Source organism: Bos grunniens, chromosome 1 (assembly GCF_055505025.1).
Source record: "Bos grunniens cultivar Pamir isolate PY7600 chromosome 1, Bosgru_T2T1.0, whole genome shotgun sequence".
Lineage (NCBI taxonomy): Eukaryota > Metazoa > Chordata > Mammalia > Artiodactyla > Bovidae > Bos > Bos grunniens.
The window spans coordinates 40,304,662-40,376,750 of NC_141165.1; the positions used below are offsets into that span (position 1 = coordinate 40,304,662).

A 72,089-nucleotide genomic window follows, 5' to 3' on the forward strand; every position below is an offset into this window, starting at 1 on the left:
GAAAAAAAAAATTCTTGAAGAGGAATAACTGTATTAAAACCTATAAGCATTAAAAAATTTCAATTGCTGAAATATAGTTTATTAATAATTTTGCTATTGATACATAATTATTTAAAATCTTACAGTAAATAGAAAAAGAAAACATAGAACTTGCTACTAATTCCCTAGCCAAATGTACCAGCTTTTATTAAGCTTGCATATTAATCATATAAACATTTAGCATTTACCAGTGCCTCCTGGATGATGGATGGTCTTATATTATTTTTTCCAATATAACTGTAATAAAATTATTTCTTGGGCTTGAAAACAAGTCTGGGTTAGCAGTGATTGGTATAGTGGCTTCTTAATCATCAGGAACCCAGGCTTTATCCATTTGTGTCTCTGTCATCCTCATACTTGGCTTGTACCTCATGGTCCGATATGGCTACTTCACCTACTGCCATTAACTCTGTATTCCAGAGTGTGGAAAGGGGAAGGAAGAAAGGACAGGCCCTTTAAGAGCATGACGTGGCATTTGCACATGTCACTCTTGCTCATGAAACCCCTAGCTGGGCAACCGTTCATGCTGCTAAGAATGTTTTTACTATATTGTAAGGGGAGAGAGGCCATTGATGGGAGGGACAATGAATAGCCTCTTCCACTGATACCTTATATTAAAAGATAGATATGTTTATGTACAGTTTCCAGAAGTCTCCCTCTTGATCTGAATCTATTTCTTGCTTTTCTCTTTCCTCCATCTGTCTTCTGGTCCCTCCTCCCCTTTTCCTTGGCATCTTGTGAATAGCTTAGTTTGAGAGTGCAAGTGACTACATTCCTTCAGTTCTGGTGGTTCCGATTCAGACACCCACTCACCTATTATTCATGCATTTCTACCCATTTAGTCATTTGTCTCCCCCACACTCACACAAAGTTTGGTTTTGCAGCTCGAGAGACATAGGTTTAAGTCCTACTTCCTCTCCTAGTCTGTCTGTGATCTTGGGTTAACTCCACTAAGCTTTGTAAGCCTTGTTTTCCTCACCTGGAAGAAGGCATCATTGTATCTTAAAGAGTCCCTGCTTAGCCTACTTATCTGATAACTGTGAGGATGAGAATAGTCGTGGGGAAGTGCTTGGACTTTATAAAGGGTGAAGAGCCACATTGCTGGGAAGTAATGCACAGAGGGAGCCCAGGTATGCTGTACCTTCCCAAAACCTGATCATCCTGCTCTTCTCATGGAGTGAGCTGCTGGGAGCCATGTAGCTGCATGTGACCTTATCCCAATCATAGCAGATTCAGACATAGAATTTTGTCCCCAACAGGCTTGACTGTTTATTTGGGGAATATGCATTTGAACTGAAGAGTCATATGATGGTTAGAGAATCCTCTAAGTGGTTGCGGTCTGTAGGAACCAATCACAAACCCTGGGATCCTTGGAGTTCAGCAAGTCTTTGTATTCTGTGTGATGCCTTATTCCTTCAACATATTGCATTTCTGTTCTTTGATTTGTTAGAGTGGTTTCTTTTCCGTACAAGAACCTCAACTAAGAAACTCTATTATTGGCAAATTTGGCAGAATGTAACATTTGGTGCTCTCATCTTATAAATCTGTGCCTTTTCACCCTCTCAAAGTGAAAGGTAAATGGTGGTTTTTTGTGTTTCCGTGATCTTTCCCAATCATAACTGGGCATTAGAAGAGGCTCTGACAACAATTATTAATGCTGTAAAAAATGTGAATTTATGTGTGTGTGTATGTATGTATGTATGTACATATATATGTGTATATATATCCCTGGAGAAGGAAATGACAACCCTCTCCAGTATTCTTACCTGTAAAATTCCATGGACAGAGGAGCCTGGCAGGCTACAGTCCATGGGGTTGCAAAGAGTCAGATACGACTGAGCACAGCACACACACACACACACACACACACACATACACACACACACATACCTCTCCCAGGGTGATCAAATGAGCCTTAATTCCACTTATATAATAAAAGAGTTTTCTGTGTTAAAACAGAAATGAGAAGGTGGACTTCCTGAAGAAAAGGAAGAGCTTTCAACCTTCTCCACCTCCATTTAACACTAAAGTACTATGAGCAGATGACAGGGTGTGCTCTTCTCTAGCACACCCTCTCCCTATCACAGGCTCCATACATTCTAGAACCCTAGGGTTGCAGAGCATCCCTGGGGAGCACTTCCTTTGCCTTGGGAAAGCAATCTTCTCACAGAAGCCTCAGAGTCAGGTAGGCTGTGAGCTGCCATGGTGTGAGCTGAGGTAGCAGACTTGATTCTGTGGGAACAGGAGGACTTAGAAACTTTCAGAATGAAGTAAAAGGGACTGTTTCAAATCCTAAAAGATGATGCTATGAAAGTGCTGCACTCAATACGCCAACAAATTTGGAAAACTCAGCAGTGGCCACAGGACTGGAAAAAGTCAGTTTTCATTCCAATCCCAAAGAAAGACAATGTCAAAGAATGTTCAAACTACCACACAGTTGCACTCATCGCACACGCTAGTAAAGTAATGCTCAAAATTCCCCAAGCCAGGGTTCAACAGTATGTGACCCGTGAACTTTCAGATGTTCAAGCTGGATTTAGAAAAGGCAGAAGAAGTAGAGATCAAATTGCCAACATCCATTGGATCATCGAAAAACAAGAGAGTTCCAGAGAAACATCTACTTCTGCTTTATTGACTATGCCAAAGCCTTTGACTCTGTGGATCACAACAAACTGTGGAAAAGTCTTAAAGAGAAGGGAATACCAGATCACCTTACCTGCCTCCTGAGAAATCTGCATGCAGGTCAAGAAGCAACAGTTAAAACTGGACATGGAACAACAGACTGGTTCCAAATAGGAAAAGGAGTACATCAAGGCTGTATATTGTCACCCTGCTTATTTAACTTATATGCAGAGTACATCATGAGAAATGCTAGGCTGGATGAAGTACAAGCTGGTATCAAGATTGCCAGGAGAAATATCAATAACCTCAAGATATGCAGATGACACCACCGTTATGGCAGAAAGCAAAGAAGAACTCAAAAGCCTCTTGATGAAAGTGAAAGAGGAGAGTGAAAAAGTTGGCTTAAAACTCAGCATTCAAAAAACTAAGATCATGGCATCCGGTCCCATCACTTCATGCAAATAGATGAGGAAACAAGGGAAACAGAGATTTTATTTTTAGGAGCTCTAAAATCACTGCAGATTAAAAGACACTTGCTCCTTGGAAGAAAAGCTATGACCAACCTTGACAGCATATTAAAAAGCAGAGACATTACTTTGCCAACAAAGGTCCATCTAGTCAAAGCTATGGTTTTTCTAGTAGTCATGTAGGGATGTAAGAGTTGGACTATAAAGAAAGCTGAGCACCAAAGAATTGATACTTTTGAACTGTGGTGTTGGAGAAGACTCTTGAGAGTCCGTTGGACTGCAAAGAGATCCAACCAGTCAATCGTAAAGGAAATCAGTCCTGAATATTCATTGGAAGGACTGATGCTGAAGCTGAAACTCCAATACTTTGGCCACCTGATGTAAAAAGCTGACTCTTTTGAAAAGACCCTGATGCTGGGAAAGATTGAAGGAGGGAGGAGAAAGGGACGACAGAGGATGAGATGGTTGGATGGCGTTACTGACTCAATGGACATGAGTTTGAGTAAGCTCCGGGAGTTGGTGATGGACAGGAAGCCTGGAGTGCTGCAGTCTATGGGGTTGCAAAGAGTCGGACATGACTGAGCGACTGAACTGAACTGAACTGAAAAGGGACATTAGTGAAAGGGCCAGGTAGGGATCAATGTCTTGGTTCTCTTTATGGCTGGAGGCTATTAAGAGCCATGAAATTTGGAAATTAAATCTAGTATGATTGTTATCTATGTTTGTCTACTGGGAAAGTCTGGGGATATTTAGATTGGTTTCAGATGGGTAAAGAAAAGTCAGGAAAATTTAACTTTTGCCCCAGTATTACAGAACTGGTGAGAGCAAGAGTTTGGGCTTAAGCCAAGTCGCTTTCCCACTTCAGCAAGCTGATTCCATTGGAGTTCACTTACTGAGAAAATAGTCTATATTTTAGTGGCAGCATAGTTTCAGTGATTTGAGGAAACTGATTTAAGTTCTAAGAGAAGGGGCCAATGCCTTGTACATCTTTCCTGTAGGGTGTGTGTTTGAAGCTTAATCAATATCTCATGAGTCATTTTATTCACTAGAACCAGCATCAGCATCCTCTCTTAAATGTTGTAGGAAGTTCACTGGCAAAGATTTGGGAAGACGTAGTTAAACAATAGACCTTATATCTAACATTGACACCCCCTCCAAAATGAAGAAGTGAAAGCCCTGGTAGCTTCATGGTTAGACAGAAACCAAGGGGAAGAGTACATGCAAAATGGTAGGAAGGAGACTGAGTTTAGGGACTTCAGTAAATATTAGGAGTAGTCAGATCTCTGGAACAGAAAGAAGAGTTGAAAATTGACCAACATTCAACAGAGATTTATCAAGTGCTTAGCACATGTCAGGTATTGTTCTAGGGACCAGGGATTCTGGGGACCACTGCTGAGCGGACAAAACAGAATTGATTTACAATGAAAGCATTTCAAGGATTGGGTTATATTTTATTTACATCTCTCCTTATTATGTTCTTGTCATTCAAAGATGATGGAAAGACTTGGATTTGTAAAGTCTGTATCCTCCTTGTTCAAAAAAACAAAGCACCTTCTAAAGTAGTATGCAATTAATGATGAGATTATAAAATAGAAGTAGAAGCAATAGGTAAATACATTTCAAAAATTTAAAAATCATTGGAATATGGACCCGGCCCAGAGTAAGTCTTGTTACTAAGACACATGTATCCTTGAAATGCTAGACACCGCAAGTGAGCCACAGACAGGGCTTTAGGCTTTTCAGTGGGGGAAGATGATACCATCACTGAAACAACCAACCACCCATGGTCTTTGGAAGAAGAATTATAAGTCCTAATACCAAGAGGAGGGAAAAACTTAAGAATCCTCCAAAAAGCAGGTCACTCTGTGAATATGCTAAAGGACTGTATCAGAAACCAAACACCACTTGGGTGAGGCTGGGAGAGCTCTCACCATGAATCCAGCGGCCGGGTCTCTGTGGGTTCACATGGCATCTCCTCCAACAACAGAGGGGAGGCATGCTCCTAGTGAGTCAGTCCCTGCAGCTTTCTTTGGCAGACATTAACACACGGGAAAGCATGGCTATTGATCCTGCATGTGTTTCATGAGATAAAGAACTTTAATGTGATTCGCAGAATCGCTAGAAGCAAGGCAAGAGGGAGATAAGAAGGCTTGAAGTGAGCTTCCTGCAGAGAAATGTGTGCTTGTAAACACGATCAGAACCATCTCCACTCGGGCCGTTTCGCTCACCCAGCTGTTATGTACAAGTGGGTCTGACCATAGCTGTGCTGCCAGGTGGGTGAGGAAGGCCAGAGAAAGGATGGAAAAAGGCTGTCACGTTTTGTTAGAATAGAAAGAATAAAGCTGGAATGAAACTGCTTTGCCTGTTCCATAGGAATCATCTAGAGTGCCCTCCTGCCCTTTTTAAAAGGGAGTACCCACTGTTCAGTCAGCCAGGATATCGGTGAATACAATACACAGAGAAAAGGTGAAGCTGCATCTCTATGTCTTTCTCTCAATGTAATTCCATGTCTTTTCTCTCTGATTTTAGAAAACAATAGAATGGGTAAAAAAATAGTGAAGGAAGTTTGGTCCATCATTAGAAGGCAAGAAATGACACTAAAAGACAATGAGTAATAAAGATTAATGTGTAGGATACAGACTCATATAACCAACCTTGATGGTTGGTTTTGGAGAACTTGCCAAACTGACATCCTCTTCTGGGATGAGCACATGCACAGGTACACGCAAGCACGCACATGCACGCGTGTGCGCGTGCACACACACACACACACACTGCCCCCAGCCCCTCCCTGTAGCTGTGACTCATCCCTCTCTTTGCTTGTGTGGAACAAGGGTGGGCACTTGACCAAGGGCATCTGGTACAGAGGCTGGCTGCTTCATTCTGATGTTCATTCTCTCTCTCTCCCACTCCCTCCCCCAATCCCTCTCACTCATTGGTCCTGGGTCTTAGGGGATACTGTAGATCCTGTAGACAATGTAGAGATGGAGTTTCTCCTCTCATACTTTGAAAAAACAAAGCTGGTGGGCAGAAAGAGAGAGGAAAGTGAATTAAAGGCTTAGGGAGAAAACAGGGGCCTGAGCCAGTGGCCTTAGATCCACACACACAGAGGAGGGGTAGGAGAAAAGAGAAAGGAAGGGAAGGGCAACCTTGGTCTCACTGGACTTTCCGATAGACTTGCCTGTCCAGGGGCTGAGTGCACACAGCGCCCTGGGTACCAGTGAGATGAAGATGCCTTGTGTCTTTCGAGTGAATCTCTCTCCCATGCATTCTCTCCCTCACTCCTTTCTCACTTAAGATGTTTTAAGTGGGTCTTTGTTTCTAAATTAAATGTTTCCTGACCAAGACACTAAGTAAAATAGAATGTTTTCTTTTTTTTGAGGTAAGGAATAGAGGATTAATGGATATGGCATAAATATATTTTATGTTTTTGTATATTTATGAATTTTAAAAAAGGAAATAGCTTATTTGTGCAGGTGGAAGGGTGGCTGTGAAATTTGCTAAAAACTGAAAAAAAAAAAAAAAGTGAAGCAGAGTTCCCAGTGTTACGTTTCTTTTTAATTGCTGTATAGTTGATTTACAATGTTGTATTGGTTTCAGATGTACAGCACAGAGATTCAGTTGTACATTTTATATATATGTGTGTGTGTGTGTGTATACACACACATACTCTTTTACAGATTCTTTTCCCTTATAGATTATTACAAAATATTGTGTATAGTTTCCAGTTCTTATTGCCGGTTTTATGTTAATGTGTGTTTGTAGGGTAGGGGCAATATTTCACTGGTTCTATTTGCTTTTCTGCTCCTCCATGCCTGTTTCACTCCTACATCTGTACTCCAAACATCTCTGCCCAGTCCAGGTAGCTTCATATACAATTTGGACAGAAGTGGATGACTGTGGTGAAATGTAAAAAGTGATATTAAGTTCAATGGTCACTAATTTAGGAGTGAAACAGAGTCACATACATTCTTGCAGAAGAAGGTTGCTTTTTTCTCCAAAAAGTGATAGTGTTATTCACTCAGTCATGTCTGCCTCTTTGTGACCCCATGAACTGTAGCCCACCAGGCTCCTCTGTCCATGGGATTCTCCAGGCAAGAATACTGGAGTGGGTTGCAATGCACCTCTCCAGGGGAGTCTCCCAACCCAGGGATCGAACCCAGGTCTCCTGGATTGCAGGTAGATTCTTTACCATCTGAGCCACCAGGGAAGCCCCTTTTCCTCCAAACTAGCTAGAAAATCCCTAGGGCCAGGAGGGGCAGGAAAAGGAGAGGAAGTACACTAGATTATACCTAAAATCTCTGCTGGAGTGAGGGTCATCTTTTTCCTTCACCAGTCCAGGTGAAGCCCTAGTTGACAGCAGAGAATGAGTGTCCTGTCAGCGGCCTTGCAGGAAGGACACCACTCAAGGCCCCAAGACTTGGCTTAGGACTTGTCTGACCCAGAACTGTGGAAAATTCCTCCTCTCAATGCCATGACCCCTCAGAAGGGGGAAGTGAGGGTAAGGTCATATGGTAAGGAATCTGCCTGTAATGTAGGAAATCTGGGTTTGATCCCTGGGTTGGTAAGATCCCCTGGAGAAGGAAATGGCAACACTCTCCAGTATTCTTGCCTGGAGAATTCCATGGACAGAGGAGCCTGGCGGGCTACAGTCCATGGGGTTGCAAAGAGTTAAGACACAACTGAGCGACTAATACTTTCACTTCTTTTCAAGGCAATTGAAAGATATTTTTCTTGGCTCTCAACCAAAGATCAAGAAAAAATGTTTATTAAAAAATGAAAAAACATTTTCCTGGCTGTACGTTTCCTCCCCCATCTTCAATGCTTTACACACAGCTAGATCCACTGTAGATGAAAGATTTGAATGAATGAAAAGGGATTTACTAACCAGCATTTGGAAAGCATGCTGAAGGATACCAGCATAAGTTATAGTATTCATTTACTCTTGAGATATTTATGCAGAAAATTCATTCTCTGGTCTTCATTTTGGGGATAAGGGGATAAGTAATGTGGCTAGAGGGCCGGGGCTTCAAGGAAGGCAATGGTACAGACAGTCACTCAGTGGTTGTGGTTGAGGGTGCCCCTGGCCTGAGGCTGTATCTCAAGGGGCTTAGAGAGTGTCTCCTTGGCGTGAAGCAGAGCTTTCCTGGAGAGCAAGGCTTTGTTGGCGAGGCTTGGGTACTAAAAAATAACCACCCCAACTCAGCGGCTTTACAGAAAGTTTATTTACCACTCTTGTCACACTCCCAGGCAGGTCACAAGGCCCGCCTCTGTTTCGTTACCTCACCTCCTGGATCCCATGACTTCCCAGGCTGTACTGCCAGGGGCGGACAGAGGTGGAGGATCTCAAGTGAGAGTCTTCAGGGCCAAGCCCGAGAGTAGCTCAGGTCACCAGCCTACATCCCATCGACACAGACTCACTCCCATGGCCCCAGCTGCAAAGGAGCTGGGAACTGTGGCTTAGCTGTGTGCCTGAGAGGAACCTGATGGGGAATGCAAAACATTATCCACTACAGAGGGCCAGCGGGGGAAAGGGGGCAACAAACGAGCAGGGCCAAGGGAGCCCCTGTGTGGCAGCCAGTGTGAGTCTGCAGCTTCTGGTGGGCAAGGATGCGCGTCAGACACTGCCCTTCCTTGTGTGCAGGCACCGTCTCCATTTTGCACCGGCCTTGAGAGCATGTAAAGGGATGTGAGAGCAGCTGCTCTGAAGCAGCCAAGGGGACCTCCAGAGCAAAAGACCTTTGTAATCGGCACAGCGTGCACGGAGGGAAGGCGCCCTCCTCCGCCGCCTCCTCTCCCGCCCCATATGCATGTGTTCGGTTCTGCAGCCTCCACGGGCTTCAGGGAGCTTACTGTGTACGTGCACAGCCAGCTCTGCCCCGGAGCACCTGGCTTTCCGTTCCTTGCTGTTCTTTCCCACAGCGTAATAAGCACGGATGCTGATGGTGTGTGTGGACACGGGAAAGGAGCGCCCTGATACGCTCCTGTTTGCTGCCCCGGAGCCAGCAGGGGGCCCAGCGTCCCCGTGAGAATGTGAGACCGAGGCTGCCACCTGGGGCGGGAGGTCAGACAGAGTGATGATTGTCATCCCTGGGCTGTGATCCTCCCAGAGGGACTCTCAGAGATCGACCCGGCCACGTCCTCCTTGGAAAGCTTTACTCGCAGGCCACATGGCACAGAGGTTTCTTCTGAGAGAAGAGAGGGAGCCGACTTAAGTGCTGTCCTCTGAGGGCCTGGGTGGTATCTTGTATTTTTGGGTGCGACCCACTTTGCAGGGACCGGCAGCCCTGCCTCCACTCCTCAGGGAGTGATCATTCTCATCAGGGAAGATCATTTGCCTGTTAGGCTGTCACTGGATTTTCAGCGGCTGCTCTGAGTTTTCTCTGTTTATGGAACAGAGAACCAGGGAGATGTTTTCTAAAGAAGAAAGTTTGGTGTTAGAACTGAGGACAGAGAAAGGAGTCAGAAGGGACTGAGGGGCCTCTCGTGATCTCAGGCCAGTTGCCCTGGTCTGTGGAGTTCCTTGCGCTGTCCTGTCCACTCCTAGAGCAGCTGCTCTGAAGGAGCAGACGGGACCACGAAATGCTTCCGTATGTAAGTGTTTCATGAAGACTTCCAGAACTGGGTGCCCCCAGCCCATTACTGAAATAAGCAGCCTCTTTCTCACTAGAGGGACTCATGGTCTTCTAGAAATTCTCCAGGTTATCTTTCCTGAATGAAGGTAGAGAGACTAACATCTGGAAACGAAGTGAGTGTTCTCATGTTAGCCTGTGGGCTTCAGATCACCATCAGAGCAAGTATATAGTCAGGTACACAGTCATTTGTTTCTTGTAAATTGTTCCCCACCAAAAAAAAGATTTTTTTAAAAAGAGCCCTTTCAGAACCTCTTGTGTGGGGACTGAGTGCTGAGCAGCTGTGGCAAAGGGCCTGGTGGTCTGCTCTCTGTCATTCCCCGCCTCTTCCTGAGTGCTTTCTCCAGGGCAGCCGTTGGAAGACAGACAAATAGTCAGTTCTAGGTTCAGTTGCGGCCTCTGGTCAGCAACTTCATGGGTAACTGAGGAAAAAAGTCAGCTTGGGTCATGCTTTGTGACAGACCACCATCCAAGATGACAGTGATACTGTCTTAATTCCACAACGTAATACGATTTTCATCAGTGGGACTTAGTGCTTGAAGACACTAAAAAGTTTGAAGCAACAGCTCCAATGAGTCATTTTGCAACAAATTTACTGGGCAGAATCACTTTTCATGATTCCTCAGTGGTCCCAGCAATTATGTCTGTTGAAAGTACTGCGTTTCTTCTTTTTCCCTTTTAGAGGTTTATACATTTTGAATAACAGGCATGGAAATAAGACAGTGCTTTGAATGAGTTTTTAAAAAGGGCCTGATATACTTAGCATTGCTCAATTAATGCAGTATCATTTTAGGAAAGCGATTCCAGTTCTGTCTTCTGGTATCTGTGGCAACAAATGTGTGGATATTATCAGAAATAGTATTTGTTTGTTTTAAAATGTGTTCCTCAGACCTCTTGATTTCTTCCTGGCAGAGCAGACATTTTGCGCTCTGGTGTGGATGTGGAGTAATGATTTGGTCATTCTAGTCAACTGTCTCAACTAGCCAGGTGAAGCAATTTCCCACCAGGTTGAACAACCTTCTGAAGCCTTTCTTCTGCTCCCTTTCATTTCCTGCCTGTGTCCTTAGCACCCAGTTTGTATATAATATCACATAGGACTTGGTGCTTTAAGCTGTGCACCTAAAAGGTTGAGCAAAAGTAACCACAGCCGAGTGACCAGAGCTAGTCTCGTCTCTGTGAGAATGACAGACATGTTGGCCTTTCAGTACATTAGGTCTGCAGCTACATTAGCTGTTTCTGTGTCTTTAGATTTCGCAAAAGGGAACTGAAATCCAGCAAGTCGTATTAGAAGCCCATTCAGAAAATGAACAAAAAAGCAAATGAAAACCACCCAGAAGGAGGCGGTATATTTTTCACTTTGCGTTTTGTAGGCGTAAGTCCCTTCCTTGTAATTTGCAATTTTTTCTGAGAGGTGGTGGAGTTTCACTTCAGAGGCAAACAATATCATGACAAGACAGCCACAGGAGCCTGCAAGAGAAAGAACAAACAACGCGCTGGGACAACATTTCCTGATTGTAAGGGACGAGGAAGAGGGTTTACGTGCAAGCTAAAGAAAGCCTTTCCCACCAGCTCATTTGCATTCGTCTACAAAAATACTTCAAATACGTAATCATGAGCCTGATACCCCAACGACGGGCGGCAGTGTCTGGGTTATGGCTCTGAGTGAGAAGACTTGTTGCAGGGTAGAATCGAGCCAGTCTTACAAAGACTAGGAGATGTCCCACTTCGCATGAAGAGAGGCTGAATTGCTGGGCGCCTTAAAAGCGCGGTGGTGGAATCAGGCTGCACAGCAAGCCCGGCTATGGTGTGACTTCAAGAGAGCACGTTTCTCTGTACTTCACAGGCCATACACGAGAAATGTTGTCAACTAGTCCCCTTGTGAAAGGGCTGAAAGCTTTCTCCTTCCCCTCCTCCGGCTCCCACCTGGCCACAGCTGCCCAGAGGTGTCCCTGCGCAAAGGCAGCCATGTCTAACATGTTGAGATGGAGAGTATCTATTCTCCTTGTTTGTAACAGAACTCAGGATTTTTACCTAGGTATGTGGCTGCCTTGAACAAAGACTACATTGGTTGAGGGAGGTTGGTATGTGGGGCTAGAAAAGTTTCCTTGAAGTGTGCAGCATTAGGGGCCTCCACTTTCTTTCCCTGTTGTCCTTCCTGTCGCTGAAATATGTATGCAATGGCTGGAGCACCATTTTGGGCAATGTGGCCTTAGAAATGGAAGCCGTGTGTTATGGTAAAATAGGAAAGGAGGAATCTTGGATATCAGATACCAGGAGTCACCAGACCAGCCCTGGACTTCAACTTCTAGGTTTTTACATGAGAGAATAATAAGTATTTATTTTGTTTAACCCATCATTATTATTTTCCTCTCGTTTATTACTCATTGGTAGCCTAATCTACTTTTAAATGGTGTGACTATGGCCTGGAGTTCTCTGCAGGACAGGGGCACAACATGTTGAGTGGTGCCTGAAAACTCAGGCCCTCTCCCCTGAGGATGGAGGAAGGGAGCCCCCCAGAGGGGTGGGGGGCACAGGGGGGCAGAAGCACGTGGCAAGGAGGAGCAGAGTCGGGGACACCATGGAGAGCCAGGGCTCTGAGGGCTCCCACAGCTACAGATGCATCCCAGGTCATCATAACAGGTTGCTAGTTAAAAGGAGACTTGCTGAAATGGTTTTCTGACTTTGATTAAAACAATTTGGTTTCACACTCTGAATCTCCCTTTTGTTATATGAAAGTAGTCCATTTAAAATGTTATTTATTTGGTCACTCTGTGCTGCATGTGGGATCTCAGTTCCCTGATCAGGGACCAACCCTGCACCCCCTGCAGTGACAGTTCAGAGTCCTAACCACTGGACCACCAGGGAAGTCCCAAAGTCAGTTTTATCCTCCCAGTCTCCCCTTCCTTGTCTACAAAATGTGGGTAAGAAAGATGATTCAAGATTAACATTTGATATTAGAATTGTCACAGAGAAATGCTTGCTAACTGGTCACTATTCCTCTGGTGCTTATGTATTCTTTTTGCCTTGCAAATCTTAACCATCATCCCTTACTGCACTCTACTACACTCCAAAAAACCCCTAACTCCATCAGTTAGGCTACCCTGCCTTGTTCCTTCACACGCTCTCCCATTAGATTTGTGACTCCTTGAAGAGGAGTAAGTGCTTTTGCCTTCAGTGACAGTTAATTCAGATGTCTGGGAGCAGCAACGTAGTGGCTTAAGTTCTCATTCATTAATTCACTCAATCCTTTATTCAATGAGACTTACTGATGGGCCAAGCATGGTAGTAGTGGGGAGCTTTCAACATGAAAGAAAAGGTATATGGTGGTTTCTGCTCTAACAGAGAGTATAATTGGGCAGGGAACTCAGATAAAAAAGTTATAAACCTATCGCAGTGAGCGTCATAGTAAAGGGAGGTGCGGGTGGCTATACCTGAGAGGGCGGGCAGCATCCTAGAAGGTTCTTTGGAAGTAGCTGTAGGAAAAGTTAGCAAAGGGAGGCTGGACTGTGTGGGGAGAACATTCCAGACATGAGGTGCTAACATGCAAATACTGCCCCATTCCTTTTCCAAAGGCTGGGTTTGGGTTGGTAGAGAGGGGTAGGGTCCGGAGCGAACAGGAAAAGTGAAATTCCATTTCTTCTATTAGAATTTCACTGAGGACTGGCCCCACCAGCTTGCTCCTCGTAATCATACACCCCCAAATAATCAAATGATATAATTTTCTAGAAACTTCACTTCCCACCGGCCTCGCGGAATATTCCTTTGTAAAAATTGTCAGCCTATTTTTGTATTCTGAGCTTAAAACCAGAGCTCTCCCCTGGCAAAACTGTATTATTCCTTTATTGTTCGAACTAACAAAGAGGCTGCGATGCTGTTTTCTCTTTATCTTTTATTTGAAAATTGTGGAGAAAATGCCATTGCTTTTACCATAAGAACCTTCTTTGTGTGAGGAGATGGTGAATTTCAGACAGAAGTGAAACCCTGTATATTCTGGGTGCTTGAAAGAAAAATTCAAGTTCGGTTTCCTTTTTCAAGTTGTTTAATATTTTAAAGGTACTACTTTGTTAAGGAGACTGCATCATAGTGAGACCACATTTCAAATTCTTAAAGTCAAGGTTGCTGGGGTATCTTAAAACCAATAGCCCTTTGCTGGAGCTAATACTTCAAGCCTGCAAGCTCCCAAAACACGATGTAGTCGTTAAGAGGATAGTCTATGATTTCGCTCTGGATTTAGGAGTTATCCGTGAAGTAGACTTGGTCATTTCAGAGTCAGAGCATGGAAACCCAGCCTGAGTCTCTGCCAACCCCTGAGTGATGCTAAGACACATGGAGGGAAACAGCTCAGTGTGAACTTGGGGCATTTTTGCTTCTCTTTCCCCAGCTCTAAAAGAAATATAGGGCCACTGATACCTCTTTATGGCTTATGGAACAAAAGATACCCAAGAAGTGTTTCTCTTTTTGTCGTGGCTGCTGGGGACATGGAGAGAAGGGTGTAAGGGACAAGAATAAGTGTGAGTAATGATAAGAATAGGGTTCAGCATGTTTCTAGTTTGGCTCTTAGACTCCATCGAAGGGGTTCCTGCTATGGGCGCCATATTTAAAGGGTCCTGCTCTCTGTCCTGTTGATACCTCTCCCCCATAAGGTGAGGAATCCTTGATGTCAATGGAATGGGTCCGTCTACAGTCCTTGACTGCGTTCTAGACTATACTCTTGCTGTTGTTCAGTCACTAAGTTGTGTCTGACTCTTTGGACTGCAGCATGCCAGGCTTTCCTGTCCTTCACTATCTCCCAGAGTTTGCTCAAACTCATGTCCATTGAGTTGATGATGCCATCCAACCATCTCATCCTCTGTCAGCCCCTTTTCTTCCTGCCTCCAATCTTTCCCAGCATCAGGGTCTTTTCTAATGAGCTGGCTCTTTGCATCAGGTGGCCCAAGTATTGGAGCTTCAGCATCAGTCCTTCCAATGAATATTCAAGGCTAATTTCCTTTAGGATTGACTGGTTTGATCTCCTTGCAGTCCAAGGGACTCTCAAGAATCGTCTCCAACACCACAGTTCAAAAGCATCAGTTCTTCAGTGCTCAGCCTTCTTTATGGTCCAACTCTCACATCCGTACATGACTGCTGGAAAAAGCATAGCTTTTATATGGATCTTTGTTGGCAAAGTGATATCTCTGCTTTTTAATATGCTGTCTAGGTTGGTCATAGGTTTCCTTCCAAGGAGCAAGCGTCTTTTAATTTCGTGGCTGCAGTCACCATCTGCAGTGATTTTGGAGCCCAAGAAAATAAAGTCTGTCATTTTCCATTGTTTCCCCATCTATTTGCCTTGAAGACTGTACTCTTGGGACTCAGGAATTTTCTCTGCACACAGCCCTGAGCATTCTTCTTGAGCTGGCATGAGTGTCTTTCCAGGGTCCATCTCCCCAGGGGTGGATTTTGTGGCAGGTGCTGTACAGCTCTGAGGCCTGAGAGTGGCCAAGGAAAAGAACAGCTGTTTGGCAGGCATGGTCAGAGGTTGGATATGCTGTGGAGTGTTCATATGTGCTTGCTTGAGGCCCTTTACAGTGTGGATGGAACCAGGCATGGGAAGAGAAGTGAAGAGACAGGGGATGGTACTCCTCCCTTAGCCACATTCAGGTGCAGAATTTCCAGAGCTCAAGAATTCTAAATTTGGGACTTCCCTGGTGGTCCAGTGGCTAAGACTCTACACTCCCAATGCAGGGAGCCTGGGTTCAATCCCTGGTTAGGGAACTAGATCCCACATGCTGCAACTAAGACCTGGCACAGCCAATTAAATAAATAAATATAAATTTTTTTGATTATAAGAGAATATTAATTTTTTAAGTACTCTAATTTGAATCTTGCTTCCAGAACCTTATTTGTCAAGGGAGAAGGATAGAATATGTTTCATTGAATAGTTTAGCTTATAACTTTGAACTGTTTAGACATGTGGTATGTGGACTTGCATTCATGCTCTCGCCCACAGCCTCTCAGAGGTTAGGATCATGCCTGCATGCTTCCTTCTTTCTTTGCCCAGTTACTTGTGTGTCCCCCAAGAGCCCAAACTCAGCTGGGGCCATTTCAGTCCCCACCCCCCAGGTCTGTCTATCTGACCAACACTGCTCCAGCTCACAAGAAAGATTGGAGTACAACAGATGTAGGAAAACCCAACAAGCCTTGCTCAAGCTAGGATTTAGACTATAACCAGGCACATGACTGAGGTTTTTCTGCTGGTGTCTTACTCAAAGATGAGCTGTTTTCCTTTCACGTGTTTGATTTCCCCACCATCTGGCTGGTACCATAGTGGCTTTTTCCCCTTCTCCTTTTAATGACTTTGATTGCTCAGTTAATTTCTGACTGAATAGGATAGCCAAGTTATAAGGCCATCAAACCATGAATCATCAGTCAATTAACAAACATGTGTCATGTACTAGACACTGCACACTCAGGGCTCCCCTCTGGCAGCTGTCTGGGGCTGCAGGATTGGACATCTCTCTCTCCTCCAGTCCTTACATGTAGGGAATGAAGGTCACAGCCAACAAGAACACCGCTTCTTCATCCCTTGGTGACCCCTAAGGTTGACTATGGTCTCATGGGTGGGAACATCCTGCCAGGATCCATGGAGTCTGGTGGAAATGTTCCCTCAAAGGTGAAAAAATAAAACAAAACCCCAACTCTGAAGCATTCTATTATCACTAAGATTGCATTTGGGAAATAGTAAATTAGAATTTCAATTCATTTAAAACAATGGCCAAGATTTCCAAAGAGCTAACACGTCATCTTTAAACTCTTTTAGAGATAACTGGGGTCAGGATTTGCCACCCTAAATTATCCCACTTCAACATATTGATTATTTTGAATTTAAGTTACATAAGAAACAGCTAGTACAAGAAGGATACTCTGACCCTCCTCTGTCTCCCTGAAATCAGGAAATAAATTGCCCACTTGAAGGGCACCCTCTCTGCACCTGGAGGGTGGAGGACATCCTTATCACCAGAGATAGAGAATTCAGGGCCAAGATGCCTGTCTAAACAAAACTTGTAAGTTCTTCACCAATTTACTACCCCAAGCCCCAGCCACTTTGTCTTACTAATTTTTCACAAATTATTGTTTCTTTGTCTGAAAGATGTAAAAGCTGCCTGCTTGGGTCAGTTCTTCGAGTCTCATATTTTATGAGCTCTAGTACGAAATTAAATTTGGTCTTCTCTTGTTAATCTGCCTTTATCAATTTAATTATGAGACCAGACAAAGAACCTGGAAGGAAAGGGAGAAAAGTTTTCTGTACCTGCGATGGCAACTCTTAGAGGCATTCCCTTTCCTCCACAGCATGATAAATTGAAAATTTCCTTCTTTAAGGAGACTTCAGAGATGATACACGGTGGTAGGAAAACCACAACTTTTCAGGTGTAAGTGCTAATTTTCTGTGAAATTATGTAATTTCATTAGAAAATCAGTTTTATTGGTGAGATCTCTGGCCATGATTTCTTCCCCAAAAGGAAACTGCTCCAGTTCCAGACTACTTTAGACACCAGTGGCTACCATCTAGACTAGTAAGGCAAGCTAATCCCTAAGAATAGATTGAGGTTATCATGAGAGCCATTTGGTCACGTGTTTCTAAATAGCAGGTGTGGATGAAGTTATAATACCAGTTGCTGTTCTGTTGCTCAGTCTTGTCCAACTCTTTGTGACCCAGTGGACTGAAGCCCACTAGGCTTCTCTGTCCTTCACTATCTCCCCAAGTTTGCTCAAACTCACATCCATTGAGTCGGTGATGCCATGCAACTATATCATCCTCTGCCACCCCCTTCTCCTTCTGCCTTCAATCTTTCCCAGCATCAGGGTCTTTTCCAATGGCTCTTCACAATAGGTGGCCAAAGTATTGGGGCCTCAGCCTCAGAATCAGTCCTTTCAATGAATATTCAGAGTTGATTTCCTTTAGGATTGACTGGTTTGATCTCCTTGCAGTCCAAGAGAGTCTCAAGAGTCTTCCCCAGCTCCACAGTTCAAAAGCATCAGTTCTTCAGCACTCATAATACCAGCTAGGTTCAGCTTTCCCCCTTCTTCTGTAATGTATGTCTTCTGTCATAGAGAGTTGCAGAGCCCATATCTAACTTAAGTTTTATAAATGTCATGTGAGTGAGAATGATTCATGCAAAGAAGAAATGGTCTTAAAACACCATGTTTGTCTAATCTAAATCAATTTTCAGAAAAGGAGATGGTCATTTGCTACTAGAAAATGTTTAGAGCTTCTTCTGTTTTATTCATTTATTCAACGAATACTGGATGCTTACTGAACTATTCTAGGTACTGGGGATACAGCACTGAAAAAGCAGATGAGCAACTTCCCTGGTGGTCCAGTGGTTAAGACTCTGCATTTCCAATGCAGGGGACATGGGTTGGATCCTTGGTCACAGAACGAAGATCCCACATGCCACATGGCATGGCCAAAAATAAATAAGATGCTATCTTCTATATCATAGTATCCCGACTCCTGCAAAAGCAGATGAAAATTCCTATCTTGATGGGATATGTATCTTAGTGATGGTGAGAATGGAGAGAGAGGCAATAACAAAATAAGTAAGTCCATTCTATAGTTTATCAGAGTGTGATGTGTACTAAAGAGAATAAAATAAAGCAGGGAAGAGAGATGGCCAGGGGAGGTTCCAGAGAGAAGATGACATTTCAGTGCCTCTTGATGATGTCAGGGAGTTAGATGACAGGTATTTGAGGGGAGGAGCATTTCAAACAGAAGGAACAGTGAATGCAAAGGAACCAGGTGGTTTTAGAAGAGAACCAGGCAGAGAGGAGTAAGACATGAGGCACGTGTGCGGTTTTTGTGGTGGGCAGAGCAAGTACTGCTTTGAAAGTTGTAGAAAGGACTTAGGTTTTGACTCTAAATTAAAGAGAGGGTGGGACTTTCCTGGTGGTCCAGTGGTTAAGAATCTGCCTTCCAATGCAGTGGACACGGGCTCGATCCCTAGTTGGGGAACTAAGATCTCACATGCTGTGGGACAGCTAAGTCCATATGCCACAACAACCTCTAAACTGCAATGAAGAGCCCACACTGCAATGAAGATCCCAGTGCAGCCAAAATAAAAAACTTAAAAATAAATGAAACAGAGGGAAGACATAAGTAACCATTCTGAACAGACAGGAGTCCTTTTGCAATTGTGTTAGGACAAGATTGAGGGTCTCCTTGCAGGAGATCACACACAGCCAGGCCCTGAGCTAAGTGATCTAAACAGCCCTTCTACTGCATCCTTACCATGAATGACCTAGAATGCAGTCCCCTCACTATGATTGTGGCCCTTCAGATGGTACCCTGCACATCTAGACAAAACTCCTTGCCCATTGCCATGACAGGCTGGCTAATATTACTTCTTTCCCTCCTGTGGTCTCCTTCCAAAGTATATGCTGAGAAACTAGTGGAGTATTTTTGTTGCTGACTTTTCTTACAACCAATCCTATCCTCCTCAGGCTCTGTAGCTTTGATGCCTGGACATCCTTGATTTCTTTCTCAGACCCTGAACAACAGCTCCTCCATAAGGATTGATGTGGAAATAAGTTGCAGTTGGTTTTTCAACTAACAGTTGCAGAATAATATGCCCTAGACTTATTACAGGGCTTCCCATGTGGCACTAGTGGTAAATAATCTGCCTGCTAATGCAGGAGTTGAAGGAGATTTGGGTTCAATCCCTGAGTCAGGAAGATCCCTCAGAGTGGTAAATGGCAACCCACTCCAGTATTCTTGCCTGGAAAATTCCATGAACAGAGGAGCCTGACAGGCTACAGTCCACAGGGTCACAAAGAGTCAGATACAACTGAGCGACTTAGCTGGCGCACACACACACACAAACACACACACATATGCATACACAGACTTGTTAGAGAGGCCAGGATATTATTAATCCTGAAACTGATCTATGACATAAGCATCTTTCTATTTCTGTACTGTTCTTTATTTTCCTGTCTTCATATTTTATATTGACTGTGCTTATTAATGTCCCATGCCATGGTTACAATTATCCTAATTAATTACTCCCATATTAGGAGTGTCCCCTTTTTAAAGAAAAGCGGTATTTTCATTGTTTACCTTGATTGGTGTAACTCAAACATGATGCTGCATATAAGAGAAGATACAATAAGTACAATTTGCAGTAAGTCCACATTTTGATGGTTTTCATCACCTCTAAAAGGCATGAATCAATGCATTTTATAGCATCCTCAGAGAATATTCACTGAACTGCCTAGAATATTCTACCATGGGTCCTTGGCAAGTCTTCCATGTAACCTGCTTTCTTTCATGCACATGGGAGTTAGACTCTCTATCATCAATTGGGAAATTTCTTGAATGGAATGTAGAAAAGGCATACACTTATATAGTCAATTCTCTGGTGTGAAGCTACGGGTCTAGTTGCTTCCATGATCCACTCCTTCTGTTTGGGTTCCCTCTATTTCTCTACCTCCTTTATTTGAGTACATTTATCTCTCTCCTACTATATTATGAACCTTGAAGGAAGGTTTTTTTCACCTTGTTTTCCCCATTCTGCCTTCCCTGGCCACACTCGCCTCCCTCTCATTGACTCTTGTGGGTGGCCTCCTTTTCACAAAGCTCACTGGTGACCTGTACTGGTTTTTTGTTTTTTGTTTTTTTTTTAACTTTTAATTAAAGTATAGTTGATTTACAATGTTGTGTTAGTTCCTGTCTGTGCTTAGTCGCTCAGTTGTGTCCAACTCTTTGTGACCCATGGACTGTAGCCCGCCAGGCTCCTTTGTCCATGGGGATTCTCCAGGCAAGAATACCGGAGTGGGTTGCCACGTTCTCCTCCAGGGAATCTTCCCAACCCAAGGGTCAAACCCAGGTCTCCCACACTGCAGGCCGATTCTTTACTGTCTGAGCCAGTGCTAGCTCCTAGTGTACAGCAAAGTAATTCAGTTACGTATATATATTTGTATATAGTCTTTTTCATATTCTTCTCCATTATGATTTATTACAGGATTTTGACTATAGTTCCGTGTACTATACAGCAGGACCTTGCTGTTTATCTATTTTATATATGGTTATATATATATATAGATAGATAGATAGTATTATATTTATTAAATATAGTTTATTTATTTTATATATAGTTAGTATCTATTAATCGCCACTCCTAATTTATCCCTCCCCCTACACCTTCCCCCTTTGGTAACTATGAGTTGGTTTTCTGTTGTTGACCTGTACTCTTGAAACTTTCCCATCTTGTAGCCTCCAGGATACCACATCTCCTGATTTTCCTTCTTCATCTCCAGAGAGGCCTGGTCAGTATCCTTTCCTAGCTCCTCCTCCTTCTCAACCCCAGAACCAACTGATGGGATTGGCCCTAGGCCAATTTTTCTGTATCTACATTCTCTTTCTAGATGATCTCATCCATTTTCATTGCTTTGAATAAGATGTATATCCTGACAACTCCTAAATTTATGTTTTTTGTCTAGACCTCTTCTCTGAGTTCCAGACTCATATACCTGACTGTCTACTCGACATGTCCTCTTTTTTTTTTGTTTGTTTATTTTTTTTATTTTATTTTTAAACTTTACATAATTGTATTAGTTTTGCCAAATATCAAAATGAATCGACATGTCCTCTTGAACATCTCATAGGATCTCAAACTTGACGGGCCCTAAATAGAATTCTTGATTTCTAATGCTAAGCTCCTCTCTCCACCACTTTTTTGCCCTGAACTCTAAGCCTGTTCCACCCCCAACTTATTCATCTTGGTTAACGCCACCACTGTCTACTAATTGCTTAAGCTGCCTGCAAAACATTTTGGATCTACTTTCAAAATGTTTTTAGAATCCATTCATCTCTCTCTATCTCCAATGCAATAGCCTACTCTTTCACCAGACATTTCTTAAAAGGTAAATCAGCTATCAGACAGCTTCTTAAGGCCTTTCAAAAAAGCTTCTCTGTGCAATTAGAATCAATTCTAAAAGACTTACAGTGGGTTTGAGGTCTGACATTAACTGATGTTAGCTGATCTCTCTAATTTCTTTCTTTTTTTTTGGCCATTTTCCCCTCACTGCCTACCCTCTAGTCGCATGGGCTTTCTTTCAGTGCCTACAGCAAGTTGGCCTCTTTCCCTAGCATCTCCTCTTGTGTGTTTTCTCCTCTCCTTGGGAAATTCTCTGAGGGTTCTCAGCTTTGTATCTTTAGAACTCAGCTACCTGGAGAAGCCTTCACCAACCACCGTATTAAGACTTGATCTCCCCTCCCCTTCATTCTCCATCATGGCAGTCTGTTTATCACCGTTTTTGTGATTATTGTGACCTTTAATTCCCTGTGTACACTTCTGTTGAACCTCCCACTAGATGGTTGGCTCCACGAGGGCAGGACAGTATGCCTGTGAATTGTGGTAACACCAGCACCCACTCATAATGGCTGGTTCATGGTGGCTACGTCAGGGTTTGTTGAATAAATGAAACATAGGCACCTGTATCAGTGGTTCTTACACTGGTCACACATTAGAATCCCCTGTTCAGTTCAGTTCAGTCGTTCAGTCATGTCCAACTCTTTGCAACCCCATAAATGAAACATAGGCACCTGTATCAGTGGTTCTTACACTGGTCACACATTAGAATCCCCTGTTCAGTTCAATTCAGTCGTTCAGTCATGTCCAACTCTTTGCAACCCCATGGACTGCAGTACACCAGGCTTCCCTGTCCACTCAAGCTCATGTCCATCGAGTCAGTAATGCCATCCAACCATCTCATCTTCTGTCATCCCCTTCTCCTCCTGCCCTCAATCTTTCCCAGCATCAGGGTCTTTTCCAATGAATCAGTTCTTTGCATCAGGTGGCCAAAGTATTGATGTTTCAGCTTCAGCATCACAGTATTCAGGACTGATTTCTTCTACGATTGACTGGTTTAATCTCCTTGCAGGCCAGGGGACTTTCAAGGGTCTTCGCCAACACCACAGTTCAAAACCGTCAATTCTTCAGTGCTCAGCTTTCTTTATAGTCCAATTCTCACATCCATACATGACTACCGGAAAAACCATAGCTTTGGCTAGATGGACTTTTATTATAAAGTAGTGTTTCTGCTTTAGGAACCTTTAAAAAGACCAGTGCCCAGCCTCCATCCCCAGAGATTCCAATTTAATTAGTGTGGTGTTGGATCCAGCATCCGTATATTTAGAACTTTTTTTTTGGCTGCTCTGAGTCTTCATTGTGGCATGCAGACTTTCTCTAGTTGTGGTGAAAGGGCTTCTCATTGCCATGCGTGGGCTCCTCTTGTTGCAGAGCATGGGTGCACAGGTTCCGTAGTTGCAGGATATGGGCTTCTCTTGTTAGCCCTGAGGCATGTGCGTTCTTAGTCGCCAACCAGTGATTGAACCTGCATCCCCGTTATTGGAAGGTGGAGTCTTAACCACTGGACCACCAGGGAAGTCCCAGTATATTTAGAACTTTCTTCTGGTGATTCTAATACACCGTCCCGGAAGAGAATCACTGTCCAAAATGCACTATGCATGTGTGTTAAATTGCTTCAGTCATGTCCAGCCCTTTGTGACCCTATGGCCTGTAGCCTGCCAAGCTCTTCTGTCCATAAGAGTCTCCAGGCAAACATACTGGAGTGGGTTGCCATGCCCTCCTCCAGGGAATCTTCCCAACCCAGGGATCTAACCTGTGTCTCTTCCATCTCCTGCACTGGCAGGTTGGTTCTTTACCACTGGCCCTTCCTGGGAAGCCCCAAAATGCACCGTGGGAGACCACTAAGCAATCTAGTGTTATATCTCAGATCTAGGCTATAATTGACAAGATGAGAAAAACCAAATTAACTGACTTGGGTGGTTTCATGAGAGAATGATAATAGGAGACTGAGGATCGTGAGCTGGACTGGAGGCCATGAGAAGTGGGAGGCACTTCTGGTCCAGGATGGCACCAGGATTCTGGACCCTAAAGACAAGCAAGCTGTGGTGACTGCACCATTGTTGGCCTCATCCAGAGCTTGGCTCCCTTTCCTTCTCTCCCCAGAGGGTCTGGCATGCAGCACATCAGGACACACTAGGAGATGCTCACAGCATTGTTACTCCAGGCAGCGTGCAAGGTCCCAGACAGACAAGCAGAAAGAGCTCTTTTCCCTCCCCTTCTCCTGTCTTCATACCTCAGGATGCCAAGTCTGGGGTTCCCACCCAGCAGGGAGGTGGACAGCTGAAGAAATAGCCCTGGCATGACATAGCACAGGGAAGGGGGGATCCTGGGGAAGCCAGGGTGAGCTAGAGGAGAAGAAAAAAAGGGAGGAAGGAGTTTTTCTCTGCTGGCTGTGAGGGAGGCCACCTGGGCAGAGAAACAGGGGAGGCCACTCAGCAGAAGGGAGCTGCCCCGGGGGAGGAGTCTCTAGTGACGTGTGACCCCCACCGCCCCAACCCCAACCCCTGCACCCTAGGGCACTAAGGGACTCCTCCCCCAGTACAAGCTCCAGCCTCTGAGTGTATGTTCCAGTGGCTCACATTCTGAGTGTCTGTGATTAAGGGCTGTGAAATCCCCATCTTTCCACAAGTAGGGGTTAAACCTGGGAGTCGCTGTGACTGTTATAGCTTTAGAGAAACTTTTCCAAACCTCCAGGGACTTCCGGGTACTATAGGTAGACCAAACAGAATGGAGTAGTTAGTCTCTGATTCAAGAATGGCCTGTTACCTCTAGAGGTCACAAAGTGTCAGTCCATCTGACGTCACACATGTTTTGTTGTCATGCACAGTTTTTTAAAAATTGTTGAAAATTTTGGCATTTCAAAATAAGAAATTGGGGACTTCCCTGGTGGTCCAATGATTAATAAGACTGCTTTTCCAGTGCAGGGGGCATGGCTTTGATCCCTCTTCTGGGAACTAAGATCCCACATGCTAATGGTTGGGCCAAAATGTAAATAAATAGATAAATCCCATTGAAAAACAAGAATTTGGGACTTTAAGAAAGCAGATAATCTGGCAACACAGGGCATTTATCCTCTGCCAGAGGCCGGTCTGTAGTTGGTTCATTCCTTTCTCCCCCTCTTCCTTCTCTCATCCACAAAACTTCATTGAGCACCTGCTTTTGCAATAAGTTCAAGGATAAATCCAATACAGTATAAGCACAGGGCCTGTGTTCCCGCATATATTTCTGTGCTCAGGCTTTCTTTGGATTGGACTTGGCCAAAAGCCGAGATAAGAACTGGGACTTGGATTAAATTCTGCATCCTTCTGAGTCATCCTGCTTTTCAAATACCGTTAGTTCGGTCATCCATTAGAACTGTCAAATAATTTGTCTTCCAAATGGGCTGTTCTCAGTTTTCATTCAGAAGCCGGAGTGTGAGATAGCTGTGCCACTTAATAAGCTGCTGTGTCTCGGCGTCAGACCAACTCTTCTTTCCTCTACCCTGTGATGCTGGGTCCAGACTCCCCACACTCGGACTCTGCCTTGTTGGCTGCCTCCTATTCTGCCCACAGGGAGAGGAGCAGGCAGGGAAGAGAGGTCTGGCTGGTCTTGTCGTGGGCTAGCACTATGCCAGGGAGCAACTGGGGAGTTCCCAAGCTCTTGCCACACTCCCAGAGCTGCCCTCTGGTGTCACGTGAGAGTGACATCTCCTCAAGGGACAGTGCCACCTCCTCAGAGGGCTGAGACCCAGTGCCCTTGCACCTCTCCTCCAGCCTCAAGGTTCTGGTAACCCTAAACTCTTCCCTGGGTTCTCTAAGCCGTAGGGATGGCCACTGCTATCTGACATTGCCATCTCTGACTTACCTCTGGGTCTCCTTTTTTTCAGTCCTCCAATGTCTGCATAATCAACTCCCTATAGCCCTGGTTCTCAAACCTGAGCTTTCAGCAGAGTCACCTGGTGTGCATGCTTAGTCGCGTCCAACTCTTTGGGACTCCATGGACTGTGGCCCACCAGGCTCCTCTGTCCATGGCAAGAATACTGGCGCAGGTTGCCATCTCTACATCCAGGGGATCTTCCCAACTCAGGGATCAAACCCAGTCTTTTGAGTCTCCTGCAGTGGCGGGCAGATTCTTTACCACTGTGCCACCTGGGAAGCTGTGAGTCACCTGGAGGGCTTGCTAAAACACAGATTGCTGGGCTCCACTCCAGAGTGTCTGATTCAGGAAGTCTAGGGTGAAGTCAGAGAATTTGCTTTTCTATCAAGTTCCCAGGTGATGCAGATGGTGCTGGTCTGAGGCCTCCACTTGAAGAACCACTGCAGAACATTATGTTCCCTCTGATAAGTTAGTATGTATCATGTGGTCTAGTTGGCCCTTGGCTGATGCAAGGAGTTCCACTAAAATAGCACACCATCCAGATCTGCCAGTTTGGTTTGCTGTGTGGGGTGGGAGTGAGGTAACCCCAATACCCACTTTTAGCCTGGCCTTCCCTTGGGATTGAATCACTGTGTTTGTCTGTCTGTCTGCACCTTGTACCTGTGTTCTTGCTCCTCAGCCCTGATTGCAAAGGCCTTGGCCTCCCTTTAAACTGTTCTATCCCATCTCTCTGGAGCCTGTCCCACCACCTCTATGGGCCTCCTCTGCTAATTCTGTCCCATTAGAGTTCTGATTTCTCTGACCTGTGCTGTTTACGTGCCCAGCTTCACATCTCTTTCTGGACTTGCTTTTGCCAAGTCAGTGAATATGTACTGAATCGTTTGCTGTGTGCAGAGCCCCATGCTGGAGGCTTTTGTGAGAGTACCAAAGATGGGAAGGACTTAGACACTGCTGTCATAGGGTAATCATTGCTGCACGACTGAAACTGTATTGTTTACTTGTGAAAACTATGGAAACTATCTTAGCAGAACCCTCACTAGAGAAAGAACTACTTCAGTTGGGTAAATAATTTGATTAGCAAGATGTAGAGGGGGTAAAGGGCTTCCCAGATGGCTCAGTGGTAAAGAATGCCTGTGGTGCAAGGGACCTGAGTTCGATCCCTGGATTGGGAAGATTCCCCTGGCAACCCACTCTAGTGTTCTTGACTGAGCAACATACACGCACGCATGTTGAAAGGGGGTAAGACCCCAAGAAGTTGAGACAGGCTGAGACCTAGGACATTTTACTAGAGTGTTAACACCTGGACAAATATCTCTTTGAGAGACAGGATGTGAAGAAACTCTAAGGGACTAAAAATCAGTGCATGCATGGGCAGTTGGGGCAAATTATGAACAGTAAAATACAAAAAAGGCCAACGCTCAGCTGCCACTTCTAAGTTTCAGGGAACAAAAGCAGGGTACTCCTCTTGACCCCTGCACACAGCACCCTGAGGAGGTGGGAAGAGCACTTAGGCCACCTCTCCAGCCTGACCCACAGATCTGCCTCCCCCCGCAATCCTCATCCCATTTAAGAAACCAGCTCCCCGTAAACTTAGGGAGCAAGCAAGGACACCTGTTACTTTTCTTTACTCCCTCATGCTTCAGCACAAGTCCCCATAAAGCCTTGCCTGGATGCCTCCTCTGGCCTCTGAGCAATCTCCATTGATTAAGAAGCCCAAGAGCCCAGGGCAGTAACAAACTGTGCTCAGGTTATCATGGAGAGAGGCTGGTATACTGCTTTCTAAGATGAGTGAGCATCTGTTAACTGCACGGGTTTGTTTGATAGAGAAGGATCTGTGCAAGTTGGTGAACAGAGTTGAATTGTGCAAGGAGAAGGGAGTGGTGTCAAGAGAGAGAAGGGGCCTGGGGGCTGGAGGCTGGGATGGGGAGCTGGCAGCCAAAGGGAAAGCTGCAGAGGAGAAGGAAAGAGTCTAATATGGATCTTCAATACAGCGTTTGCTAGTGTGAGCTGTATTCTGTCTTGTCTCTCTGTGAAATCACTAATAAAATTACTCGCTTCCTGGGGACAGGACAAACACTGAGTCTCTGCGAGTTTGGAGTGGAGTGAAATCAGAGACCTCCCATAGAACAGCGGTGCATATGAGCTAGACTCCTTTGATTTTCTCATCTGTATCTTTCTCTTCCTTGTAAATATATTGGAAACATCCTGTGGCATGAACTGGGTTTTATATTGTTTCCCATCAGCCTTGGTTATTGAGTAGGATGTTTATTGACGAACTAATTTCTGGGTTTAGAGTTTTACTTGTTCAGATACACCTCCGTAGGCTACACAAAGTCCCTGTAGGCCTGAATATGGCCACTCATGTGTGGGGGTACACTGGCTCTACTCTTTTTTGATGCCTTGTATTTATTTTTCTGATTATGAATAGATACATGCATATTACCGAACATTTGGAAATATTAAAAAGTATGAGAAAAATGAAAACCACTCATAATTTTACTGCTCAGAGATTACCACCAACAGAATAGACTGTCTCTCTCTCTATATATATATATACATACACATATGTGGGGTGCGGGGCTATATATATGGAGAGTTTATATATAATATATGTATACATTCCCTATATTTATATGGGAAATCAAATTAAGTTTATCTTTATAAAATCTTATATACAGCTTTTCCACTTTTTGATATGAGCATTTGTTCTTTCGATTACATCTTCTTCAAAACAATTTAATGCCAGCTAGTTGGATAGACTACCGTCAGGAATTTGTTAGCTCCCCTCTTGTTGGATAATTATACGTTTCTCTGCCTTTTGCTCTCATAAATACTGCCACAGTGAATGTCCATATATATGTACTGTCGTTTTACATGTGGGTAGGTGTATCTTTTGTACACTGACAAGCCCATTTGTCTTCAGAGGTAGAATTTTGTACTCACCTGAAATGAAGCTCAAGAGATACAACCCCAGTGGACCATGCAGAGTTTCAAAGGGCTTGCCAAAAGCATTGTACATGAAGAAGGCTGTCCCCACCAGGGTTAAAACGATAAGGATTGTGGAGAAGAGAATGACATTGACGTGAATACTGACTGGGATAGCTTTGAGCAAATCCGGGAAAACTGAAGACAAAACAAAGATTGGGAAAAATTTCATCAGTGGTCATTTGCAAGTGTAATTTAAAAGATTAAATCCCTCTTTTTTCACTTCAACAGTTCCTAAAATCCTTCAGATGAATACATTCTCACTTACTCATTTACAAGGGATTTACAAAAAGGTTTAAACATGGTATTACTTTATAGAACTCACCAGTAAAAACTAGCAGTGGGGAAAATTTGAGGGATTTTTTTTGCCCTTGGTCATATATAATTACTTAAGTAAACACGTGCTAGTCTTATAACCAAAAGCTATACATTTTGATGACCAAACTTTTAAAGACATTTCTCCGTAGCCTTTTTTTTTTTTTTCAATCTATCTTAACTTGTAATGACATTTTCAGAACTGGGAGAGTTAAACCATCAGGAGATTTTTCTACTTCCTTTGCTACAAAAAAAAAAAAAAATCTAGTCCACACCAAGATTAAAGAATGAGGTATTTTCAGTTGACTTCAATATTTTGATGTAGCACAAACTGTGGGAAAATAATTTCTGGTGATACAAGAAATATTTTCCATTTAGAAAACATGCCAAATCTATTTCTAGATTTTGTGTTCAGGGCAAGTTTTTCTTGTTTGCAGAGGAAATGAAATACTTCATAAATGTAGCATTTCTCTTATCTGGAAAGACATCAGCTTGCTTAGCATCAGCAAACCAGGCAAAACCAATCTGGATAAGTTTAGTCTAGTCCACAAACTTGATTTATTGAACACCTACTGTGTGCCAAACATTGTTCTAGGTGCTAATAGAGCCATAAAATAAAACAAGGTCCCTGTTGTCTTGTGGAGTTTATAACCTAACGGGAGTTGATAGATAAATAACAGATAAAGAAATGAATGTGATAGTTTATTGCCAAAGAAGGCCCCCATCAATTCCTTGCCTCTTTTTACATATATGTTACTTCCCCTATAAGAGGTAGAATTTATTCCTCAGTCCCCTTGAACCTGGGGGACTGCTCCATGACCATTTGAATATGGCAGAGCTTCCCAGGTGGCATTAATGGTAAAGAACCCGCCTGCCAACGCGGGAGACATAAGAGACATGGGTTCAGTCTCCGGGTCAGGAAGATTTCCTGTAGAAGGAAATGGCACCCACTCCAGTATTCTCGCCTGGAGAATTCCATGGACAGAAGAGCCTGGTGGGCTACAGTCCCTGGGGTTGCAAACAGTCAGACACAACTAAAGCGACTTGGCACACACCCAGAAGCACATCATGCCGCTTTCAGGCCTGGTCTATAAGAGGACCAGCCATTTCCACTTCTTTCCGTTTGGAGGCTTGAGCTGCCGTGCAGGAAGTCCAGTTCTCTGCTGGGAAAAGAGACCACCCAGAGGAGCACCAGGGCACCAGACACAGGAGGAAAGAATCTTACACGTCCAGCCCAGAAAAGCCTCCAGGTGACTCCAACCTCAGCTGCTGTTCAACTGCAGCAGAGAGAGACCCAATCAAGAGCTGTCCCAGCTGAACTGGTACATTTTTGTTTTAAGCCCCTGAGCTTTGAGCAGCTATTGCACTGGTAACAAGACACTTTCAGATAGTGATAATGCTATGGAGAAATAAAAGAGGGTGATGGGATTTTGAGTGATGGATGAGTGGATGGGGGTGGTCAGGAAAGTGACACCAGAGCTGACACCTGAATGTTGAGAGGGAGGTGGCTATATAGAGATCTGGGGAAGAGCATTCCAGGGGAAAGGAACACAGCTGAAGCAGGAGGGAGCCAGTGCAGGTTCCTGGTGAATGAGGTTGAGGCAGAAGTGGGATTGCTAGGCTGGGATCAAATTGTTACACCTGCTAGCTCCTGGTCTGTTGACCATGGTAAGGGGCGGGGGATGGTCTGCCCTTATGCTAAATTCATTTGGAAGCCACTGGAGGGTTTTAAGTAGGAGAATGACATAATCTACTCCAGGATGTAAAACAATAGCTCTGGGGCTTCCCTGGTGGTCCACTGCAATACAGGGGACACCAGTTCAATCCCTGGCATGGGGAGACCCCACATGCTGCGGAGCAAATAAGCTCGTGTGCCTCAACGACTGAGTCTGAGCTCTAGAGCCTGGGAGCCACAAGTAATGAAGTCCGTGCACCCAGAGCCCATGCTCTGCAACATGAGAAGCCACTGCAATGAGAAGCCCGAGCAGTGCAACTAGAGAATAGCCCCTGCTTGCTGCAATTAGAGAAAAGCCCACCTGCAGCAAGCAAGACCCAGCACAGCCAAAACTGAAAAAAACAAATCTTCTTAAAAAAGAAGATTGCTCTGCCTTGCAGAGTCATGAGTCTAAGGGGGAGAAAGAAGGGGGAAGGGTACATGTGGAAGCTGGGATCCTGAGGATGGATTTGGGGCGATGATAAGAGATGGAGGTCTGGCCCAAGGCATAAGTGGCAAAGGCCGTGAGAGGTTGTCAGATTTGTACTGTATTTTGGAGACAGAAGATAGACTTGATGAAAGTAAGAAATTGAGGATAACTCCTGTAGTAACTGAATAAATGGTGATGCTATTAAGTGGAATAGACAAGTAGAAGGAGCAGGTTTGGCTATTGGGGTGGGCAGTGATGCAAGAGTTCTATTTTAAATATTTGAAGTTTGAGTTGCATTTAAGCTATCCTAAGTAGAGACGACAAATAGGTTGTATGTATCTGGAGGTCTAGGAAGCAGGCAGAGATATTGAAGGAGATGAAACTAGGGTGAGGAAAGCAAGGTGTCTAGAGCAAAAAGGAAAGCTTAAGGAGATAGTGACACTCTGGGGCCAACCCTGTACTTGCACGAACCCAGGGTAGATGTCTCATTAACTTCTATGACCAAGGTGTCTTCATGGCCTCACCCTAGTCCTGGCCCTGGTCATTAAAGCCAGGGAATGGCTATCACTTGTGGAGAAGCTATAGCTAGAGGAAAGATGGACTCAGGAGAGGAAGAGAGCTTATGAGTTAGGAGCAAATTCACAGATTGAACAGCAGGGAAGCCAAGGGAAGAAAATGTCTCAAGGAGGAAGTGGTCAGCTGTGCAAATACAGGTCCTGTGGCCACAGTGCTGTGCTCCTGATCATGTGTCCGAAAGCGACCAGGAGAAGGAGGTGCATTGGTTCAGAACAAACCCTTCACCACTTGTAAGATATAACTCACAACATACGGACATGCATGAAACATGCTTAGTGCTATCAGAGAGGGAGCGTCCTCTTCACGAGTACAGACAAGGTCATTCTTTTAAGCATAAAAATCTACCTTTTATTTATGGGCTTCCTTGGTTGTTCAGGTGGTAAAGAATCTGCCTGCAATGCAGGAGACTTGGGTTCGATCCCTGGGTTGTAAAGACCCCCTGAAGAAGGAAATTGCAACCCACTCTAGTATTCTTGCCTGGAAAATTCCATGAACAGAGAAGCCTGGAGGGCTACAGTCCACAGGGTCACAGTCAGACAAGACTGAGTGACTTAACACTACTACTGCCTTTTAGGTAAAATGAAGCAAATTCTGAAATGCCATAATGTAAAACCCCAAAAATAGACTGACCCGTAAACATTGCTTTACCATGACATTTAAGTAATTGCTCTGTAACTGAAAAGCAGACACACAAAAAGGAGAGAGTACTTATACTTAAGATGCTCATGTTCATTTGTCACTCTAAACAAAAAAAGTTCATGTTTTTAAATATCATTTGGGAAATTCAGTCACTGTGAACCAACCCCTCAGTGTATCAATAAAAATAAATGTATCTGGGGAAAATAGGTGAAGGATACCCGAAATGATAGTACTCTCTGCACCGTCATTGCAACTTCCTATGAGTCTAAAATTGTACCCTCGCGGTATTCTCTGAGTCCTCACTCAGGAGTCCTGGGCAGGTCATTTGAACTGAGGTTTACTTACACAATGTTTCCTTTACAATCTCATAATAAGAGGGAAAAAAAGTGAAAGTGTTAGTTGCTTAGTCATGTCTGACTCTTTGCAACCCCATTGACTATTAAGCCCGCCAGGCTCCTCTATTCACGGGATTTCCCAGGCAAGAACACTGGAGTGGGTTCCCTTCTCCAGAGTATTTTCCTAATCAAGGGATCAAACCTGGGTCTTCTGTATCACAGGCAGATTCTTTACCATCTGAGCCACCCGGGAAGCCCCATAATAAGAGAAAATGAAAGAAAGTGAAGTCGCTCAGTCGTGTCCGACTCTTTGCGACCCCATGAACTGTAGCCTACCAGGCTCCTCCCTCCATGGCTCCTCCCTCCTCTTACTCCAGGCAAGAGTACTGGAGTGGGTTGCCATTTCCTTCTCCAGGGGATCTTCCCGACCCAGGGATCAAACTCGGGTCTCCCAAATTCCAGGCAGACGCTTTAACCTCTGAGCCACCAGGGAAGCCCCATAATAAGAGAAATGCACATTAAATCTGTGAGATACCATTTTCCACAAATCATATTTACAAAGATGAAAACATATAGCGATAGACTGTGTTAGTTAAGACGTAGGGAAATGGAGTCCTTTCTGTACTTTTCTTAGGAGTATAAATTGATATGGCTTCCTTTGGGGCTTTACATGACTGTAAAGAATTAAAATACATGTATCCTTCGCTCAGCACTTTACTTCCAGGAGTTTATCCTATGGATGCTTTGTGCATGAATTCAATAGAATGTCACAAGGATATTCATGGCAGCATTTTTTAAATGTATTAATTTTTAATTGAAGGATAATTGCTTTATAGAATTTTGTTGTTTTCTTTCAAACATCAACATGAATCAGCCATAGGTGTACATATCATGGCAGCATTTTTTTTTTTGTAAAAACAAAAGGTGGGAAATTATTTACATGTCTATCAGTATGGCATCCATACAATGGAATGTAAGTCAATGATTTCAAACAATGAAGCAAATCTTTAAGAACAGGTATGGACTTATCATTAAAATGTGATGTGTGATGAAAAAAACACACCGAAGGAGAAAGTGCCTGATTCTGTCATTTGGGGAAAAGCCAAAGGAGGATGTACATAGAAACAAGTAATAAGTATTTCACATATCTGATTTAATTCAACGATGCCATGGTATAGGTACCATTATTAGTTTTTTTCCTCTAGCAAATAGTTTCCTCTCTTTCCCAGAGGAAACATCTGGGACTCAGATGTAATGTGCCCAAGGTTTTTATTTAGTGAGTTGCAGAGACTTGAACTCATGTCCACTCTTATTCACCAGGCTAGAGCCTTGGGGACAGGCATGCTTGTCTAGGCAGAGACTATTTCTAAAAGATTACACGTGAAACTGGTAGCATTGCTTCTGGGCCAGGAGACTGAGAGATTTTTCATTATGTACCTTTTAAAAACATAATTTTTATTTACTTATTTATTTTCGGCCGGGATGGGTCTTTGTTGCTGTGTGGGCTTTTCTCTAGTTGCGGAGAGTGGGGGCTACTCTCTAGTTGCGGTGTGTGGGCTTCTCCTTGCAGTGGCTTCTCTTGTTGGGGCGCATGGGCGGTAGGGCACCAAGCTTCAGTAGTTGTGGCACACGAGCTCAGTGGTTGTGGTTCCCAGGCTCTAGAGCACAAGCTCAGTAGTGTGTCACACCAGCTCAGTTGCTCCATGGCATGTGGGGTCTTCCCAGTTCAGGGATCAGACCCATGTCTCCTGAATTGGCAGGTGGATTCTTTACCACTGAACCACCTGCAAAGTCCCCATGATATTCCTTTTAGTTCCGTTTGGGAAAAAAAAATTTTACCACTCTGCACACATTATCTATTCAATAAATACATGAATATTAAAAACAACACAAAAGGATAAATGAAGACAAAAAGTTCCCATGACTGCTCTAGATTAAAAGAGACTTTAGGAGATACACTAGCCAAATGCAATGTGTGGGTATTGTTTGCGATTTGAACAAAACTTTGTAAAAGACATTTTTGAAATAACCAAGGAAAATTGACAGTGGACTGAGTTTTAGATATTACACAACTGTTATTGATGTTGTTGGTTATGTTAAAGGTGTTGTGATTGTGTTTTGAAAAGTTCTTATTAATTAGAAATTGGATGGCTGGATAGATAGATAAAAATAAAATAAGAAAATGCCTCTGCTTTGTTTGGAAGATGGAGGCACACGGGGTGTTGAAATGCTGAGCCTGGGTTGTTAGTGATTGTACTGGTCCATGCTGCCCTGTGTTCTGAGGGCACAGAGTGAACCAGCTGGTCTGTGATCACTTGCCCTCCCAAAATTCCAACTTCTGAGACATCTCAATCAATCTGACCTGCTATTCTTATACTTGGTCAGCTGTTGCTTTGGTTTTGACCAGCAGTTATCAAAAACCTTGGTTGCTTCTATCTCCGCACCTGTAGAAAAAGTAGCAACCTCTTCATGTCTGAGGGGGCAGGTAGGTGAAACCTGTTTGAAAATGGAGGGTTGTTACCAAATCGAAACAAAGGCAGAAGAAATTGTACTGATTTGCCTCCTGGAAAGAAAAGCCAGAAGCTAAAGTCAATATCACGTGGAGCATGTTAATTCTTACGAAGTCTCTTAAAATTCCTACAGTTGTGAGAAAGTTACCCAGGAGGGCACTAATCCCTGCTTATTATGCTTACATCTTATCAAGTTTCTTTGTTTGATAAAAATTCCCTGAGGTCTATAATGACCAATCAGAACTCTGGTAACAACCCTCCATTTTCCAACCAACGCTAATCTGACTTTTCCTTTGCTGAAGATGAGAGCAGACCATTCAAATAAAAATTGGAAGTTGTCACTTTAATGATAGTGGATATTTTGTGTCCAGGAGGTAGATTTGTTCCTCTTTCCGTTCTTTGAGGTGTAGGATTACAACACAGAAGAAGGATTTGAACATGTTGATCTCTGGAGGGGCTGTCATTAATCCAGCAAGTCACTTCTGGCCTCGAGAAATTACTTGATTAGCTGTTGACAAGTGAAAGGGAGTTATTTATGAAAACGGGCAGCCGATGCCATATTAATAGCACAGGCTTGGTCTGTGGGTTCAGCATTACTCTCCCTCTCTTTCATTCCCTTATCACTGATTTCCTCCATCTGTCTATGACTCCGTGTGTCTAGGTCTCCTCATCCTTCAACCATCCAAACCCCTAAGTACCCTTCCTTTTTTCACCAGACTTCTTCAAAGAGAAATATGTGAGTAATAAAAATACGAATAAAAATAACAGTCAAATAATTATATGGCATTTGCTGTGTGCCACATGCTTTAGGTATATCGCATAAATCAGCATACTTAATACAATATAAAGAAAGTACTATTATATGCTCAGTGTATAGATTTAAAAAAAAGAAGGCATAGAGAAGTAAGTTGTATAAAGTCACACAGTGGCCTCACTGCCTTTACTTTTACTTTGCCCTCTATTGTCAAGATTAAATAAAATTAATACAGTAAAAAATTCTTTTTAATGTAATTTTGTGCATTTTGACAAATGCTTGCAATCATGTAACCACCACCGCAATCAATTATCAGAACTATTCCACATTTCCCCAAACTTCCGGTTTCCCCTTTGTAGTCAACCCATCCCCCATACAAAGCTCCTGAATGTGTGACTTTATAAGAAACTGCCAAGTGTTTTCCACAGTCGCTGTACCATTTCACTTCCCTACCCACCATGCATGAGAGTCCCAGTTGTTCTCCTTTCTTGGGGACACTTGGCAGGTTTTTTTAAATTGTAGTCATTTAATAGAAGTGTAGTTTATCTTGTAGCTTTAATTAGTATTTGCCAAATGACTGATGATGTTGAGCATCCTTTTGTGAATTATTTGCCTTCTATATATCTTTTTTTTGTTGTTGAAGTGTCTGTTCATATCTTTTGTGTGTACATTTTTTACTGAATTGTTTATTACTGTTATTATTGAGTTTCAAGAATTCTTTCTGTGTGCTGGATACAAGGCATTTATCAGATAAGTAATTCACAAATATTTTCTCTGAGTCTGTGGTTTGTCTTTTCATTCTTTTATCAATGTCTTTTGAAGAGCAGTCCTTATTTTAAAGAATTCCAATTTATCATTTTTTTTCTTTTATATATCATGTTTTAGATGTTAGATCTGCAAGGTCACAAATAATTTCCCCTATGTTTTCCTTCTAGAAATTTTTTAGTTTTAGGTTTGCAGTTAAGTCTACGATCCATTTTAAGTTATTTTTTGTGTATGGCCAAGGTTAAATTTTTTTACATATGAATACCTAGTGTTTCAAGACTTTAAAAGCTGACCATAGACTTAACATATGACCCAGCAATCCTATTCCTAAATGTTTACAATGGCTTTATTTATATTTGTTAAAAACTGGAAACATTTTAATATCCATCAACTGGTGAATGGACAAACTGTGGCCTGTCCGTAAAATAAGCGACCCCATGGACTGCAGCCTGCCAGGATCCTGTCCATGGGATTTTCCAGGCAAGAATACTGGAGGGGATTGCCATTTATTTCTCCATAGTAATACAAAGGCATGGACTATTGGTGTGCATGATAGCAAGGGTGGATCTGAAATGTGTTATACTAACTGAAAGTAAGTGAATTCGAAAGGCTGCATATTGTATGATTCCATATAGATGACATTCTGGAAAAAGCAAAATGATAAGGACAGAAACGATAAGGATCATTGGTTACCCAGGGTTAGGGGTGGGGAGGAGACTGACCACAAAGGGGCATAAGGGAAACTTGGGGGGTAATGAAAATGTTCTATATCTTGATTGTGCTGGTATTAACATGCCTCTATGCCTCTCAGAATTCATAGACCTGTACACCTAAAAAGGATGAAATGTACAGTATGTAGTTATACCTGAGATGGTTAGATAACATCACTGACTCAGTGGACATGAGTTTGAGCAAACTCCAGGAGATGGTGAAGGACAGGCAAGCCTGGCATGCTGCAATCCATGGGGTTGCAAAGTCAGACACCACTGAGCAACTGAATAACAATGACAGTAAAGCTCACCAAAAACAAAGAAAAGCAGGAGGAACAGGGTGTAAAGTGAATGCTGCCTTCCAGGTGTGAGTGATAGCCTCGGCAAAGGTGACCGTTTGGCATGGAGGAAGGAAGAGCTTGGTTAGAGATGAGAAAAGGAGCACTGGGCCAGGAGTCAGGCACTCAGGTTCGGGTCCACTCTGGGACTGTGAGCAGGTTAATGGATCCCTCTTTCTCTCTGTAAAATAAGGGTCTCCATGGGGCAGCCTGGGAATGGACTAGGCATTTGAAATTAGACAAAAGAAATTCAGTTTTAGCTTCTTTTCTAACTCTCTGAACTCCCTAAACCTTGATTTCTTTGAAAAAAAATAAGACTAAGGGGATTCCCTGATGGTCCAGTGGTTAGGACTCAGCACTTCCACTGTGGGGACCTTTATTTGATCCCTGGTCGGGGAACTAGGATCCCGCAAGCTGCATGGCACGGCCAATTAAAAACAACAATAATAATAAGACTAATCCCATCTTTTGCTCACTTCTGTGAGGATTTAATGACATCGTGGAAGGAGAACCTAGTGTGTGATCAGTGCTCAGGAGAGGTCTGCTACAGTGCACCCCTGTCTTAGGCCAATTTCCCTACCATCCATCCCTCCCACCACCTCAAAGATACTGGTCTCCTCTCTCTGCCAGAGTATCAGTTTCCCCGTCTGTTGGATAAGTCCCATCAGCATACAAACATGCTCTCATTTTTCTCATCTTAAAAAAAAAATCTCACTTAAGTCCTCCTCCAGCTCTTACCCGCTTTCTCTGTTTCTCTTACAGCAAAAGCTCTCAGGGAGTTGCCTACATTCTCAGCGTCGTTGTCTTCTTTCCACCTTCTCTCTTGAACCCACTGCACTAATACTATTAATACATTTCCCAGGACAGCCAAGAGCTTCAAGCTGTCAAACCCAAGGGTCCATCTTTCTCCCCATCTTACCCAGTCTACATTTGGCACAGTGGCTCATTCCCCTGCTCCTGGAAACACTTTCTTCTCTTGGCTTCCAGACATTGCCGTCTCCTGGGTTTGTTACCTCCCTGGCCACCATCTTGATCTACTTTGTTGGCTCATCTTCATCTCTTGAGTCAACCAGAGGACAACTCATTTCTTTGACCTCTTCTCTCCCTCTTCACCCTCTCCCCCAGTGCTCTATACAGTATCATAGCTTTGACCAGAAATACTCTCAAACAGATGTTTCCAGCATGACTTCTTCTTGAATCCCCAACTTGTATGTCCTCCAATTACCTACTGAACATGGGATATTGAGTAGGCATGTCAGTGTGTCCCAAAGTGAACTCAGAATCTCCTCTTCTCACTCTTGCTTCCTTTAGCGTTCTTCATTTCGGTTGCTGGCAGTCCCATTCTTTCTTGGCCTCATCCTCAATTCCTCTGTTACTCTCACACTTTGTGTTGAACCCATCAGGAAAACCTGCTGGTTCTGCCTTCAGAGTCAGACTACGTCTCCCTGTCTCCACTACTCCTCCTGGTCTAAGCCACCAGTATCTCTCACTTGGAGGACTGCAAGGGCTTCCTAACCGGTCTCCCTGCCACCACCCCTCCATCCCGCACTCTGCTCTCAACCCGGTGGCCAGTGGAATCTTTCAAAAGTGAATTGGGTTATTTCAGTTCCCCACTTAAGCCCTTCTGGTGGATTCTCATCTTGCTGAGTATAAGCCAAGTCATTACAATGGCCCATTAGATCACCCACACACAAGGTTGGACTTCTTGTCAAACCTCTGACTTCATCTGCTGCCTGTTTCCTTGCTTGGTGTGCTCCAGCCACTGGTCTCATTCCTGTACTTCAAATGTGCCAGAAACACTTGCACCTCCGGGCCTTTGCTTGTACTGTTCCTTCTGCCTGTATATCCCCTAGATATCCTCACAGCCTGTTCCTTCAGCTCCATGTCTTTACTTAGATGTCACTTTCTCAGGGAGACCTTCTTTTCTAAAAAATTATTTATGTTTAATTGAAGAATAATTGCCTTACAATATCGTGTTGGTTCCTGCCATACATCAACATGAATCTTAAGTTGCAACCTCCTGCCCATTCCCCCACCCCCCGCACTACCAACCCCTTTCCTTGCTTTTATTTTTCTCCACAGCAATTATCACCATCTGATAAATTGTATATTTTTACTTGTTTGTTTGTTTCCCCCATAACATGAGGACAAGTGCCTTGGTCTGTTTTATCCACTGCTGTCTTCCTGGCATCTAAGGATGCTCGCAGAACAGTATTTACCAACATTTTTTTTTCACTATTGCTTCTCACCCCAGGAGTCTTTTTAGACACTTCTCCTAATCGCCCTCCACACATGAAATTTTAATACCACAGATATACTATGTATTGGTTTCTGTATTATATTTGTATGTGTACTGTATACCTTATAATATATACTTTTTGAAGGAGTAGGGGTTTTTGCTTGCCCTGAAGAACTAATTTTCACCTCCTTTGGGGGTTTCTGCTGCTGTGGAGAATGCACCATGTAGCTGCTGGACACGTGTGTGTTGGGTGGATATGTCTCGCTCTGGGGAGGATGTAGGGGCAGAGCCTGGTTAGCAGGTCTGGGGTTTTTTGGTGGAAACCAGTGGTTCTGATGGGAGGGCGTTAGTGCAGCATCTATGAGGAGGGAAGGAAGGAGGGGAGAGGTCAGTCCAGCCAGAGACCACAGGGCCAAAGTAGATGAAGAAGCAGGTTGGCAGTTTTAAGTGTGTTGGGAGTTTCTGGTTGGGAACCAGAATTTGTCCTTTGAGTCAGGCAGTCACTGGTGACCTTAATAGAAGCTGTTTCTGGGGTTGGTGGTAATCGAAGCTGAATTGAAAGAGCTTTTGGAGAGAATCTGGGACAATGTGGAAATAGAATAGTTGCCAAAGGGATGAGAGGAGCTGGTGTGGGTCTTTTTTTTTTTTAAGAAGTTGAAAGACCTGGCTGGCAACTAGAATGGAATTTCAAATCTCTTTATTAAAAGAAAAATTTTAATCCAACATACTTGGGGGATTGTCAACATGTTAGATGGAAACTGATGGCTGTTATTTAATAATAAGGTTTAAAGTTTGGAATTTGTGAAAGAATCCACATCAAATGTTAACATGACACAGCTCTTTTTTGTTGCCAGGGTGGGAGAATGGGGCAAAACGGACTTCCTGTCTCTGTGTTTCTGTTAGTTTGTCCAACGTTCCTGCTGTTTATGGAGGGAACTTATAACTGAAAAATGTTATAACATTGAAATGGAAATTAAGATATGAATTTCACCTGCAATCCCATCAACATAAAAAGCAAGCCTTTCCTTTGTTTTTTTTTTTTTTCCTTTCAAATATATTACTGTAATCATAATGGAGTTCTGAGGTCACATTCTGTTCTTTTTATTCAGGATATAAGCAATCCCCATGTCACACAGATTGTCTTCATAACTACCATTTAGATAACTGCGTGGATTTTCCATCAAACTGCTGCCCTGCTGCCCGTTAGGTTGACTTCCATTATTTCAGCATTATGGTTACTGTTTCCCACGAGCATTTTCAAGTATATACCTTTTTCTTTCTCATTATAGGGGTGGGTGATGTGCAGGAATAACCTTTTGGAGGCATTCCCAGGAATAGAATGACTTGGGCCAGAATACTAAGAGAACACCATCTAGATATGTAGATACAAGGGAATCTAAAGACAGTGAGTTATATTCTATAACACTCATGTTAAACTCCTGGTTCAAAGCTCAATTCCTCTTTGGAAAGTCTGGAAAGCGGAGATTTCAGACAAGATATCAAGTTAGAAACAGAGCTAGAAGAAACCAGACGTTGAGTTGACTCTCCTAACAGAATAGAAGGCGCCCAGGTCATAGGAGGGCTTCTCTGGTGGCTCAGGTGGTAAAGAATCTGCCTGTAATGCGGGAGACCAGAGTTTGATCTCTGGGTTGGGAAGATCCCCTGGAGAAAGGAAGGCTTCAACCACTCTAGTATTCTTATCTGGAGAATTACATGAACAGAGAAGCCTGGCAGACTATAGTCCATAGGGTTGCACAGAGTCAGACATGACTGAGCTACTAACACATACATACATGCATATACAAGTCATAGGAAGGCAAGGGAACCCACATGGCTGAGCACACAGAGGAAAGCTGTGGGACCCTTGTGACTGCAGTCTGCTCTCATGAAACAGCCGAGTAAGTCATAAGGTAACGGCTGGGAGTGAAAACACGGTCACCGTGGTGCTCTCTGGAGGAAGTTTACCCTCCTGCTGTCATTCAGTGGGAGGCTCTGTTCCTCAAGCTGTATGCCTTGTGTCTGGACCCCCACTCTCCTTGAGCCTCTGAACTGTGGTCCCCCCATCCCCGCAAAGCCTTTCCCAGCCTTTCCCCCTTCTGTCCCTCTTTGGATATTCCAGATTCCCCAGCTCTTAAGCACCCACCACGCTCCAGCTCTGTCTCCCTTAGTCTTATCTGGCTTACAAAAGGCTCAAAGATACCTAGTGAACTGAACTCTTCCATTTCAGAGAGAAAACAGAGGCCATCAGAAGATTTCCCACGTCTAGGCCTACTCCTGGTGCTCTCTGACCCTTTCCCACACTGTCCTTTCTGAATCCATTAATCATCTAGCTGTCCCATCTGTCTACAGCCTTTTCTTCTTACTGCTGTATCCCGTCAGCGTAGACTTGTACTCAATATCCTCCCACTATATGTACGTATGTATACACACACACACACACACGTAGACACACACACACACACACACACACACCCTAGCCTGGCCTTAGGACTCTTCTCGCCACTCCCTGTCCTCAGTCTTCTCTGGGTCCTTACCTCTCCTTCCCTCCTCAGCTCCCACAAGGTCCTTTCCTCCCCCTTCCTACAGGAGGACCACTGCATCAAGACTGCTTTAGCAAAGGTCCCCCGTGACCTTCTGGTATAAGATTCAAAGGACCATTTTCATTGTCTCTCATGTGACACCTCCGTTGCTCCCTGGTTGAACATTGCTCCTCCCGTGGTTCTCCCTCAGCCAGGCCCTCCCAGTTCACTGACCATCTCCTCTCCTCCCCTTTGCACGTCCCTCCTCTTCTACCTGGAAATATTAGCGCTTTCTAGAACACATCTTCTTTTGCCTTCTCATTTGACTCCCACCTCGAGAAGCCTCCTCTTCAGTTGTAGCTCCAACTACTACCTCCAATCTGCCGGGTCCCACCTCTCTGCCTTTGCCCCAGCCTTGCTCATGACCTCCATATCTGTATAACTGATGGACGTCTCTTGTTGCTAACCCATACGTGAACTCATTAAACGTGACCAAAAGTCATTCCACTTCCACTCTAAACTGTCCCCTTCTGTACTTATCTTGGCAAGTGATCCCAACCATCTAGCCAGTGGAAGCCTGGGGTTCATCCTCTATCACCAAGTTTTGTTGATATTTGCTTCTGATTATTTTGGGAATATTTGTACCCGGCTTCCAGCCTTCTGACAATGCTTTGGTTTGGACCTCCAAATCTTGGAGGAACCTTCTGACTATACTCCCTGCCTCTCTTTCAGTCTTCTAATCTGTCTTCTGTTCTGACACAAACCTACTTAACATCCTTAAGTGGTACCCCAATGCCTACAAGATAAAGTTAACCAGTGAAGTCCCTCACATTCTATTCTCTTCTTCCTCTCCAGCCTTACCTTCCTCCTTCTTTTGTCTCTCACGTGTCCTCTGTGCTCTGGCCACAATAGGCTCTTCCTATGTTGGTTCATGCTGTTCCTTTGCTCAGAATGGCTTGTTCAATGCCATCTAGTGATATCTAACTCTAATCCTTACTTTCCTCTGATCTCTCTGTGCCTTGCCCTGACAGACAGTAGTTCCGTTTCTTGGAACTTTGTAAACAAAAATGATTGTGTTGATGATAATGATCATGGGCACGATTACACCGTCCATAGTTCTGGTTCTTCCCCCTTCTGGGCCCATGGGGATTTCATGTTTTGGCTCCTTTGAGGGCTCGGTCATGTAACATCCTTGGTGTGTGTCAGTTCCAGGTCAGAGAATTTAGTTGCCTGGGTGAGAGCTCTTTGTTACAATAACTGGTAATATTACAGATGGTGACTGAATCCTGGAATGGAACTACAGCTAATCTCTGATGAATATGTACTGTGAGCAACAAATCAATCTTTGTTAATTTTTTTTTTGGGGGGGCTGCCCTGCATGTCTTGGAAGATCTCAGTTCCCCAACCAGAAATTGAATCTGGTCCACAGCAGTGAAGACCCAGAATCCTAGGCCATCATGGAATTCTAAGTCTTCTGTTGATTTAAACCTATAATATTGGACTTCATTATTAAAACATAGCCTCACCCATCTTGACTGAGAAAACTGTACATACAGCTCTTACAAGTGGTCAGTTATTTAAAAACACTTCTGCTAGATTCTTGGGTGTTTAGGAACAAGTACTGTCTCATTCCCCTTGAGTCTAGAAGAGCACTGGAGCACGTAAGCACCGATGATCTTTTCAGGGGGTGGTGAGAGCACCATACTCTAACTTACAAAGAATTTGTATTTTACATATGAAGTGACATTGTTTTCAATAGATCATTGGAAAGTAATAAGAATAAGATTTTTTTTTTAAAGCTGTTTGTTTTTACTAACTGCTAAGTATGTTCTTTTATTGCCATTAATCCATGCTTTATTTGATCTCTTTAAATGTATGGCTTTCATTTCAGTTGCCTTAAAATTTATTTCATTTCTGTCTCCTGGGTTCTTCTGCTGTATTTTATCCCAAAACCTTGTTCTCTGTTTATCTCTTACTGATTATATCTTTCATCCTGCAATTCTTAAAACAGGACTCAGTAAACCTGGTCTAAGCCTCTGTTTAGGCACTAATCAAGAGTATGAGGCGGTTAGAATATCACACATGACCAAAGGAAGAAGAGGAGGGAGCTTGGTGGGAAGAGAGAAAAATAGTTAGACATTAATCAAAAGGTGACAGGCTGGGAAAAGAGTAGCTTTTGGAATCGGAAAAGTGAAAGTGTTAGTTGTGCAGTCGTGTCTGACTCTTCGCAACCCCACAGACTGTAGCCCGCCTGGCTCCTCTCTCTGTCCATGGAATTCTCCAGGCAAGAATATTGGAGTGGGTTGCCATGCCTTCCTGCAGGAGATCTTCCCAACCCAGGGACTGAACCCGGGTTTCCTGCATTTCGGCAGATTCTTCACCGTCTGAGGCACTAGGGAAGCCCAAGTCTGAGATTAAATCTGGTTTTGCCACTTACCGCTCATGATGCTTCAGCTCCTTGTCTGTAAATGTGGATGGTAATATAAATAAGTTGCAGAACTTTTGAACAACACAATATCATTTATATGGAAGTTCTATAAATTTTACATAATCACTTAAGCATTTTTTTTAACATAATGAAAATGGCAGAAGAGTTGTATATTTACCAAGAGTGAGATACTTAATGGATTTCCCTCATGGTCCAGCAGCTAAGACCCTGCTCTCCCAATGCAGGGGGCCTGGGTTTGATCCCTGGTCAAGAAAATAAATCCCACATGTAGAAACTTAAAAAAAAAAAAAAGATCCTGAACGCCACAGCAAAGATCGAAGATCCTGTATGCCACACGGAGATCCAGTGCAGCCAATAAATAAATGTTTTTTGGAAAAAGAGTGGGAGATTCAAGAGCCCAGTGCAGTGTGAGAGCACCGGCGTTTTCAAATCTCAGGATTGATCCCTGGAACTGGTGGGAGTTATCCAGCCCATAGGTGGAGCCATATCTGTATATTAGGACTTAATATCCTCCCAGAGAGGCCCTGAGATTACATGGCATTCAGATGATCTGTCTTGCAGCTCAGGGTTTTTTTGTTTGTTTTGCTTTGTTTTGTTTTTCCCCTGGCCTGACAGGTGACTATTGCTATACATAATCCAAGAACTTCAGATTTGATCACTTATTTGCTCCTTGTCACACACGTCCCTCAGTAACAGATCTACTGCCCCCATCAGATCAGATCAGATCAGTCGCTCAGTCGTGTCCGACTCTTTGTGACCCCATGAATCGCAGCACGCCAGGCCTCCCTGTCCATCACCAACTCCTGGAGTTCACCCAAACTCAAGTCCATCGAGTCAGTGATGCCATCCAGCCATCTCATCCTCTGTCGTCCCCTTCTCCTCTTGCCCCCAATCCCTCCCAGCATCAGAGTCTTTTCCAATGAGTCAACTCTTCGAATGAGGTGGCCAAAGTACTGGAGTTTCAGCTTTAGCATCAGTCCTTCCAAAGAAATCCCAGGGCTGATCTCCTTCAGAATGGACCGGTTGGATCTCCTTACCGCCCCCATTCTCACTTCTATTTCCCTATTGCTATTCCTTGCACATTTTCTGATAGCACACCTCTAAAGAGGGGCCCTGATAGTCTTCAGGAGACAGGGAAATGGAGGCCAAGATACTAGCTTTATCTTGATAAAGTGTTGGAGAAGGTGGTTTAGATTGTCCATCCAGTTCCATTGAATTGGTTGGTCTCACACTCCCAACCCCCTCAGCCCGTCAGCCCTCACCTGTCAGCGAAAGTCCTCCTTCCCCCGGGCAGACCTGGCACCCTGACTCTGGCCAGGAGAAGAGCAGACTCCTGTAACTGGTGGGCAGATTTGGAAAGACAGAATGCCTTTGAAGCCAAAACTTGCTCAGTTTCTTACTATAAACCCACCATTCAGATCTGTTGTTCCCTCCGAGCCCAGGTGGGTGTGGATGAAGTGTGAGACCCTTCCTAGAAATACGCCCGCTAAAGGAATGGAAGGCAAGCATTCCAGCTTGAACTCGACCAGAAAACCTCCCAACTGTTTGGGAACAATACTAAACATGACTTCTCCCCCTGCCCGCCTTCTGGTGACCTCGTCCAGCCCTAACACAGAGGGCTCCTGACTCTTCGACCTCACCTGATTCTGCCAGTCTCGGCTGTCATCTGCCACAGTACTTCTCAATCTTGGCTACACATTAGACTCACTTTGGAAGCTTCTAAGCCATCCAGTGCTCAGGCCCCGCCTCCAGAGATCCTGATCCAGCTGCTCAGGGATGGGGCCTTGGCATCGGTAGTTTTCAGGACTCCCTGGGTGATTCTAAAGCACAGCAGGGTTACAGACCACTGATCTAATGATTTAGGTCTCATCGACCCTATCTGTCTTCATCTGGCCAGATGTAAATTGCAGGTGACACCATCCGTGAAGCTCTCAAAACGAAGGCAGCCTCTGACAATGATGTTAGCAATGGTGCCACCTCTTCTTCCTAGATTAAAGCCGTGGTGGTAGCTTCAGAGGTCCTGTTTTTCTTCTCGACTTGTCCTTCGCATGAAAGGGATGTTTCAAAAAGAAGTTGTATTTGGCCCCTTGGTGCTCAGCTATTCATTTTCTTGAAAGGGACTAAGGGGGAAGATTTCTTTCTTCTTACAGAAATGCTCTTTATCTGACTTTTCCCCTCAGCCCGTCTGCAGCCTGTCATTATGAAAATCCAGTAAAAGACATTTCTTGACATGAACTCAGTGCATTCATCTCCTTTAATATCACCCCGAATCTCACACCCAGGTATCGAGCCAGGCTTCTGATGGCTCCATGGTCAGGGAGAATGAAATCCATGACCCCAGCACTTAAAAGGAAGAGACTCGATGGTATGATAGAACCACTTAAAATGCAGTTTTCTCAGTACCTCGCCTGAATTTCTTTCAGCTGAACTCTACCTATCTGACTCCAGCCTATGGGAAGCAGCCCCATCAGTGAGTCTTAATCACCCACAGTGGCTGAGGGACGGCAGATGCTTTGGTGCATATGTGTCTCCGATAACAGAACCCATTTAACTGCTCCAAATCCACAGGGTATGATTATGTTGGGGTAATAACTCCCAAGAATGGCTTTGCCACAGTTATAACATGCTGAGAGGGAGCGAAATACGAATCCTGCATAAATTAGTCTGCCAGGTACCGTTAGCTATTAGTCAGTGCTATCAGACCTGTAATGAAAGGGTATCACACCACAGCCACTCTGGCTGTTTAGCTACATGACTGGATGAAAGGCAAATCTGATGTTGTTTCATTTAAATGAGTTTTTTTTTTTTTAATCTACCTGCTTTTAGCTTTATGAAATCCCTAATACAGTTCAGAGATTAAAATGAGCTTTTATTTTTCATCTTTTGAGAAAAGAGATCTTGATTTGTACTCTAATTCTAACCCATTGACTCCTCATATCAGTTTTTATAGTGAATCAAATGTACCTGCATTTTTTTTTCTAATTCCTGCTTCTGTTTTGAAACCTGTTCTTGTCACCTCTGGAAGCAGCCCGCCATTTTCATCATTGCCGTGGTTAAATAATTATTGTAGTGCAAGTAACTAAATGGGGCTTCCCAGGTGGCATGGGTTTGACCCCTGGGTCGGGAAGATCCTTTGGAGAAGGAAATGTCAACCCATTCCAGTATTTTTGCCTGGAAAATTCCATGGATAGAGGAGCCTGGCAAGCTATAATCCATGGAGTCACAAAGAGTCAGACACGACTGAGAACATGTACTCACACAAGTAACTAACTTTGAAGATCTTACCATGAAGGTTTTCACTGGCAGAGATTTTTAAATGAGCTAACCACAGTTGAAACCAGGTGTCTCTGCCTTCAGCGTTAACTATCAACATCAAGATAATATAATTATATAACCCAAAGTTTAGCCACAAGCATGTGACCTGCTCAAGCTAGATCCTGGCTTACCTATTTTATTTTCTAAAGGTCAAATTGGGGCTGAAATATCAGGGCCACTGAAATGTGAAATAAAGAGGCAATGAATGAATTCAAATCTGAAGGCCAACTACCATCACTTGGTTATATGAGAACTAGGTCGTGTGAAGTACTAACACAGTGCTTTTTCATCTGTGAGGTTTTTTTTTCTTTTTTTCTTTTAAAATAAACTGAAGTAAAGTTGACTTACAATATTATATTAGTTTTAAATGTATAGCATAGTAGTTTTATCCTTTTATAGATTATACTTCATGCAAAGTTATTATAAAATATTGACTACATTTCCCATGTTGTATCTTAATGGTAGTGGGTAACTCTTAATCCTCTTCGCCTACTTTGCCTCCACCACCCATCTCCCCTCTGATAACCACTAGTTTGTTCTCTGTATCTGTGAGCCTTTTTCTGTTTTATTTGTTCACTTTTTATTTCAGATCCCACATATGATTGAAAACATATGGTATTTGTCTTTCTCTGTGTGACTTATTTTACTAAGTATAACACCCTCCAGGTCAATCCACATTGTCACAAGTGGCAAGATTTCATTCTTTTTTATGACTAATATCCCATTATATATGTAAAACATATCTTTTTTTAATCTATCCATCTGTTGATGGACACAGTTTCTGTATCTTGGCTATCCTAAATGATGCTGCTAAGAACATAGGCTTACATATATCTTTTTGAATTAGTGTTTTTGCTTTCTTTGGATAAATATCTAGGTGTGGAATTGCCAGGTTGTGTGGTCATTCTATTTTTAAGTTTTTGAGGAACCTCCATACTGTTTTCCATAGTGGTTACCAATTCCCACCAACAGTACACAATTTTTCCGTTTCCTCCACGTCCTCAGCAGCCCAACATAGTATTTTAAATAGGTGGTGAAACTAAGTCCTGCTTGTACATTTTCCTCATCTCTTTGCATAATGTATGGAGACAGAAGGTGGTAGAGGAATGAGTAGATCAAGAATTTCAATCCTAGGTCTGCTACTTACTAGGTCTGTGACTTTGGGAAATTTTTGTGACCTCTCTTGAGTTTCCACGTCTTCCACTTCTGTTTGTTCAAGGGAAGCAGGATCATAACGCCTCCATCTAAAGGTTGGAGATCATGTATGCAAAATGCCTGGCACCCGTGAGGCACCCAGTAAATGGGCAGCTGAAACTAGTATTTTTTTCTTCTGGATTGCCTGAAAGTCCTTGGGGAAGATGAGTCACCCTCAGAGATTAGAAGAGAAAGCAGGATGGGGGGTGGGGTGGGAGGGAGGCTCTAGAGGGAGGGGATATATGTATAATTACAGCTGATTCAATTTGTTGTACAGCATAAACTAGCCAACGTTGTAAAGCAATTATACTCCAGTTTTTTAAACAAGCCTTCTTCTAAGGATGAAAAAAATAAACGAGAAAGCAGAGCAGCAAATTATAAGAACAGTTTAGAAGACATCCTCCAACAGATAAAGTTCACACACCAGGATTAAGTTCCAAAAGTTCCACTGAGAACCTGCCACACGGAGTTTCAGAAGCAGCCCCATCCACCTCTACTTCCTCTCTCAGGAAAGCACAGGTCAATGACATTACTCACTGTCAGGATGGAGGGTAATTTAAAGGGAAGGCAGGGGTGTGTGTGTGTGTGTGTGTTTACATATTTTGTTGCTGTTGTTCAGTCACTAAGTGGGGTCTATTTTGTGACTCCTTGGACTGTAGCCCACCAGGCTCCTCTGTCAATGGGATTCTCCAAGCAAGAATACTGTAGTGGGTTACCATTTCTTCCTCCAGAGGATCTTCCCGACCCAGGGATTAAACCTGTGTTTTCTGCATTGGCAGTGGATTCTTTACCACTGAGCCAACAGGGAAGCCTGTTTACACATATAAGCAAGACTACAATTGTCAAACAAGGCTGATTTTGTGGATTATTTTTTCCAATAAGGATATTAGATGTAGTTGTTAGGAAGGAAGCAGAGATAAATTCTCTTGTCCTGGACTAGCCAAGGAGAACCAGAAGTTCCTTCTCTCAAAATCACCTTTTCTGTATTTCTCACTAATTTGAGGATGATTTCTGCTTAAGTTCTGCCTTTGGGTAAAGAACACCCTTGGAGTGTTAAATATACTAGTCATTCTTCATTTCTTGACATTACCAGTTAATAAAATCAGATTCAGGAAAAAGGAGTTTTGCAGTGAGGATGGAAGAGGAGCTTCTAGAGAAAATGAAGAGGAAAAAACAGAAGGAGGTTGGACAGCCTCTCCATGCCTTTAGATCTCCCTTTTTCTCTTTCTCGATAATTCTCTCTTAATTCCTTGAGGGTTTATGGCTGTTCCTGCTCTTTGGAACCGACTAACCCCTCTCCCTAGAATTCCAAAACATCCCATTTTTCACTTTCTCCTTCTTTAACCTGCAATTTTCTACACAAAAAGTGAAAGGTTATGACAGGGGAAAAAAAGAAGCACTGACTTTGATAATGAAATTCGTCTGAGTCCTAATAAATGGAAGGTATTTCAGAATACTTCACAAATCAGGTGCTTTAAGCATGAGAGAGCAAAGGCACACAAACTCGCCACTTCTAATGATGGTGGCTAACATCTGTCAGTGGAAGCTGTGAGCATTTGAAACTAGAAGGGTCATGCAAATTTAAAGCTGGAGGGACCTTGTTTAGAACAGCCAGCCTCTTGTTATACAGATCATAGAGTGTTTGAACTGGAAGAAATGTTAGAAATCACCTAGTTTCACCTCCCATTTGATAGATGCAAGAGCTGAAAAGCAATGAAGTGACATAATTTGCTTCAAGTCTAATCTGCAGCGAGTGGCAGAGTGCTGCCCCCATCCCACATTGCTTATTCTTGATAGTGCCAGTTTACCAAACACTGATTAAGCACCCCTTTGTGACATGCGTTGTACTAGGTCCTAGTATGAGGGAGTACCAGGATGCATAATAGCCTCTGCCTTCTTAGGGCTCAGGATCTCCTTGCAGAGAAATCTCAAGAACTTTTAATACAGGTGATGAGAAATAGCAGAGTGAGCATCAAGGTCTGGGAAGGAGAGAGGAGCAAACAGTTATTTGGCCGTGAGAAGCTGGCTTTCCCCTTCGCATTAGTGAAGATAGCTAGAACATTACTATCTTCTAATCACTTTTTTCCTCAATGGGAGGTAAACAACCTCTCATTGGCGGAACTGTTCTAATGGGTGAGTGGGGCTACACAATAGGGCACCTAAGCTGCAATGCCAGAGGGGCCCTGCAGGTTGAGTGAAACAGTACAAGTGTATCCTACCCACCTCCCTCCCACCAGCTAGTCTTCCGTGAACACAATAGGTGTCCCTCCTACCCCCACTGTGCCGGCTTCCTCATGGCAGTACGCTAAGGAAGAGGGGAGAGACAGGCAGTGTTACCAGAAGGCGGAACGTCAAAGACGTTTGCAGCCCCGCCATGTGTAGGCAGAGTGATGGGAAAGATGCAGGACATATAGAAGGGTGACCGGTAGATCACCTGGAACAGCTGGGATCAGCAGGAGACCACGGGGATAGAACGCCAACTCTCAGTGATGGTCACAGAAATCCAGAATCCCAACTATTCTACCCCAAAATATGTTTGAGAAGCCACCTTTTTGCTCACAGAAGTAGTTTCAATGCTCCCTCTGCAATCTGGGTCATATGCCTTAACTGGTCAAGAAGCTCTGCTTCTCTAAAATATGAAGTAAGCTAAACCTCTGTTAAGCTTTTTACAAATTTTCAATCATAAGGTCCAAATTAAGATGCTTTAAAAAGTATGACTCAAGTTACAAGCTACGAAATGCTGTGATTGGTTAAATTTTGTTTTTCTGATTTAAAAAAAAAAAATTATCCCATATGTTTTCCCCAGCTCATTGAACAGTCTTGGCAATGAAGAGATCAGCACATCTAGGAATGATTAATGCCATATGATTCTTGAAGATCATATTTTGATAATGCTCCTCAGTGTTTCAAACCAAAACAGAAACCCACCCACACACCCTGAGCTCAAAACTGATACTTTTTGTCTTGATGGCTACATTTAAAGTTTAAACACCATCATTAAAATTTTACAGGTGACATATCAGGAAAAATTAAGCCAACCAGTCGTGCTGCCTTGAAAGGAAAATAGTCCTTCATTATAATGAATGAAATTGTGTTTTATGTATGAATGCTACTGATCTCGAGAAGATGAACCGCTGACCCATAAATGGATGAGAATCAGCCAGAGTAAACGAGGCAGAAGTTTTCCCAGCATAATTGTGCAGGCTCACAGGGGAGATTTTTGTTATAATTAAAAGAGACAGAGTGGTCAATAGGGAATATTTAATAGGAGTAAACATGACAACGTTGCCTAACTATTTTCTGGTTCATTCTTCATCCCCATGTTATACTTATATCTGGGTTTTAAAAGTAACACATATGTTGCACATAAAAATAATACACATAAACTTGTACAGCAGAACCAAGCAAAAACTCATTTAGAACATGGACACTGACAACGCCCAATTTATTCCAAATAAACCTCCAACTAAATTTGTCCAGTGCAAAATTTTCTTCATTAGGCTGGAGGAAACATTCAGAGAATCACAGGGACTAATGCAATGGTGTGAGGTAGGCGGGGGTATTGTTTAAACCCCATCAGCTCTGAAACTTCACAGAAAGCAAAGGGACCCCCAATTAGAACAACTTCATTACAGACAGAGCTGGCATAGGACACAGCCATGAAAAATTGCTTCACTGAACTACAGAGGAATGCGGCCCTGGGAGGATTAAATGAGACAAAATATGCATACTGCTTACTGTCAAGTACGTATTTAGAAAACATATTATTGTTTTGGAACATATCCTGTGCTATGAGTAAAGTTTATCTTCATTTCACTGTGGAAAATGCAGAGACTCCAGAAAACCCCTGTAGGCTCTCTGCTTTTGTCTAAATTCATTTATGAGAAGCTTTACTCACACTTTAGCTTGCCAATGACTCATGGTTAAATCATTTCACTCATCTTTTTTCCTTCTTTGTCTTTTAATACAGTTGCAATTCATGTGACATTCTGCTTTGTTCTTACCCTGAACCCCTTGGGAAACTAAACAACTCTAACAGCCCCCTTACCTTAAGGAAATAAAGCCATTCAATAAAAAGGTTGGGGATCCACTTCATCCAATCTAGTCAATGCTGATTTCTTAAAAAGCCGAATACTAATTCTTGGGGATTTTCTGGAGCCCTGTGCAAATTTCTATCACTTAATAGCCTATGTGAGTTGAAAGTTGGTGTCCAATGGTGCTAAGAAGTGGGAAGGAATGTTGTGGAAATATAAATAGGCCAGCACTGAAATTTAATTAGACACTGCATATGTTAATAATAAATTCAATTAATTTAGCTTTCCACCTATGCTAGGAAAAAAAAATACCCAGGCAAAATAATAATTCATTTTAAATGCCTCAATTGGTAACCTCCTTTCCTGAAGACTGATTTATGCAGTAATTTACTGGCTGTGTCTTCATAAGATTGTTCCAAACCAGCCCATTTGAAATAATAATAATTTCTGAATGTGTGCTGGGAGAGATATAACAAATGACTTCTTATTAATTTTCATTTAATGAGTTGCCTATTCACATGGTAATTTTTTAAAAATTCTCTTCTTAAGACACACAGGTAGTAAATAGTCTGGGTAACACTTCCATTTCACAAATATCGCAATAGGAAAATCTGTCTCTTATGCTCCACGTAATTCAAAGGTCAGTCAGTGGCAAATTTTCCTAAATAGGTATCTAATTCTTTCTCAAGTAGCATGGCACATTATTTTAAATTTCTATAGTCAGGTGATCCAAATTAGGTAAGGAAAAAAGAAAAAAATATTTATCAACAGTAAAGTTCCTAGCAGGGGAAATGGGGGTATAGACAGGAAACAAACTTATGTGCCAGGAGTAAAAACAGCTAGAGTTGGTTAAGGAGCTCATGACACTGGTTCTTTTTTTTTTTTTAACTTGTTATTTTGTATTGGGAAATAGCCAATTAACAATGTTGGGATAGTTTCAGCTGGACAGGGAAGGGACTCAGCCACACATACATGACACTGGTTCTATTTTAAAGAACAAAACAAAGATCTTCTCTTACACTTTGCTATTTCTCCAAGCTCCCCTCTTTTAAAAATAAGAGCCCATAATTTCCTACATAAATATTAATATTTAAGAATGTTTATCTTTATCAAAAGTTAAATTCCCTGGTAACTCATTAACTGTAAGTTGTCATAAGAAAAATAGAATGAAATAATAAAAACCAGAAAGAAGCTGCTCAGAAGAGATCTATGTATTTCCGATGGTTCATACCTCTTCAACAAGTCCTGCAATAGACAGGGCAAGGTTCTTAAAAATAATTTCTTGCAACACTTGGAAGAGCTTGCCTGCACTATTAAATAATTCAAATGGAATAGTTACTTACACGAGAACTGAAAGGGCCTCTTTCCCAGGCCACACTGTCTCACGCCCTCTCCATGGAAAAGTCCGTACTGCATCTCGCCCATGAACTTGTCCAGCTCCTGCCCTGAGGCGTTGACTAGCAGAGCCCCAGTTTTGCAGAGAAAGGTGGCTTTGATCCACAAAGGTGTCCCCAGGGCTGTCACAACTCCGAGGGCACACATGAAGCTTAACATCCCAGCCATGCAAAAAATGACTTTCTTCTGTTGGCTTGGCATGATGAGAAATGGCTCTTATGAGGGTGAGGTTCAGAACTCAGACCTTTGTGACCAAGGAGAAATGACTGCCCCTTTGACTGTATTTATTATAGAAGCTAAACAGACAAATCCCAACTGAAACAGCAACTTCACCACTGACGGCATCTCTCGCCGGGTTAAATGTCAGAATCCCAGGGTGGAGGCGGCTTCATCATGCTTGCTTGGTTTTTTTTCCTCCTTTTCTCTGCTTCTAATTTGAAATCTTAAGACTAAGAACCTAGAGAATAAACCTCTTTCAAAGTGCCTGCAAGTATCTGCTCTTCAATCCCCTGGTAACAGAGGTCTAAGATAACAGATGGAGTCCTCTGTGTAACCTGATAAATGCCTCCCCTTTCCTCTGCTTATTGTCTGATTGGGTGAGTTGAAACTTTCAGAAACAGGCTTGGCTCCCTTGGTAAATGATCAGCTACTTGAGAAGTTCATTTATTGATGTGTTTTTATTTTTGTTTTTGTTTTAGGTGGGAGGAGAAGAGGAGTTGCATTAGAGGTAGGAAGAATATATATATATATTTTCTTATATATGTATATATACATATAAATATATATATGTACACACGCAAATATACTGACAATTAATTGATTTTGAAAAATGCCCATTGTAGCAGGATAAAATATTGGACTGAATTGGTTTCTGCATGGATCTGAAGCACCATAGACAGACCACTGGGACTCCTAACTCCTTTTCTCCCGGATCAATGATTTAGAACCAGTGTGTCGATGAAGCATTTGATTCATTTTTTTTTTCCTGGCACACAGAAATATGGAGATGCAGATGCAAATATCTAGATTTCTAAATGTTTTCTTTTAAAAAGTTGACTGCTTTGGGATAATGACAAGGGAGTGTAGTTCTGGATCTGAGAAATATCAGAATCTGAAAGAAGACAGAGGCATTGTTGTGGAAAGAATAGATTGTGGTCAGATGGAAGGCACTGAGAATTCATCACTGAAAAGCAAAGGTCCCAGCAGAGGTAATCAGTCAGGGAGACAAGAGGCAGAGGGATGAGCAAGATTAAGTCACAAAGTGAGTTTGGTTAAATTGTCAAGATCTGAAAACTAAAGTTCAGAATTCAGTGACAAATTTTTAACTCTGCATTTCTAGTGAGATTCCTCTTTCTGCAAACAGATACAGTACTCATTTATGTGTGTGTGTGTGTGTGTGTGTGTTTAATGAATGTCTATTTATGCCACATTAGTGTGCTAGGCTCTAACTTACAAAGTGAACTTTTGGTTAGAACTTAGTATGTCTGATACCTTGCCAAGTGTCTTACCTAAATTACCTAATTCTCATGATTATCACATAAAGTGATAAGGCAGAAGATCACAATGATATGCCCACTTCACAGGTAAGGAAACTGAGGCGCAGAATCAGCAGACAACTTGCCCAAGAGAGTTGTGGAGCTGGATTCAAATCCAGCCCTTGTCCTGGAAGAGATGAGCAGCTCTTCAATTGGGTTGGGTTGGGCTAGAAGTAACAGGCTAGAGTATCCCATCATCTGTTATACAACTTAGGTGCTTGGGGAACACAGACATCTGCAGATAGAATTTTCCCACTTAGTCATGCTAGCTTCTAGTCTCTCAATCCATGTTTAAGCATGGTAGCTTAGAAGAAATTAATCGTGAAGATTCTACACCTAGAGATATAATGAGTCTCTAGGTTAATAGAACTTTGAGGGGAACTTTGAACTACTTGGCATAGCTACCCATTTTTAGTAGTTGCCAGAGGCTGTCTTGTTGAAGATTGACAGCTAGGCATAGAACCAACTCAAGAATACCAGTGTCCTTTCAGGGAAGGAGGTAGGCACATAAACCATGGTCACAGGACAGGGCACACACAAGATTCCAAAGAGGTGCTCAAAATTAGGTTTACAACATAATCCTTTTTATTTCACGGAATGTGACACAACTGAATAAAAACTCATCACCGGCTCTTTGGCTTCCCAATTAATTCTCCACTGGATTTAGAGCGATTGCCATCATTGTCCACTAGCAAAACAAGGGGGGTACTGCGTAGTTGTCCCCAGTAAGCAGTTATGTGGGGGTACATGTGCCGTACCCATTCCAGAAGCTTTAAGGTATCTAAGCAGAGCTAAGTTAATTAAATCAACATATTCTGTAACTGGAGGAGATAGAACATTTTCAAGCCTCGAAGCAGAAATTACCCATAACTTAATTGTTATAGTTAATACCTCCTCAGAATGGACATGGCGAGAGAGGGGTAGCCAGTGTAGAATTTTGGTCAATGAACAAAACCAGTCAAATGTACCTAAAGTTGTCCATGAAGAAAGCCCTGACTATGTGCATGGACAGCAGTCATATCATATCAGTGCTTAAGTTTGCATCAGTCTGTAGTGGTTTTCTCAGAAGCATGAGAAAAATAAATATAGTGAACTCACCTTTTATTCTTAAATTTGTGTCCTTCCTAATTTTTGTTAAGATTTCCCTTTAAAAAAAAAAAAAAGATTTCCCTTTAATAAAATAATAGTAGTTAAATCTTTAGTGTCTTAACTTGACAAGTTAAAAAATTGGCAAACCTATGTCTGTTCCCAGTGTTAAAAAATTATCTGCTGGTCTATGATATACAACTCATGGATCCTTGAGTGGAAACAATGAGACCTAAAGCCTCACAGTGTCCTGGATGATCTCTTTGTCTTGACCCACAGCTGCTCAATGGATCACTTGAGATTTTTTTTTTTTTTAAACTGCTAATGTCTAGGTCCTAATCCCTGAGATTCAGATTTGTTTGATTTTAGAGTAGGGCCTTCATGTTGAATTGGGCTTCCCTGATGGCTCAGCGGGTAAAGAACCTGCCTGCCAATGCAGGAGATGTAAGAGATGCGAGTTCGATCCCTAGGGTGGGAAGATCCCCTGGAGGAGGAAATGGCAACCTACTCCAGTGTTCTTGCCTGGGAAATACTATGGGCAGAGGAGCCTGACAGTCCAAAGAGTAGCAGAGTCAGACACGACTGAGAACTAAGCACGCATTCATGTTGAATCACACCAGGTGATTGCACGGTGTAGTCAGGGCTGGGAATCAGGGCTCGGACCCCATTCTACACAGCCACCTTCTGATGACTGACTGGGCTTTGCAGGTGTCTCAGCTCTGGAATGCAGCAGATTTGGCCATCTGGTCACTGAAAAGGACGGTTCGCGTTGCAAATTAGTAAACTGGCACTGCCATTGATAGCTCAGACTTTCCTTAATTCTGTTCAGCACCAAGAGCATGATCTTGTCAAATTGCCCTGCTGAGGCCAAGTTCTGGTATATCTGAGATGAAAGACCAGGTCGTGGGTCATAGCTTTACCCCAAGTCACCATGTGAATATCCGCAGCGATGTCTCCTGATTGTGAAGGGCCCCCTCGGGTCCTACGCCCACCTGCCCTCCTCTCTGTGCAGCTCCCTTTCAGACTTCAATACCAACCACCCACAGGCTGCATAGTAGTGTGTGTGATCCACCCTCTGAGCATGATATAATAGAACCTGGCAGTCATTATGCCTGACAGCCTTCTTTTGAAATTTCATCTTAAGTGTCTTGAATGACAGTGATGACACCATTTTCCTTGCAGTCTCTCCGAGAATTTGAGTCATTAATGTCAGCAAGTTTTCACCAAGTATCCTACTGAAATCTTTACTTCTCTCAATCTTAATAGCAATATACTTGGTGACATAAGGAAAGGAAACTAAGCCTTGTCACCTTCCCCACCATGACCCCTTTCTGGGTCTAGATATAATTCCTCAGTGTGATTGGAATCAGTAATCAGAAAGGAGTACGACTGCAGGCGATTTTGTTACTTCCAATGTAGTATTTATGCATCTTCTTGTACTAATCTGGGTTCATTGGTTTGTACCCTTACAGTCATTTTCTTAAAAAAAGAAAAGGCTCCAATCCAAAGCCATAGGGGTTCTCACCTGATTTGCTCCCTGAGAGTAAGAGGGAACAAGATCTGGGGGGTTGTGGAAAGAGAACTGGGGAGAAAGATGGAGTCTAGGGTTTGGCTCCAGGTCCATCACTAAATTAAAAATTCTTTAATTTTTCTGGCATTTGTTTTAGTCAGTTAGTCATAGTGTTCTCAGCTATACACATAGGCAATTCTCAAATTATTTTTAACCAGAGAAATCATTTCCTCAACTAAACTCTTGGGTATAATAAGAGATAAAAATTGAGCTTTTATACTGGGAGAGATGGGGATCCAGGAGCTTTGTCACTGGGCCCCCTTCTCTCCTTATTCCCTGAGAGCCCCCATCCCAACCCTAACATCAGCTCTGACAAGCACAGTAATAAACTTGGACCACATGATCCTTTAATTCCCTTCTAAACTAAAAACCATCTTTTTCACAAGTTATAGCATTAAAATTTGTCCATTTGCTAGACTATTTCTCTTTTTCTTTGCTGTACTAACCTGTTAAGTGTAATAGAACCTTGCACTGCCAAGAAACACTAGATGGATGATTATTCCAGTTATTAATTTTTAGATTAGTTAGTGAGCGTTTCTAGGTTTTGTCTGACTTGTCACTAGTAATAGTGATTTCGATTTTCTTCCAAATGGATCATTATATGCCAAGGCGTCGCTAAGAGAGCTTCAACAAGGGTTTATCAAGCTTCCTGTTCTAAGACAAGAGGCCTTTGTGAATCTATCCCATTTTTCTCATCTTTAAAGCAAAATCTGGCAAATTTGATTGACGTTCCTTGACTAAATCAAGTCGCTGGTGATCCTGAAGTAGCATTGTCATTCTTTAATGACGGTAAGGGGGAGAAAAAACACTCCACAGAAAGAATTGATTGATTTATTAGAGGGAAAATTACCACATGTGTTAGACCTTGATTGCAGCTAATATTTGTAAAGCTAATTGCTTGAACTAGAGGATTAAAAGGGTTGAGGGAAGGGAAGAAAAAGAAAACAAATTCTCTTGGAATACAGATGAAGCCTCTGTGGATTTGGACTGGGAGGGAGAGTTCAGTGTGGGATCTTCAGGGTTGATGATGACTATGAGGACATTTAAAGTGTTATAAGTACAAGAGTTGGGCTTGTTATACAAAACAGAGAGCCGGAAGTGGAGGAAAGTTGTTGCCTGTGTCAAACAAGATGTGTGATACCCCCGATTTTTCTGGGTTTCTTGTTGGTATCTCATTACAAGGCTTGTTGATACTTAAATCTCTACCCAGCAGGATGCCTGAGCTATTACAGAAGGAAGAAATACCTTCTGTGATACCTCCTTTAATAAGAATAGATGAACCAGATTCCTAGTACGGGGAAATAGTGATAATTCTTCTTGTTGCTATAACCCAGGGTAGGTGCGCTGAGATGGTAAACTTTACAGTAGTTTGAGCCTATCATTACTAACTATTATTAATGTGTAAATGTTATCCTTTGTGTGGGTGTGCGACACCTAAAATACTGACAATTTCCTTGATGATTTGCATCAAAATAATAGTAGCAATATTAACAAAAATGTAATACATAGGGAGGCTTACTCTGTTCCAGCACTTATTCTACATATTAACTCATTTCTTTTCAGATACAATGGAGCAATTATTAGGTTTCCTATCCCTTCTCTGGTTAAGATATCCCAGGTAGTAGAATAGCTTAATTTTCAGTCAGACAGATCACAAAGTCTTCTAAAACAGTCTCAAGGTGAAGAACTGAGTTGTAGTACAATTAGGTAGATTTGTATCTTGTCAATTCTCTAGAAACAAGGAGTGTTGACTTCTGGAGCTATGTGAGCTAGAGAGAGCTTTAAACTAGTCCTAAATTTATTTTTTGTTGTTGTTATATTTTATTTCTATGTTTGTTACAAACTCCATAATAAATTATTATATACATTATTTTGTTTAAAAGCAAAAATAAGCATTGCTTATTAGAAATAAGTGCTTTTTGTTTTCCACATATTTACCATTTTCTCTTTAATGTGTTTATTTTTATTGAAGTGTAGTTGATTAAGGTTGTGTTAATTTCAGGTGTACAGCAAAATGATTCAGTTATACAGATAGACGTATCTATACTTTTTCAAATTCTTTGCCCACTTAGGTTACTGTAGAGTACTGAACAGAGTTCCCTGTGCTATATAGTAGGTCCTTGTTGGTTATTTATTTTAAACATAGCAGTGTGTACATAGACATACTATTTTTTCAGTGACTTGCATCAAAACAACGACTAGTCTTGTATCCAAAATGTTAACTCCATATCAAACTTTTATTTGAGCACTGACTATGGGCAGAGGGAGCTAAAAATAATAGATGACCAAATGGAGACTTGAGATAGCCTTGATAGTTCTAAGGATGGGACCAAAGCAAGAAGATGTCTTTAGGTTTGAAAATGTAATTGCCTGGGGAAGTCTGGGTTGGCGGGACTTCATATAAAAAGACAATTAACCAGACGATGAGCCCAACAGGAGCCACCCGTGTGAAATGACAACTGCAGGCGCTGCTACCGTGTAACACACGGACCTTTGGGTTGTCTGCTCACCCCCAGCACTTCCTTTGAAAAATTCCTTCAGTACCCACAGATACCAAGTCTGTGCGACCCACCCTTTCTCCCTGGTATTGATTAAGATTAGTCATCTGGGCCAGTCAGAATCTGTGTCCTGGAAACTTAGAGGTATGTTGAGAGGCAAAGGTCAAAGCATTGTCGGCCAGTCTGCAGAAAGAGAGAAGGAAGCAGTCTTGGCCCACAAAGAAGGCCTTGAATTGCCCTCTCCTGCTCTAGCTGACTGCTCCATTTTTCTACCAGCTGTCATCCTTTTCCTTCCCAGAAGTCAAATGTAGGTCTCTGCCGGCAGAGTTTTCTTAGTCATTTACCTGTTTGTTTGCTTTCCTGGGAAGCACTGATTTCAGCAGCTCTTCCCACTGTCTGGTTCTTGGTTTGATGTACCAAGTGAAACAATGAGGGGTTCCTGAGAGAAGGGTGTGTGGTGCCAGCGACATGTGGGACGTGAGTACCTGTGTGTCAGGGCCAGTCACAGGGCCCCTGAGTCCCACCCTGCCCCACTCTGCCCCACCTCATGGGAACTTTCACTCAGACTGGTCTCATCTGGTCCTCCTTTATCAGGTGTGAACTCTTCCCTTTCATGTTGTCCCTATCCCCGTAGGTGTCCAGGGCCCCACCCTCCATCCTGGAAGAACCACAGGAATCCTGGGCTGCTACTTCCTGGGACTGACTTTATGGAGAGGAGCAGAAAGGGGTGGGGAGGGCCGAGCTAAGCCCTGGGATGCAGACAGACCACCCCGCTCTTAGTCCACTGCTGGCAATGTGCTGGCTGCTGGTCAGCAGAAGGGGCCTCACTAGATAACAGAGCAATTAGGTCAGACCTGGAAAGTGAAGAGGAACTCAAAAGCCTCTTGATGAAAGTGAAAGAAGAGAGTGAAAAAGTTGGCTTAAAGCTCAACATTCAGAAAATGAAGATCATGGTATCTGGTCCCATCACTTCATGGCAAATAGATGGGGAAACAGTGGAAACACTGTCAGACTTTATTTTGGGGGGCTACAAAATCACTGCAGATGGTGACTGCAGCCATGAAATTAAAAGACGCTTACTCCTTGAAAGAAAAATTATGACCAACCTAGATAGCATGTTCAAAAGCAGAGACATTACTTTGCCAACAAAGGTCCGTCTAGTCAAGGCTATGGTTTTTCCAGTGGTCATGTATGGATGCGAGAGTTGGACTGTGAAGAAAGCTGAGCACCGAAGAATTGATGCTTTTGAACTGTGGTGTTGGAGAAGACTCTTGAGAGTCCCTTGGACTGCAAGGAGATCCAACCAGTCCATTCTGAAGGAGATCAGCCCTGGGATTTCTTTGGAAGGAATGATGCTAAAGCTGAAACTCCAATACTTTGGCCACCTCATGGGAAGAGTTGACTCATTGGAAAAGACTCTGATGCTGGGAGGGACTGGGGGCAGGAGGAGAAGGGGACGACAGAGGATGAGATGTCTGGATGGCATCACTGACTCGATGGACGTGAGTCTGAGTGAACTCTGGGAGTTGGTGATGGACAGGGAGGCCTGGCGTGCTGTGATTCATGGGGTCACAAAGAACTGGACATGACTGAGCGACTGAACTGAACTGAACTGAGAAAGACAAATATCATATCACTAATGTGTTAAATCTAAAGGAAATGATACAAACGAACTTATTTATAAAACAGAAATGGACTCACAGACATAGAAAACAAACTTATGGTTACCAAAGGGGATAGTGTGGGAGTGGGGAGGGGGCAGGGAGAAGAGAAGAGAGATAAGTTAGGAGTTTGGGATTAACATATACACACTGGTGGTGGTTTAGTTGCTAAGTCATGTCCGACTCTTTGTGAATGCATGGACTGTAGCCTGCCAGGCTCCTCTGTCCATGGGATTCTGCAGGCAAGTATACTAGAGTGGGTTGCCATTTCCTTCTCCAGGAAATCTTCCCAACCCAAGAATCAAACCCTGGTCTCCTGCATTGCAGGCAGATTCTTTACTGACTGAGCTACAAGGAAAGCCCAAACATATACATACTACTATATATAAAATAGATAAACAACTAAGACCTAATATATAGCATATATATGAGTGTATACATGTGTGTGTGTGTCTGTGTGTGTGTGTAAAACTGAATCACTTTTCTCTACACCTGAAACTAAAACAACTTTGTAAATTAACTCTACCTCAATTTAAACAATGGTTAATAATAATAAGTGCAGTTAGATATAGTGATCTGGGATTTAACTTCCACTGGGCTCAAACCCAGTCTCCCTCTACACCCCGTCCTGAATGCTGGTTCCCTTCCTCTTTTTGCCTTCCCAGACTACCGTGTCCTTGAGCAAATCTGCAAGTTGCAAGGTATGCCCTACTCAGATCTGATCCTTTCTGCCCACCCTCAGGTGGATCACACTTGAATTAATCTCTCATGTATCTTTCCTTCTACCGTAACCATTCTCTCCCCACATCCCCAGCCCTCTTTTCCTCAGCTTAATTAGGAAAATAAATGTTTATCCACACAGGAGAAAATCTTGCCAGAGTGTATATTGGTTTGCCTTTGTAAAACAGTACTGTCCCCTTGAATGGTAAAACATAGCTAGTTACTAGGACATTAAAGTGTTAAAACTGAATACTTCAGACCTGGTGGCCAACACAGTTTCATTAAGCTCCTGTAAAGCAAGGGAAATGTTCTAGGTTAAGAGTCTCTTTCCAGGAAATTCAAATAGAAATGAATGTAAGATCTTTATTAGTTTTCTGACCTCTCTGTGCATGGTCCTTATTTGGGGGAAAAAAAAAAAAAGTCATAGGAGATTGTCAACAAAGCAACTTAGAAGGCTACAAATACCTTATTTTTAGACTCTTTTCAAGAAAAGCACCCACAGATAGAAAAAGGGGTGGTGAGTGAAATGACAGGCTGGTCATGGTGGAGAGTTCTGACAAAACGTGGTCCACTAGAGAAGGGAATGGCAAACCACTTCAGTATTCTTGCCTTGAGAACCCCATTAATAGTATGAAGAGGCAAAAAGATAGGACACTGAAAGATGAACTCCCCAGGTTGGTAGATGCCCAATATGCTACTGGAGATCAGTGGAGAAATAACTCCGGAAAGAATGAAGAGATGGAACCAAAGCAAAAACAACACCCAGATGTGGATGTGACTGGTGATAGAAGTAAAGTCTGATGCTGTAAACAGCAATATTCCATAGGAACCTGAAATATTAGGTCCATGAATCAAAGCAAATTGGAAGTGGTCAAACAGGAGATGGCAAGAGTGAACATCGACATTTTAGGAATTAGAGAACTAAAATGGACTGGAATGGGTGAATTTAACTCAGATGACCATTATATATACTACTGTAGGCAAGAATTCCTTATAAGAAATGGAGTATCCATCATGGTCAACAAAAGAGTCCAAAATGCAGTACTTGGATGCAATCTCAAAAACAACAGAATGATCTCTGTTCGTTTTCAAGGCAAACCATTCAATATCACAGTAATCCAAGTCTATGCCCTGACGAGTAATGCTAAAGAAGCTGAAGTTGAATGGTTCTATGAAGACCTACAAGACCTTCTAGAACTAACACCCCAAAAAGATGTCCTTTTCATTATAGGGGACTGGAATGCAAAAGTAGGAAGTCAAGAAATACCTGTCAGTTCAGTTTAGTTCAGTCGCTCAGTCGTGTCCAGTTCTTTGCGACCCCATGAATCACAGCACGCCAGGCCTCCCTGTCCATCACCAACTCCCGGAGTTCACTCAGACTCACGTCCATCGAGTCAGTGATACCATCCAGCCATCTCATCCCCTGTCGTCCCCTTCTCCTCCTGCCCCCAATCCCTCCCAGCATCAGAGTCTTTTCCAATGAGTCAACTCTTCGCATGAGGTGGCCAAAGTGTTGGAGTTTCAGCTTTAGCATCATTCCTTCCAAAGAAATCCCAGGGCTGATCTCCTTCAGAATGGACTGGTTTGATCTCCTTGCAGTCCAAGGGACTCTCAAGAGTCTTCTCCAACACCACAGTTCAAAAGCATCAATTCTTCGGCGCTCAGCCTTCTTCACAGTCCAACTCTCACATCCATACATGACCACGGGAAAAACCATAGTCTTGACTAGACGGACCTTTGTCGGCAAAATAATGTCTCTGCTTTTCAATATGCTATCTAGGTTGGTCATAACTTTTATTTCAAGGAGTAAGCGTCTTTTAATTTCATCGCTGCAGTCACCATCTGCAGTGATTTTGGAGCCCAGAAAAATAAAGTCTGACATTGTTTCCACTGTTTCCCCATCTATTTGCCATGAAGTGATGGGGCCAGATGCCATAATCTTCATTTTCTGAATGTTGAGCTTTAAGCCAACTTTTTCACTCTCCACTTTCACTTTCATCAAGAGGCTGTTTAGTTCCTCTTCACTTTCTGCCATAAGGGTGGTGTCATCTGCATACCTGTAACAACAGGCAAAATTGGCCTTGGAGTACAGAATGAAGCAGGGCAAAGGCTAATAGAGTTTTCCCAAGAGAACACACTGGTCATAGCAAATATGCTCTTCCAACAACACAAGAGAAGACTCTACACATGAACATTACCAGATGGTCAATACAGAAATCAGACTGACTATATTCTTTGCAGCCAAAGATGGAAAAGCTCTATACAGTCAGCAAAAAACAAGACAGGAGCTGACTGTGGCTCAGATCATGAACTCCTTATTGCCAAATTTAGGCTTAAATTGAAGAAAGTAGGGAAAACCACTAGACCATTCGGGTATGACCTAAATCAAATCCCTTATAATTATATTGTGGAAGTGACAAATAGATTCAAGGGATTAGATTTGATAGACAGAGTGCCTGAAGAACTATGGACAGAAGTTCATGACATTGTACAGGAGGCAGTGATCAAGACTATCCCCAAGAAAATGAAATGCAAAAAGTCAAAATGGTTGTCTGAGGAGGCCTTACAAATACCTGTGAAAAGAAGAGAATTGAAAGGCAAAGGAGAAAAGGAAAGGTATACCCATCTGAATGCAGAGTTTCAAAGAATAGCAAGGAGATTTAGGAAAGCCTTCCTCGGTGATCAATGCAAAGAAAGAGAGGAAAACAATAGAATGGAAAAGACTAGATATCTCTTCAAGAAAATTAGAGATACCAAGGGAACATTTCATGTAAAGATGGGCACAATAAAAGGACAGAAATGGCATGGGCCTGACAGAAGCAGGAGATATTAATAAGAGATGGGAAGAATACACAGAACTATACAAAAAAGATCTTCATGACCTAGATAACCATGATGGTGTGATCACTCACCTAGAGCCAGACATCCTGGAATGTGAAGTTAAGTGGGCCTTAGGAAGCATCACCATGAACAAAGCTAGTGGAGGTGATGGAATTCCAGTTGAGCTCTTTCAAGTCCTAAAAGATGATGCTATGAAAGTGCTGCACTCAAGATGCCAGCAAATTTGGAAAACTCAGCAGTGTCTACAGGACTGGAAAAGGTCAGTTTTCATTCCAATCCTAAAAAAAGGGAATGCCAAAGAATGCTCAAACTACTGCACAATTGCACTCATCTCACATGCTAGTAAGGTAATGCTCAAACTTCTCCAAGCCAGGTTTCAAAAGTATGTGAACTGTGAACTTCCAGATGTTCAAGCTGGTTTTAGAAAAGGCAGAGGAACCAGAGATCAAATTGCCAGCATCCACTGGATCATGGGAAAAGCAAGAGAGTTCCAAAAAAAAAATCTACTTCTGCTTTATTGACTATGCCAAAGCCTAGTTGACTTTGGCATAACATTGATATTATGTTGACTGTGTGGATAACAACAAACTGTGGAAAATTCTTCAAGAGATGGGAATACCAGACCACCTTACCTGCCTTCTGAGAAATCTGTGTGCAGGTCAAGAAGCAACAGTTAGAACTGGACATGGAACAATAGACTGGTTCCAAATCGGGAAAGGAGTACGTCAAGGCTGTATATTGTTACCCTACTTAATCAGCTTATATGCAGAGTACATCATGTGAAATGCTGGACTGGATGAAGCACAAGCTGGAATCAAGATTGCTGGGAGAAATATCAGTAACCTCAGATGTGCAGATGACACCACCCTTATGGCAGAAAGCAAAGAAGAACTAAAGAATCTCTTCATGAAAGTGAAAGAGAAGAGTGGAAAAGTTGGCTTAAAACTCAACATTCAGAAAACTAAGATCATGGCATCTGGTCCCATCACTTCATGGCAAATAGATGGGGAAACAGTGGAAACAGTGTCAGACTTTATTCTGGGGGGCTCCAAAATAACTGGAGATGGTGACTGAAGCCATGAAATTAAAAGATGCTTACTCCTTGGAGGAAAAGTTATGACCAACCTAGACAGCAGATTAAAAAGCAGAGACATTACTTTGCCAACAAAGGTCCGTCTAGTCAAAGCTATGGTTTTTCCAGGATGTGAGAGTTGGACTATAAAGAAAACTGAGTGCCGAAGAATTAATGCTTTTGAAGTATGGTGTTGGAGAAGACTCTTGAGAGTCTCTTGGACAGCAAGGACATCCCACCAGTCCATCCTAAAGGAAATCAGTCCTGAATATTCATTGGAAGGACTGATGCTGAAGCTGAAACTCCAATACTCTGGCCACCTGATGCGAAGAACTGATTCATTTGAAAAGACCCTGATGTTGTAAAAGATTGAAGGTGGGAGGAGAAGGGGACGACAGAGGATGAGATGGTTGCGTGGCATCACTGACTCAATGGACATGAGTTTGAGTAAGCTCCAGGAGTTGGTGATGGGCAGGGAAGCCTGGAGTGCTGCAGTCCATGGAGTAACAAACAGTCAAACACGACTAAGCAACTGAACTGAACCGAGTGGTAGGAAACCCAGGCTGTACTGGGAACAGCCTGTGGAATTACCATACTTAGAAACCAAAACTCTTTGACTTGTCATGTGCTGAAAATCACTAGCAAGTCTGATCAGACATGATGCTGTGCCTTTAAATGATGTCAAACCCCTGGGCACCAAGCTGTGGACACTACAGAGAACAGGTGAAAATTCAGTGAACTTCAGATCCTTATGAAAGTGAACCACACTTTACTCTATGCCTTCACTTCCGTTGGAATGAAAACTAGGCTAGCCAATGACTTTTTCGTATTGATACAAGAAATGTTTTATCATTATGAAAAAGAGCACTTTAACAAAGATATTTTAAAAGGAGAACTATGACCTATTAAAAATGAATTAGAAATGTATTGCCTAAGACTCAAGGTTTCTCAGAGAAGTCCTTATAACCTTAAGTTAGGTAAAGATTTCTTAGAGAAAAAGAGTATGAACCATGAAATTTAAAAAATGATAAAATGCCTACTGTTTGAATGACACTGTAAAAAGTGAAAAGGTAAACCCCAGACTGGGAGAAAATATATGAAAAATATGTATCTGATAAAGAACTTGTATCAGATCAGATCAGTTGCTCAGTCGTGTCCGACTCTTTGTGACCCCATGAATCGCAGCACGCCAGGCCTCCCTGTCTATCACCAAGTCCCGGAGTTCACTCAGACTCACGTCCATCGAGTCAGTGATGCCATCCAGCCATCTCATCCTCTGTCGTCCCCTTCTCCTCCTGCCCCCAATCCCTCCCAGCATCAGAGTCTTTTCCAATGAGTCAACTCTTCGCATGAGGTGGCCAAAGTACTGGAGTTTCAGCTTTAGCATCATTCCTTCCAAAGAAATCCCAGGGCTGATCTCCTTCAGAATGGACTGGTTGGATCTCCTTGCAGTCCAAGGGACTCTTAAAAGTCTTCTCCAGCACCACAGTTCAAAAGCATCAATTCTTCAGCGCTCAGCCTTCTTCACAGTCCAACTCTCACATCCGTACATGACCACAGGAAAAGCCATAGCCTTGACTAGACGAAGCTTTGTTGGCAAAGTAATGTCTCTGCTTTTGAATATGCTATCTAGGTTGGTCATAACTTTCCTTCCAAGGAGTAAACGTCTTTTAATTTCATGGCTGCAGTCACCATCTGTAGTGATTTTGGAGCCCAGAAAAATAAAGTCTGACACTGTTTCCACTGTTTCCCCATCTGTTTCCCATGAAGTGGTGGGACCAGATGCCATGATCTTCGTTTTCTGAATGTTGAGCTTTAAGCCAACTTTTTCACTCTCCACTTTCACTTTCATCAAGAGGCTTTTGAGTTCCTCTTCACTTTCTGCCATACGGGTGATGTCATCTGCATATCTGAGGTTATTGATATTTCTCCCAGCAATCTTGATTCCATTTTGTGTTTCTTCCAGTCCAGCATTTCTTGTGATGTACTCTGTGTATAAGTTAAATAAGCAGGGTGACAATATACAGCCTTGACGAACTCCTTTTCCTATTTGGAACCAGTCTGTTGTTCCATGTCCAGTTCTAACTGTTGCTTCCTGACCTGCATACAAATTTCTCAAGAGGCAGATCAGGAGGTCTGGTATTCCCATCTCTTTCAGAATTTTCCACAGTTTATTGTGATCCACACAGTCAAAGGCTTTGGCATAGTCAAGAAAGCAGAAATAGATGCTTTTCTGGAACTCTCTTGCTTTTTCTATGATCCAGTGGATGTTGGCAATTTGATCTCTGGTTCCTCTGCCTTTTCTAAAACCAGCTTGAACATCAGGAAGTTCACAGTTCACATATTGCTGAAGCCTGGCTTGGAGAATTTTGAGCATTACTTTACTAGCGTGTGAGATGGGTGCAATTGTGTGGTAGTTTGAGCATTATTTGGCATTGCCTTTCTTTGGGATTGGAATGAAAACTGACGTTTTCCAGTCCTGTGGCCACCGCTGAGTTTTGTATACAAAATATATAAAGAAACTTCAAAACTCAACAATAGGAAAACAACATACTAAAGTAAGAAATATGTCAAAATATTTTAACAGGTACTTCATCAAAGAAGAGATGTGAGTGGCAAATAAGCCCTTGAAAAGATCCTCCCCATCATTAGTCAAAATAAAACCACAATGAGATACCACAAACCACTTATTAAAATGAAGAAAAAAATTTTTTTATAAAACCTGACAACACCCAGTCCAACAGCAGAGTGTTGCAGTCTTTTACAGAACGGGACCTGGGGACTGGAGTCGATGAAAGAGAGAGAAAGAGCAATATCCCTCGGGTTATGTGGAAAACCAATAAAGCCCATACACAGGACTTGTACCGCTCATGAAGGCACAGGGCGTCCTCTCAAGGAGGTCTTAAAAGCCCGGGCGAGAAAGTGAGCTCTGTAGGCTTCCACACTCTGAAGAACTAGCCAGAGACAGAAAGAAGGACACGGGGGACCCAAGTCTCTAGTGGAACAAGGGTATTTCATTATCAGAAATGTATGCTTATATATCTTCAGTAAAATGATTACTCAGCAGTTAAAACGAATGAAATTCCACCAGTTGCAGCAAAATGGATAGTCTATTAAGTACAAGGTCGCTGAAGTCAGTCACTGAAAGGGAGTCACTGAAGGGAATCCAAGCAGGTGCTCTTTCCCATGATCTCAGTTCTGAGAACTGCATGCAGCTCTACTCGATCCTGTATTCCAGGAACTGACAAGGAACAGAGAGTCCTTGAGAAATGGCACACAAAGAAACAAAATGCAACATATTGGATCGCTTAAGTTGAACGTCCCCTGACAGCAGAGCAAATGGAACTTTAATGCATGTGAGTGGGAAGGCAAAATGGCACAGCTACTTTGGGAAAAAGTTTAGCAGTTCCTTAAAAAATTAAACATACACTTCCAGTGTGATCCAGGAACTGGGTACACACGTGCGCAGTCATGTCCAACTCTGCGAATCCACGGACTGCAGCCCGCCAGGCTCCTCTGTCCATGGGATTCTTCAAGCAGGAATACTGGAGTGGGATGCCATTTACTTCTCCATGAGATCTTCCCAACCCAGGGATTGAACCCATGTCTCCTCCATTGCAGGTGGATTCTTTACCTGCTGAGCCACTGGGGAAGCCCATTAAAGCATATGGCCACATAGAAACCCGTACTCAGATGTTTGTAGTGGTTTAATTCATAACTTCCCCCAGAGTGAAACAAATGTCCACCAACTGTGAATGGATAAACCAACTGCAGTACAGCTACACAATAAAATACTACTCAGAAATGTGTGTGTGTGTTAATCGCTCAGTCGTGTCTGACTCTTTGCGACTCCATGTACTGTAGCCCACCAGGCTCCCCTGTCCATGGGATTCTCCAGGCAAGACTACTGGGGTGGGTTGCCATTTCCTTCTCCAAACACTCATAAATAAAGGGGAACAAACTACTCACACACACACACACCCAGAATAGATAATTCTCAAATGTTTTTTGCCAAGTGAAAGAAGTCACACTCAATTGTATGATTTCACTTACATGACATCTGGAAAAGGCAAAGCTATTGGGATATAAATTATATCAGTGATTGTCAAGAGTGGTGGAGGGTATTGACTATTAAAAGGCAGAAGGAAAAATTGGGTGATGATTGTGGTGAAGCTACCTGCCTGAAAACATTTGTCAAAATTTCTAGAACTGTACACCTAAAAAGGGAGAATTCTATTATATTGAAATTATATTCCCCAAAAGGGGGAAAAAGTAAAATATCTTGAAATGCCACAAATATATAGCTTTCCATATATTTTCTTATGTAAAAAATTAAACATGGGAACTTCCTTGGCAGTCCAGGGGTTAA

The 72,089-nt window shown here is 42.8% G+C and overlaps 1 protein-coding gene across 1 annotated transcript; it reads right to left on the reverse strand.

Moving 5' to 3' along the window:
- Positions 1-10,936: 10,936 nt before the first annotated feature.
- On the reverse strand, positions 10,937-55,327 carry CLRN1 (clarin 1). Its single transcript, XM_086317264.1, has 3 exons — positions 54,686-55,327; positions 28,465-28,644; positions 10,937-11,227 (listed from the first exon to the last, which is right to left on the reverse strand). Exons 1-3 carry the CDS (start codon positions 54,936-54,938, stop codon positions 10,962-10,964), a joined length of 699 nt encoding a protein of 232 aa, XP_086173390.1. The 5' UTR covers positions 54,939-55,327; the 3' UTR covers positions 10,937-10,961.
- Between the last annotated feature and the right edge of the window lie 16,762 nt (positions 55,328-72,089).

Excerpts from the sequence above, each read along its gene's own strand:
- CLRN1 (XM_086317264.1), bottom strand. The coding sequence starts at position 54,938 with ATGCCAAGCCAACAGAAGAAAGTCATTTTTTGCATGGCTGGGATGTTA. Across the intron at positions 28,645-54,685 it reads GAGGCCCTTTCAGTTCTCGT|TTTTCCCGGATTTGCTCAAA; the intron begins GTAAGTAACTAT and ends TTTTGTCTTCAG. Across the intron at positions 11,228-28,464 it reads TCTCTTGAGCTTCATTTCAG|GCTCCTGTGGCTGTCTTGTC; the intron begins GTGAGTACAAAA and ends TTTCTCTTGCAG.